Raw genomic sequence first — 72,089 nt, 5'->3', positions numbered from 1 at the left:
TGTCCTCTTTAGTTCTTGAATCGTAGGGAAACGATAAAATAAATATTAATATCTTCAACAAAATCACATTCGTTTGAAGAATGAGGCCTCACTGACTGACTTATATCTTTAATGGAGGCACGGCTACAGTAGAACTGATTCTCACTGTGCCAACAAAATCACACTTGTTTGAAGAATGAGGTCTCACTGACTGACTTATCTTTAATGGAGGCATAGCTACAATAGAAGTGATTCTCACTGTGCCAACAAAATCACACTCGTTTGAAGAATGAGGTCTCATTGACTGACTTATCTTTAATGGAGGCATAGCTACAATAGAAGTGATTCTCACTGTGTCAACAAAATCACACTCGTTTGAAGAATGAGGCCTCACTGACTGACTTATCTTTAATAGAGGCACAGCTACAGTAGAATTGTGCCAATATATTTTCTCTATCAGCCAATGGTAAAGTTGACATTTAGTTTGCTCTTAGTGCTTGTTTTATGCAAAATTAATAAAAAATATTATTCATCTTATACATATGTATATAAAGATTTAGACTTTTTGAAACACCGTGCAGTAATATGATGCTGAAGACCCTCTTCCTAGGGTTATTCAAAATTGAGGCTTCCTTCTTTAGAGCACAAAGCTCCTTCATACTTGCAGCTCTCATGCAGTTACATATAGTGAAATTAAATAAATACATTTAAATGAAGTTAAATAAGTAAACAAAATCATGAGGAAGGACTGCGTTAGAAACAGCATATCCCAACCTCTGATTAATTATATTATAACCATAAATTTTAACCAATACAAAACACATTAAAATTAATCAAAATACGCTGCATTAAAAAAAAAGATCCTAGGATACAAGCTACAACGTGGGATTATAAAATGTACCCTAGGTTTTGGAGGTGACCGCGGAAGTAGGACTCACATTGCGATGGGGATACACTGTCTATCAGTCTTAACCTCCAATTCGCTAGTCTCACATAAAGAAATTCAATAAAGGAGTAGCAATAGATACAGAAATAGAAATTAGGAGAGCGAGATGTGGGTGCTCAAGCCTACAACGTCCCACATCTATATCGATCTTCATTGTCTGTAGACTGTTGTGGGAAGTTGACTGCTCTTCAAAGTAAAGAAGAAGATAAACAACTGAAAATATAAGAATGAGAAAAATAATGTATTACAATTTGGGTGTAAGTAAGTTAAAAACTTACCTCTTGAAGTTGGCATTCCAGCCCCCATAATGGTAGAAAGGCACTAATTGGTAGCCGAGTGGATGAATTATGACAAATATGAAGAGTCCCATCCAATTACATAAACAAACTCGTATAGCTCCCAACCATCATCCATTTGTTAAGTCTATTGTGACTATCATGCTCTAAACAAGGATTTGTATGTGTCAAGGTGTTCATCCGCATAAAGTAGTGCCAATTTATTAAATGACCTCATTCATAGCTAAAAATGGTCATTATGAATTTTTAATAAAATTTCTCTCATTTTTATTTCTTTATATTTATTAAATACATTCTTATATTTGTTACAAAATAGTTTAATAATCTTATTTAAAGTTTCTTTATTAAATACATTAACTATTAATTTTTGTACCAATATTTCAACATTACTGATGAATATCTGAATAACTGCAAAGTTATAATGTTTATAACAGAAAAGTATGGTACATTAGTGTTAAAAGAGGGTAAACCATAAACTGGAAAGGCAAAATATTTCTTTTGTCAAAAATATTTGCATTGATATCCGTATCAATTATTTTAATTTCCGAATCTGAATAATGTGCTTCTGTATTAAATATTGAAGTATTTTCAATTTCTAATTCTGCCCCCCCCCACTAGTACAGCGGTATGTCTCCGGATTTACAACGCTAAAATCAGAGGTTCGATTCCCCGCGGTGGGCTGAGCAGGTAGCCCGATGTGGCTTTGTTATAAGAAAAACACACAAACTCACATTTCTAATTCTGCTGTATAAATAGTGATTAATTCAGTATTTATATTAATTAAATCATCTATGTATATATATATATGTAGGTTAAGGTATAAATATCTGGATTTGTGTAGTTTTCAATAAGTCTATTCTCATAATAGTAAAGATATAAATTTGCTATACAAGTAGAATAGTTAGTTCCCATTGCAACTCCTACTACTTGTGAAAAACCTGGTTATTGAAAAAATATACAATTATTGTAAATACAGAAACTTAATGTATCTTTTGTGTTTTTGGAGCTAAATTTTCTTTCCTTCAATTATAGAGCAATGTCACTTTGAATTATCTGCTGTGTCCACCACAGGGAACCAAACCTTGGATTGCAACGTTGTTAGTCCGTAACTTTCCGCTGATTCGCCAAGAGGCCAGACTTACTCTTGTAAAATAGCTACAGTTCAGACTTCAGTCCTCTTACGTTGGTAATTTACAAAGAACCTCAACAATTATTACATAACATTTTACTTTTGTAATATCAAATACATCGAACCTGAGCTGATATTGATTTATGGTTTCTGTTGTTACTGTTTGTTTGTTTTCTTTACATGCAAGGTTGTAATGCAACGGAATTTTTGTTCATTGATCAGTTGAAATTTTCACCAATATCATAAAATTATAAGAGGTGCTTCACGAGGATTTTGCACTTTTTATTGTCTTACATCTAAGAACCATTTTTGCTAGGCTCATTCCTATGAGCTATTCATTGTGGGCAGATGGACCTGGAGTTTATATAACCATTTTCAATAACCAATCTTCAATTAAAGTTGGCAGGTATTTGGATGAAAAATAGCTTGAGTTCTAAAATATACTGTCCAGATTGCACAAAGATTATCTTATCCTCCTTCTAAGGACAGAAGTATTTCACATGGTAGGATAATTTAGAGATATTATGGTGACCTGTTAAATTATATTATACTGTGTGGGTGTTAACTTGGAAGCGAGAGAAAGTCGAGAATTTGGCAAGGTGAATCCTTAGGAAGAGAAGACCCGAGAGGAAGAGAAGTTATTCACAAAGCAGCAACAAACAGACCTAAAAAGGGCCCAGCAGGGACCTATAGATCCAAATGCTGTGGCGAGTATCTATAAAGCCAATGTCTTGAAATTAGATGTGTGGAAAATGGGAGTGCCCCAGAAAACCCATTTTCACTGTACTGGATCGGTTTCATCCCATTGGTTCAGTTTTGCTTAAAATGCACTTACAACTTTCATTTGAATAGGGAGACTACAGGCATGTATTTCTTGCTGTTGTTATCTATAAAATTCCTTCCCCTTCCTGTAATTAGGACAACTTCATGTGAATAGAATGTTATTTAGATTAGACCTTTAAAAAGACAGAGGTGTTTTAGAGTGAACATTAACGACCATCATGCTTTATTGGTATGAAATAATTAATATTACACTGACATGTCCGAAGGTAGCTGTTTTAAACACGCCAACCAACTCACCAACACCCTATTAGAGATTTCGGACTCCTGACCGTCCCCCGTTAGTACGCTAAAATCAGGAGTATTTTGTTAACAGTTTTTACAAACGATGTATTTATTGTTACCAAACGCCCTATAAAGTATTTAATCAGTACGTTATGGTAAATGTTGTTTGTATGGTTTGTAATCACTCTATGAGGCATTTCACTAGTGCGTTACAATTAATATTGTCTGTATCGTTTCTAAACACTTTACTAAGTATTTTAAATAGTCTATTATAGTAAATATTGTCTGTATCGTTTCTAAATACTTTACTAAGTATATTAAATAGTCTATTATAGTAAATATTGTCTGTATCGTTTCTAAACGCTTTACTAAGTATATTAAATAGTCTATTATAATAAATATTGTCTGTATCGTTTCTAAATACTTTACTAAGTATATTAAATAGTCTATTATGGTAAATATTGTCTGTATCGTTTCTAAATACTTTACTAAGTATATTAAATAGTCTATTATAGTAAATATTGTCTGTATCGTTTCTAAATACTTTACTAAGTATATTAAATAGTCTATTATGGTAAATATTGTCTGTATCGTTTCTAAACAATTTACTAAGTATTTTAAATAGTCTATTATAGTAAATATTGTCTGTATCGTTTCTAAATACTTTACTAAGTATATTAAATAGTTTATTATGGTAAATATTGTCTGTATCGTTTCTAAATACTTTACTAAGTATATTAAATAGTTTATTATGGTAAATATTGTCTGTATCGTTTCTAAATACTTTACTAAGTATATTAAATAGTTTATTATGGTAAATATTGTCTGTATCGTTTCTAAACGCTTTACTAAGTATATTAAATAGTCTATTATAATAAATATTGTCTGTATCGTTTCTAAACACTTTACTAAGTATATTAAATAGTCTATTATGGTAAATATTGTCTGTATCGTTTCTAAATACTTTACTAAGTATATTAAATAGTTTATTATGGTAAATATTGTCTGTATCGTTTCTAAACACTTTACTAAGTATATTAAATAGTTTATTATAATAAATATTGTCTGTATCGTTTCTAAACACTTTACTAAGTATATTAAATAGTCTATTATAATAAATATTGTCTGCATCGTTTTTAAACACTTTACTAAGTATATTAAATAGTCTATTATGGTAAATATTGTCTGTATCGTTTCTAAACACTTTACTAAGTATATTAAATAGTCTATTATAATAAATATTGTCTGCATCGTTTTTAAATACTTTACTAAGTATATTAAATAGTCTATTATAGTAAATATTGTCTGTATCGTTTCTAAATACTTTACTAAGTATATTAAATAGTCTATTATAGTAAATATTGTCTGTATCGTTTCTAAATACTTTACTAAGTATATTAAATAGTCTATTATAGTAAATATTGTCTGTATCGTTTCTAAACAATTTACTAAGTATTTTAAATAGTCTATTATAGTAAATATTGTCTGTATCGTTTCTAAATACTTTACTAAGTATATTAAATAGTCTATTATAGTAAATATTGTCTTTATCGTTTCTAAATACTTTACTAAGTATATTAAATAGTCTATTATAGTAAATATTGTCTGTATCGTTTCTAAATACTTTACTAAGTATATTAAATAGTCTATTATGGTAAATATTGTCTGTATCGTTTCTAAACACTTTACTAAGTATATTAAATAGTCTATTATAGTAAATATTGTCTGTATCGTTTCTAAACACTTTACTAAGTATATTAAATAGTTTATTATGGTAAATATTGTCTGTATCGTTTCTAAACACTTTACTAAGTATATTAAATAGTCTATTATAGTAAATATTGTCTGTATCGTTTCTAAATACTTTACTAAGTATATTAAATAGTCTATTATGGTAAATATTGTCTGTATCGTTTCTAAACACTTTACTAAGTATATTAAATAGTCTATTATGGTAAATATTGTCTGTATCGTTTCTAAACACTTTACTAAGTATATTAAATAGTCTATTATAGTAAATATTGTCTGTATCGTTTCTAAACACTTTACTAAGTATATTAAATAGTTTATTATGGTAAATATTGTCTGTATCGTTTCTAAATACTTTACTAAGTATATTAAATAGTCTATTATGGTAAATATTGTCTGTATCGTTTCTAAATACTTTACTAAGTATATTAAATAGTCTATTATAGTAAATATTGTCTGTATCGTTTCTAAATACTTTACTAAGTATATTAAATAGTCTATTATAGTAAATATTGTCTGTATCGTTTCTAAATACTTTACTAAGTATATTAAATAGTCTATTATGGTAAATATTGTCTGTATCGTTTCTAAACACTTTACTAAGTATATTAAATAGTCTATTATAGTAAATATTGTCTGTATCGTTTCTAAACACTTTACTAAGTATATTAAATAGTCTATTATAGTAAATATTGTCTGTATCGTTTCTAAATACTTTACTAAGTATATTAAATAGTCTATTATGGTAAATATTGTCTGTATCGTTTCTAAACACTTTACTAAGTATATTAAATAGTTTATTATGGTAAATATTGTCTGTATCGTTTCTAAATACTTTACTAAGTATATTAAATAGTCTATTATGGTAAATATTGTCTGTATCGTTTCTAAATACTTTACTAAGTATATTAAATAGTCTATTATAGTAAATATTATCTGTATCGTTTCTAAATACTTTACTAAGTATATTAAATAGTCTATTATGGTAAATATTGTCTGTATCGTTTCTAAACACTTTACTAAGTATATTAAATAGTCTATTATAGTAAATATTGTCTGTATCGTTTCTAAACACTTTACTAAGTATATTAAATAGTTTATTATGGTAAATATTGTCTGTATCGTTTCTAAACACTTTACTAAGTATATTAAATAGTCTATTATAGTAAATATTGTCTGTATCGTTTCTAAATACTTTACTAAGTATATTAAATAGTCTATTATGGTAAATATTGTCTGTATCGTTTCTAAACACTTTACTAAGTATATTAAATAGTTTATTATGGTAAATATTGTCTGTATCGTTTCTAAATACTTTACTAAGTATATTAAATAGTCTATTATGGTAAATATTGTCTGTATCGTTTCTAAATACTTTAAGTATATTAAATAGTTTATTATGGTAAATATTGTCTAAGTATATTAAATAGTTTATTATGGTAAATATTGTCTGTATCGTTTCTAAACACTTTACTAAGTATATTAAATAGTCTATTATAGTAAATATTGTCTGTATCGTTTCTAAACACTTTACTAAGTATATTAAATAGTCTATTATGGTAAATATTGTCTGTATCGTTTCCAAACACTTTACTAAGTATATTAAATAGTTTATTATGGTAAATATTGTCTGTATCGTTTCTAAATACTTTACTAAGTATATTAAATAGTTTATTATGGTAAATATTGTCTGTATCGTTTCTAAACGCTTTACTAAGTATATTAAATAGTCTATTATAATAAATATTGTCTGTATCGTTTCTAAACACTTTACTAAGTATATTAAATAGTCTATTATGGTAAGTATTGTCTGTATCGTTTCCAAATACTTTACTAAGTATATTAAATAGTTTATTATGGTAAATATTGTCTGTATCGTTTCTAAACACTTTACTAAGTATATTAAATAGTTTATTATGGTAAATATTGTCTGTATCGTTTCTAAATACTTTACTAAGTATATTAAATAGTCTATTATGGTAAATATTGTCTGTATCGTTTCTAAATACTTTACTAAGTATATTAAATAGTTTATTATGGTAAATATTGTCTGTATCGTTTCTAAATACTTTACTAAGTATATTAAATAGTTTATTATGGTAAATATTGTCTGTATCGTTTCTAAACGCTTTACTAAGTATATTAAATAGTCTATTATAATAAATATTGTCTGTATCGTTTCTAAACACTTTACTAAGTATATTAAATAGTCTATTATGGTAAATATTGTCTGTATCGTTTCTAAATACTTTACTAAGTATATTAAATAGTTTATTATGGTAAATATTGTCTGTATCGTTTCTAAATACTTTACTAAGTATATTAAATAGTTTATTATGGTAAATATTGTCTGTATCGTTTCTAAATACTTTACTAAGTATATTAAATAGTCTATTATAGTAAATATTGTCTGTATCGTTTCTAAATACTTTACTAAGTATATTAAATAGTCTATTATAGTAAATATTGTCTGTATCGTTTCTAAATACTTTACTAAGTATATTAAATAGTCTATTATGGTAAATATTGTCTGTATCGTTTCTAAATACTTTACTAAGTATATTAAATAGTCTATTATAGTAAATATTGTCTGTATCGTTTCTAAACACTTTACTAAGTATATTAAATAGTTTATTATGGTAAATATTGTCTGTATCGTTTCTAAACACTTTACTAAGTATATTAAATAGTCTATTATAGTAAATATTGTCTGTATCGTTTCTAAACACTTTACTAAGTATATTAAATAGTCTATTATGGTAAATATTGTCTGTATCGTTTCTAAACACTTTACTAAGTATATTAAATAGTTTATTATGGTAAATATTGTCTGTATCGTTTCTAAATACTTTACTAAGTATATTAAATAGTCTATTATGGTAAATATTGTCTGTATCGTTTCTAAATACTTTACTAAGTATATTAAATAGTTTATTATGGTAAATATTGTCTGTATCGTTTCTAAATACTTTACTAAGTATATTAAATAGTTTATTATGGTAAATATTGTCTGTATCGTTTCTAAACGCTTTACTAAGTATATTAAATAGTCTATTATAATAAATATTGTCTGTATCGTTTCTAAACACTTTACTAAGTATATTAAATAGTCTATTATGGTAAATATTGTCTGTATCGTTTCTAAATACTTTACTAAGTATATTAAATAGTTTATTATGGTAAATATTGTCTGTATCGTTTCTAAACACTTTACTAAGTATATTAAATAGTTTATTATAATAAATATTGTCTGTATCGTTTCTAAACACTTTACTAAGTATATTAAATAGTCTATTATAATAAATATTGTCTGCATCGTTTTTAAACACTTTACTAAGTATATTAAATAGTCTATTATGGTAAATATTGTCTGTATCGTTTCTAAACACTTTACTAAGTATATTAAATAGTCTATTATAATAAATATTGTCTGCATCGTTTTTAAATACTTTACTAAGTATATTAAATAGTTTATTATAGTAAATATTGTCTGTATCGTTTCTAAACACTTTACTAAGTATATTAAATAGTTTATTATGGTAAATATTGTCTGTATCGTTCCTAAACACTTTACTAAGTATATTAAATAGTCTATTATAATAAATATTGTCTGCATCGTTTCTAAACACTTTACTAAGTATATTAAATAGTCTATTATAGTAAATATTGTCTGTATCGTTTCTAAACATTTTATTAAGAAAGTTGATGAAAAAGGAAATTAGAATATGAAAAAGGATGAGTGAGAAAGGGTTGGCTGAAATGCAAAAAAATAACAGTGAGGATTTATTTAAATACATTAAGGGTAAACAAAATATTAGTATATTGGTAGGACTTTTGAAGGGTAATAAAGGAAAGCTAATATCTGATGATTATGAGATGATTGGTTTATTAAATTTTGCTTTTATTTCAATTTTCCTAACAAAGGTTTAATCAGAATTCCACATCTTGAACAGTTGATAAATGGAAATGAGATCAAATAAGATGACTGCATTAATTCTGAGATGGTTAAGAAAAAATTGGGGACTTTAAAAATTGTAATGTTCCTGGGCCAGATAATATTTCACCAATGGTTTTGAAGGAGTTAAATATTGGATATGTGAGCCACTTACTGCAATTTATGTCAGCTCTTGAATAGTGGGCAGGTACCAGTGGATTGAAAGTTACCCAATGCAACTCCTTTTTTCAAGGGAGCTGAAAAAACTGTCCTAGTGGTTATGGACCCATTAATCTTACGTCAGTTGTAGGAAAAGTATTGGAAAGTCTGATAAAAGATGTTTTGCAAAGTCATTTGACAAAGTTTAAAATTTTATTGGATACTCAACATGGTTTCATCAAATGAAAATTTTGCCTTACAAATTCTTTGACATTTTTAAAAGGTTACTGCTTATGTAGATGAGGGTAAAAGTACAGATTTGGTTTATCTAAACTTTCAGAAAGCATTTGACAGGTTCTACATAAAAGGCTTGTGAAAGGAAATTTTCTCTGTACGTATGGGGGATAAAATAGCAAACTGAACAGAAGAAGTGCTGGATGGAAGAAATCAGAGGGTTGTTATAAATGTACATCAGTCAAACTGCTCTAAAGTCACAAGTGAAGTACTTCAATGCTTAATTTTAGGACATTTACTCTTTTTTTACTTACAGCAATGACAAAAACGATGGAATAGTCAATAAATTACTTAAATTTTCAGATGATATTAAGGTCTTGAGTGTTGCTGGCTGTGAAGAAGATGCTGCTGATTTACAAAATGATTTAGATCATTTGGTGATTTGGGCAAATAAATGGCAAATGGACTTTAATTATAATAAAAGCAAGATAATGCATAGGGGTTATCATAATTTGAATTATAAGTATTATTTGGCTGGGAATAACCTTAACAGTGTTATGAAGTAAAAGGTTCTTCATGTAACAGTGGATCGGTCTCTAAAGCGATCCAAGCAGTGTGCTGTTGCTAATGGTAAGGCATATTGGATTTTAGGTTGCAATTAAAGAAATATTGAAAAGAGGTTATAATTTTATTGCACAGGTCACTGGTTAGGTCATATTGTATTCAGTCTTGTTCCTTACCTTAGGAAAGACATTGAATTGTTAGAAAGAATTCAGAGAAGAGTTATTTTTGTGTTTTATCTTATAGCAAAGCCACATAGGGCTATCTGCTGAGCCCACCGAAGAGAATTGAACCCCTGATTTTACCGTTGTAAATCCGGAGACATACCGCTGTACTAACGGGGGGGGGTGAGAAGAGTTGTAAGAATGGTGACTGGAGAAGAGATAGGGGGAATCTGGTTTATGTGTTTAAGATTGTAAAGGAAGTGATAGTGTTGATGTATCATCTTTTTTATATTTAACAGTGGTAACAGTAGGACTAGGGGACACAAGTATACATTTTGGCAGGGTAGGAATTATCTTTAACTAAGTTAGTTTTATGAAAGGTAGAATGGGCTACCTTTGGATGTTGTAGAGGCAGTAAATTTACGTGAGTTTAAGAAAAAGCTTTATAAGTATATAAATAATAAGGGTTGGCTTTTAAGATTTTTAAAAACTATTTTAATTTAGTTTGGAGGATAGAACAGCTGAGACTGACCAATAGGTCCCATGTTGTCCCAAAACGAAGTACTAAGTACATTAACTTGTTTGTCATAATAACTGTTTCTAAATATAAAACTAAGTATAATAACTAGTCTGCTATAGTAAATTTGTCTGTACTGTTTAAAATAGAAAACTAACTACATTAACTAGTCTACTGTAGTAAATGTAGTTTGTATTTACTTTACTAGTTCATCTTAGTGAATGATGTCTACTTTTACTGAATAGTTAATAACTATTTCTGTCAGTATTTTGCTGTTCCACAATAGTTAATGATGCGCTGTGATGGAAAAGTCTACTCGTTAGTCTGGAAACATAAACTGTGTTATATATTATTATTATTAGCCATAAATATCACTAAAACTTGAAAACTTTTTAAAGCGTTACAGTAGCGAAAACAACTTGTAAGAGCTTTCGAGGCTGTAAATATCACATCAAACATATGCACATGCAGAGATATGAAACTCAGTTGTCGTCATAGTTTAGTTTATTTGTGTACTAATATTACTACAAAATTTGTAATAGTATTATTTAACATTTTTTTATCCTAAGATGGCTAACAACACAGTCTATTTAGATTAAATAAAATAACAGGATCAGAGTAAACTGTTATATATGAGGTGAATATCCGCAGCCACGATTTTCTACATTCATCCGTTTTGCTCTGTTGTTATCATATATTTCATCCTTTCATTTTCATTTAAGTTACGTATCTCAATTTTCGTGTCACAAACAAATTGAATTTTGACGAATAAAAAACACAAACTTGTAACGGATTTACTGCTACACGTTTATTTTAATACCTACGCTTGTTTCAGTATAGTTTTCGTTTTTGCATATGACGTATATTCTTGTAGAAGATTCTAGAAGATTCTTGAGAGTAAGAATCAACATTTTTTTTTTTTTTTTAAGAAAACTCTCCGGAATATTGATGAAACTTTGAGAAACTATTATTTCTACGAGGACACTAAATATCCTCCTCGGTAAGAAGTAAGCTTGTTACCGGTGCAATCATAGTATACCTACACAAGCAGGTATACAGTGTGATGTATGTACTTTGTCATACATCAAAGTGAGGTATGACAATATGAACTTAGAATTAATTTGCTCGTCATAGATCTGGATCGTTGATAAAATATTCATTTTAGATCGGATATAAGAATCAGTACTGTCTGTAAGTTTGTAAAACTGTTGTATATAAACCTTCATTTGTAATAACTATTAGTAATGAGATATTTTTTTTGTACAGTAAAATATATTTGCGTCAAAAAAGAACATTGCGCGTATCATTCTTGTTGGCAAATATCATAAATTTGATAAAATTTCCGGTTATTTGAAATAGTAATGCGTTAACATACGTAATATAATAAATCGGAGACTCGTCTGAGATAAATTATAATATGTGAATAACTGAACGAGAGAGTCAGTTCATTTACATTCGCCATCACCAAATAGATGGTTTACTTTTCTTTTCCGTCTAACTCTTTCAAAGACGAGTACTGTTGTAACGACAAATCGTTATTTTCTACAGATGAAAGCAAATCAGTCACCACGTAAGTTGCGTTTTTTCTTCCCCTGTTTTTTTATTTGTTTTGAATTTTGCATAAAACTACACGAGGGCTATCTGTGCTAGCCGTCCCTAATTTTGCAGTGTAAGACTAGAAGGAAGGCAGCTAGTCATCACCACCCACCGCCAACTCTTGGGCTACTCTTTACCAACGAATGGGATAGTCCGTCACATTATAACGCCCTCACGGCTGGAAGAGCGAGCATGTTTGATGTAATGAGAATTCGAACCCGCCGATTACGAGTCGAGTGTCTTAACCACCTGATCATGCCGGGTCTTCACTCTTCTATCAAATCTTAGAATATTCAATTTATCCCACTACTAAGTATACACTTAGTACTGAAATATTCAAAAAAAAAAAAAAAAAAAAAAAATTACGGAAGTATTAGGCGGCGTTTAGCAGTAATGGTATAGAATTTTACTATTTCAAACAATATACATCTCCGTGTGGACATACAACGTAGTCCAATTGTTTATAAACATATGCAAGACATTCTAACATTCAGAGTCCATCCTCGTGCCAATAGGAATACGTAAATATTAAGCAGCACATATCGTGTATCTTGAAGCTATTTATTCCTTTATAAGACGGCTGATGACCGTGTTAAGTTCCTTATTCAGTATTGTGCGTAGTTTCAAATGTAAGTTATATAACGAAATAATAATTTAAAATGTTCATTTATTGTGATTGTCTATATGATAGTCTTAAAACTATACAAATTCAGTAATTATACATAAAATTATCTTAGATATTTATTTTAACGTTGTTTCAGATTATTTCTTTAATTTTTCATAATAAGACGGTTACGTATGAATTATTTATGGTCTGATGATCATTTTCACTCTGTAGTATTTTACTGCTATCTTCTGAGCTGTAGTTGTGCGGTTTACAAAATTTTTTTCGTATTTGTTTGGACTTTAATGTTTATATAAAAAAGGAGAGAGGAATTATACGAATTCGTATACATAATAGGCACTTTAATTTAATTACGTATTTACAATTCTACAGAAAACCACTGGCAAACCCAAATGCTTCGTCCAAGCTAAGCCTAAAATCAAAAAACATCTATTTCATCACTGACAATAATGACAAGATTAACTCTATGAAAACAATGAAAATTTGTTTATTAACCAGCTGAAAGTACGTTGACTGTTAATGGTAAAAAAACACCTCGGATAATACAGTGGTTAACACTCACAAAATCAACTTTACTGAAGTACGTGATAGGGTGCATGCAATGTTAAAGTTGTTCTGCCACGTATCATAGGCCTGTCAAAAACTAATATTAGTTTATGTAAAAACTTAAGTACTCTTACAACCTTATGAATTACAAAAAATAATAATAAAAGCAAGAAGAAAAGCTTACTTGTATGAGGCGTTCTTGCTTAGATTGTTACATTGTTTGTTTGTTCGTTAGGTTTTAGAATTTCGCAAAAAGCTACACAAGGAGTGCGCATTGCCGTCCCCAATTTGAAACTGATACACGATGTAAGGTAGTTGGTTAAAAACATCCAACTTCTTTTCTGACCAGAGATTTTTACCATCTGTCTTATAATGCACCCACGACCCCACAAGCATAGAGCGCATTTGTTGTAGCAACGGGACCAGAACCACGAATTCACTTTTAACTTCACAGTCCGGTCACGGAGCCCAGAACCATGAATTCACCCTTGGTTTCACAGTCCGAACACACTAACTGCTTCGTAGAAGGACAATGTTAAGATATCACAGTGTTTTAATATCAGTTTCCATGCAGATGGTTTTAAAAATATACTTTATATAATCTAGTTTATCAAAATGTGAGTACCGACGACAGATAAATGCTATTCGGAGAGGAAGAACTCGTGAAATAACTGCGTACGGTACAACAAAGTTTATTTATCCACCTTTAAAATTCTTTTCAATGGTTTACTGAGAAATGAATAGCAGCCACCAAGCATGATTCGAAATAATAGAAGAGTTCGAAAATACAAACAAATTATATTCTGTGAATTCAAAAAATAGTTTGTTTAATTTACCTAGAATTTTATTTAATTCGCTGTGTTATCAGAAATGCTACCATAGAGTCTGCCAGACTCGTGAGAACGATGTGAAAATCTGTTATTTCTTTAACGTTCACAAACTTGAATAATGGTATTTCTTTGTTCATGTTTTGAAATACCCAGTTTAAAAATAGTTAGTAATTTCAACTTAAAACACACACCTATTATGTCCAGTCCATAATCTCAGTGTTGTCAGTAGACGAACGTTTTTCGAGGTTGATTAAATTAATGATGGCTAATTACCTACTTAAACCAGGAGTTAAATAAATGTACATATCGGGAAGTTATAAAGTCATTTGTTCAACACATTAACTCTGTAAGAAAAAAAGAAAATTCTATAAATGTGCCGAAACAAAGATTATATCTACAAGCATGTGACATCCGCTAGGCTATTAAATCAATAGGTTTACTTTATAAGATGTAGTTTAAAATAAAGGACCCTTTATTTTTTCCTTTTTTGGTTTATCTTTATAAAACTTCCGTACCTGTAAAACGCTGGTGGTGAATGAATATATTCTATAATAAGGAGCTAATAGAATGGAAGATGAAATGTACCGTTATTGTTTTATGACTTTTTCTCAAAGCGATTTATGAGCATGACCTGTGGCATACAACTAAACATGTAAATTGTACACATCCATAGTTTTAATGTTTTGATACTGCTCACTATCTTTCGCTTTTGATTAGGATATTTTCGTAAAATACTTTAAAATATGTACAAAACAGACAGGTTGTACGTAGGTGAATTCTTTATGTTAAATAAAACAAAGAAATAATAATAATTCTATCATAAATGCAAGATCATTTTCAGTAAATATGCTCAAGGTTGTTCAAGTAGGTTACGGAAAGACTTCGAATTGGATATAACTACCTCAGCACCACAGCGATTCCACTCCCAAGTATAAAGTAGGCTTAACGTTAAATTAAGCCAGTTATTGTAGTCACCCGAGATCTACAGTTTTTGTTTTAGATAGAATAATTAAAAACTCAATTTTATATGTATAACCTATTTCTTCGGTCATCCAATGACTGATAAGTATTTGATTTTCCAAGAAATAATTTCATAAAAAAATAAAATATGTAATGATTATAATAAAATTTCAGTTATTTTCTTTGTTTTGTAATATCTTACCTATTGTTATATTTTTCATTATGTTTATTATACAAATAGGTAATATTAAAAGATTATAATGATATGTAATATATATTTTTTTTCCCAATCCTGAAGAGTTTGTTAATTTAATCTCGATAACAGTCTGGTAGAACGGTTGAAGTCATGAAATATTCGTGGAAAGACTAAAATATACATACGTAATGTTTTATGAAAAATAATTGTTACTGTCACTTTTGAGGAATTACGATCACTGTGTGAACTAAGAGTACGGTCCCAAAACACTAGGAATTATTACAACAATTGTGTTTCCCAGTAAACGTTACCCGAACACAACAAACTTATTAGGCTGGACTCGTTAAGTAACAATCTATACAAGTTTGTAATGTAAATATTTTTCCAGCAGCTCTCGGAGAAAGCACGATGTTACGTTTTGCATTTCAAAGTTTACAAGCACAAAAAATATACAACCTTTCATACACAAGCACTGATGGTCTGAAGTATAGTTTTGATCACATGGTTTGTATTTTTAAAAACGTTTTTTTAAATGAACGTTTAAAATAACCAATATCTATCTAGCTAACACAGAACGACGTTCAGTGTTCCACTGCAGAACGTACTCTTTCATCTTGCACTATAAATTGCTTACACCTCTGCACAAAAAATAATCCGACTATTTAATTAATATTCCTCGTGAAATAAAAATATATAATTTATCACTATTTTATGTTGGCACCTTTGCAGCTCGTATGGCACTTGCACGTGTCTTTTTGTATCATTCGTGTATGTAATTTACATAATCAATCTAGTTGGCACTGATTGGTTCCTTCCAAGATAGCTTTTTTTCTTACTTTATGCCATTCTGCTAGTCTCGGTGCGCAGTGCAAGACGGGATTTCCCAGCATCATTCTCCCCATGAAGATGAATTCTCCACTGCCAGCTTTAGTGCCACATTTCAAAGGACGGTACAGGATGGTGTAATTCTTTTTCCCAGTTTCAGCTGTCACTTCACGCGTGTTCAAAACAACGGACCCCTCACTATTTCGGAACACTTTGGTTACTTTAATTAACAGCTCGGTCCGCAGGAGGGCGTTTTCATTCCGAAGGCCACTAACAGTTCCTTGGATAACTAGGATGGAAGAAGGAAAAACATGAGACTTTGATCACTTGTAAATTTCTTCATAATTTAATACATAACCACTGAAGGTATACAGATGTTTTACATCATATGCACACCTTTCTTAAGAAACAACAATTACAACAACAGAATACGTTTCCTGCCTTTTGTACCTTTAGTAAATATTGGGACAAAGTGTCATAATGTTACGTATATATGTATTGTTTCAACGCTCCTAAACATTTGTATAAAGTTCAGAAGCGTTTCTAAAATGAAGCTTTTAATTCACAAACATGTTTGTGCATAAATAACAACTGATCATTATTTTGAAATTAAAGTGATATTTAAAAATAAACATACATAAGATACGAAATAAAACCAAACAAATAAAAAGGTGGACTTGTTCTTGTTGAAAAATAATGAGAAACACCACTGTTCTGTTACGATGGGAAGGACCTGGTGTTGAGTGGTGTAATAATATAGGGTTGATCACGTGACTCGAGGGAGAGGTTGATGTACTCTCGACCTCTGAGAGCCTAGTAGATAAGTAATGAGCTGATGGAAGATATGTGATCGGAGGCAACATAGCAGAAGGAGCATTTTAATAAACCCAAGATATAAGCTGTTAAAGATGAAAAGATAATGTAGAAAACAGACTGGTAGATAGTCTTAGAGAGCTATTATAAACAGAACTTGTGGCAAAACATATAATCTACAAAATGTTACTAACGGTTCGTGGGAAATTCGCATTCTCTGTTCTGTGTTAATACTCCTCTAAGAGCATAAATTTATATTAGATACCACAGTTTTATACCATCTAACATATACGTTATTCACCACTCTACACAAGAACTATCTTCGCTGCCTACATAATTCTTAACAATTTACTTTTACATTTATGACTTTAAAGAGACAAAAACGAAATGTTAAAACTATCTATCTGACGTTTATTTGTTCGGACAAAATTTCACATTTATATTTTGGTGCATATAGCTGGGGTCGCTATAAATTTTATCACGAAGAACAACAACAAGATGTTACACAAAAATAAGAGCAGTCAATTCTGGGAACATAAACAATCCAACGGTTTAAGCAACAACTAAACATAAATATAATAACACGTCATATGAAAAAAAACAAACAAACAAATAAAAGAAAGTCCCAGTCACTAAGTCAGGTTTTGTTTCAACAGAAAGCTACATAATAGGCTATTTGTCTACCACGAGGAAATTGTATGTTTTTAGCATTTAAGTCCGTAATCTTACAACTGGCCCACTAGGGGACCCACTAGGTTTACGAAAAACAGGTTATAATACAACAATAACCACGCGTTATTTCAGATAAGATCAAGCACGACGAACAAAACATAACGTACAAAAATGTAGCATTTTAAAAAATATACACATACTGAGTAACAAGACATGACAGAAAACTAACGTTTAGACACCTAAACTGGTGACAAGGAAATAGTGAACATTTTTTATATAGGAATTCCTGCATTTCTTTAAGGAGAGCTGGAAGACATCAAGCCATGAATACAGAGAATAATAGGTTTTATCTGTAACAGCTAGAAGCTCCGTTACCCACACATGAAAATCATGGTTTTGTAGAAAATAAAACCACGTGACTCGCATGCCTGTTAGCCTAATAATCAGGCTGTTTTCGGAAGATGTCCCTTCTTATCAATGATCGCAAGTCATCGAAATAAAGGAGTCCGCAGGTTTCTTTCGAAACTGACAACAGCATGTGGAGTCCACACCAGCTTAAAAGATCAAAATTTCTGATATATATAAAACACGACAAAATGTGCTAAAAATGTAGACGAAACTAAATACGGAAAGCAGTAGTGGAAAAAAAAAACCTTGTAAATTTCGATATCCGTGGTGAGAAGAGGACAGATAGTCCTTAGTGTGGCTTTGTAGTTAATAGAAACAGCAACAACATTTACAGGACAGCACTATTTTGTGTACGAAATAATATTATCGGGTATTTCATAACGATATTCACTAAGCCTAAAAATGCCCATTATACAACTAATAATACAACTACTGACTAATAACTCATTTACAATTTCAAAAAGTATCAGTGGAACTCTTCCCCCCCCCATTTCGGGAAGAGAAGCTACTAGAGTACAAAGCGCTTCTAACTTTCGATTTTATTTTTGTAGATAAGTTATTAAAAAAAGAGATGCGATAACATACAATCTACTACACAGAATAGTGGTTCTACATAGAACGCTGGAACACCTGGCGCATGCGTGTCAAGTTACGATATGAACCTTTCAACAGTTAGTTTAAGGTTCATTTCGTAACCAGGCAGTTAGAAAAGTTGTGTTTCACATCTCTACTGTTATTTGTTAATGTCCTGGTAACTGGCAACCTTTCTTAACATATTCTCCATAATGTGATTTAAAAAACAAACAAACAATATTTCCTCGATATAAGCCTAACCATCGTAATCCTTGATTGTGAGGATAAATCTTCTTCCCCTTCAAGCTGCATACCAACAGTTTAATAACTGATACTTTATCAGACTTCTGCAAGAACCTTGTTGATAGCACACTTGCCCTACACTGCCTCAGATTATCAGGTTGCACTTTTTTGCTATACGAATACTCTGGACTTCTTCTCCATTTACTTGAAGTAAATTATTCTGCTGTGTTGTTCTCTGTAAGTAAGCACAAAACTGCATAACGGGCTATTTGTGCTCTGCCCACCACGGGTATCGAAACCCGGATTCTATCATTGTAAGTCCGCAAATTTACCGCTGTGCCACTAGAAGCGGGAGAAACTCATTGTGATCTTTGTCCAAAGATAGCAGCTATTTTGGCGAGACACAACTGTTCATTCACGACATATGGCTACAACAAGATCTACTAACAACAGAACGTTTTGGAACAACATGGGATCTATTGGTCTAAGTTAAACTAAGTACAAAATCAGTAAAAAATCTTAAAACCAACCCTTATTATTCAGAAGCCTTCTCTTCAAACCCAAGTTTATTACCTCCGCAACATTCCAAATACCAACAGCCCTGTTAAAAATGAAACTTAGCTGAAGGTGGCTCATATCCTGCTAACATTTATATTCATGTGCCCTAGTCCTACTATTTCCACAGTTTAATATGATTACAGCAACATTATCGGTTATTTTTGTAGTCTTAAACATCTCAGTCACATTTCTTCTAACTCTTCCTTTTTTAAAGAGAAAGCAATTTGAGAGATTTCAACCTCTCCTTGTATACAGCTCTCCCATTCAAGGCACCATTCTGGTAGCCCTTTTCTGAGCCCTTTCCGACAATTCAATGTCTTTCCTAAGGCAAGTAGCCCAAGACTAAACACGGTATTCAGTTGAAAAGTTCAGAGTCGAACATATGATTTCAAATGAACCAAATTCGCGGTTTCTAAGAATAGATGTCGCAACTATTCGATGTAGATTAATAAAGTTCTAACAAAACTTGAAACTGGTAAGAAAGTTCTTCTAGTGTAGAGTGTCAAACAGTCATTTACAAGATTCTCTGTATCTATTCAACGTTTCCAAGACATCAACACAAATTGTTGTTCTTCAAAAGAAATATCGATGGGAATTTATTTTGAGAAAATTAACAAGTGTTACAAAAGATTCTAGTTATAATAAATACATAAAAGTTATTCCTCAAAATTCAGAATTTCTTAAGGGGCGGGATTGTTACAATAACATCCTTCATCACTACGTGTACTAAACTACATTTACAAATACTAGAGTCTGTCTTAACTGTAATATTAGTTTGAGAGAGATTTCCAACTTTAAAAAGTATTCAATTACTTAGAGAGGAGCAGTGCCCCCCCCCAAAGAAAATATTGGATTTGGCCCTGAGAGAAATGCCCCGAATATATTGTATTTGTTTGATTTTTTTTTTCTATTTTGCTGTGAATTTTGGCCCAATGATGAAATCATACATACGTATGTATATTTCATAGTTATTCGATTCTCGCTAGAAGATTTCTTTGAATACAATGTATACATTCTAATGATGTGTTCGGTTAAAACGTACTGCGCATACCTAGTCCAGCAGTGGTGTGCCGTGTATGTGCCAGATTTTGTGTATTGTGTAGTTATTACGTATCAACCCTTGACAATGCCGCTGAGTGTTTCTTTGGATACACGTTAGACTTATTTAAACTTCAAATATTACATATCGGATTTTTTTTACTGTGAAACGGGTCGATCCGAGGATATCTTTACGTCACGTACAGACACTTCACCTTAAAAAAATCGCCTAAGGTATTAATCAACCGTGTTTTACGATAGTGTAGAGCGTTTCATGACCCCTAGCGGTGATCTTGCAGATTAAGACCTAGAATAAGACAATTTTTCGTCAACTTTCTATCATGACTGATAACAGCTGGCATTTGTCCAAGACATATTAGAAAAAAAATATTCTGGGGTTTTGTGGGTTAAACATGATCTTCAAACATACGCACACAGGAGCTAAAGAAACACGATGAATGGAAGGCCCGGCATGGTTAAGTGGGTTAAGACGTGCGACTCGTAATCTGAGGATCACGGGTACGATTCCCCGTCACACCCAACATGCTCGCCCTTTCAGCCGTGGGGGCATTATAAAGTTACAGCCAATCCCACTATTCGTTGGTAAAAGAGTAGCCCAAGCATTGGCGGTGGGTGGTGATGACTAGCTGCTTTCCCTCTGGTCTTACACTGGTAAATTAGGGACGGCTAGCGCAGATAGCCCTTGTGTAGCTTTGCGCGAAATTCAAAAAACAAACAAAACAAACAATTAATGGAAAATTTCTGTCCTCCTGCAGTGAAAATGTACACGCGAGCACACACCGAAAATATCGATTTACCAACGTAATATTTATAAATAATCTTAATATTAAAAAGAAATCTGACAACAAAAGAGACTGTCAACATGACTAGAGAAACTGATTCCTGTAGTATTACTGAAATTTACTCTAGTATAATCTAATCGAAAATTGTAATTAAAAAGGTACACGTATGCACGTGAGTCTGTACTGACAGGTTAGAGATTCGTGGGCCTCAGATATGCTTATCCCTAATGTTTGAGCTTCTGATAAAAGGAGGGCAGTCTGCCCTAGCAACTACCGCCACAAGGGATTTGTTCGGCCATTAAAACAAAATAACGAAACTGACCATACCCTTGCATAACGACAACGAGGGAATTGCGAAGCGTGTTCAGCAGCATCACGTCTTCAACCTTGTACCGTTCGATCCGCAGCCCGACATGCTAACCATTTAATCAGTATAATGCTTTTCAAAATACGGAATTAATGGGCAACTTAACTGAAAATTTAGATTTTCTCGTTTAAGAATGAAATGACTTTTAAAGTCCTTCCCTTTATTTTCTAACTGTAAACGTTTTTTGTTTTAAATATATATCCATTCAGTTAAAGTTTAGACTAATTACGCTATTAACTTTCTTGAAACAGTATATCTGCTATTTCGTACGACATAACATTCTAAACTTGGGTCACAATCCATAAGAGAAGTTTCCTTTCACAAACGTGATCACACACGAAACGAACATATTTGCCGCTGCGGAGAAACGTCCTCCATAAGTTATAGAAATAAAAATTCGAATAACATTTGTAGTTTAAATTCATGTTAAACACTACTCTAGTTAAAACAATTTTCGTTATATGTATGTATGTATTATACGATATTTTCGAACACAATAAATGGGTGTTTAGTGATTTAACTCGTTATTACATGTGGTTTAAAGCCTCCTGTGTATAAAGAACAATAACTTTAACAAGGATTTCCTTATTACACCAACAGAACGCCGTGAATTCGCGCAAACTGTAACTATATAATAATATACACAATACACGGTTGATGTAAAAACTTTTAAATACAATTGTGTACGTTGATATTTCGTATTTCCTTTATAACTACGTGTTTGAAAGCTACCTCCTTCGAGTGTCCTGGAAACTCAAGTAATCGTGTTCCACTTGTCGGTCGTTTAACTGCGCATGCTCAGTTAGAACTGACTGTACATAACTTCTGTATATCATCTTCAATCTTTCGTAAATGACACTTGAAAACAACACCTTACTAGTTTTAAGAAACGTTTACCTTAAAAACGTTTATTGATGCAAAAAATTTTAAAAGGACGTTTGTAAATATCAACTGAAGTGAATTAATTTACTTGTTAGTAACGTAGAGCACATGTGGAAAGTAAACACAACTTTCAAAATCATACGAAAAAACCTGGCGGTGGATAGGGTAACTTATGATACAAACAAGTCTTTGAAACAATAGGCACATTTAATTTTTCACAAGTTAAAATTAAGTATAGTTTGGCATTAAATTGATCTGCGAGAAAGAATCGTGACATTTCGCAGGCATTTAGGTATAGTTTGGTATCAAAATAATTGTAATGACGAATCGTGATTCTTAATGAAGACGTAGGTGTAGTCTGTTTGTCTTATAAATAGTGAATGACTTCCGAATTCGTTTGGCTAGTACATACTTTTGTTTACGCGAACTATGATAGAGGTTTTATTGTTTTTTGGTTGTTTTTCGAAAACGATACACGAAATGCGGTAAATGTTTATAACGGCTATCTATATGTAATTTATCATATAAATACACAGTGGTCTGAAATAATATACAGTAATGCAATTGTTCACGGAAATATTGATACACGAACTTCGTTTCTTCTTGGAAACACATCTGAAAATGAAGTCGAAGAGGTCTAGGGTTCCAGGATGATGTTCCTAATGTTTAATACACACTAGTGCTGTGTGTGGTCTTTATTTTTCGACAGTATATATTTTAACGTTCACGAGAAAGTCTGTGTTGAAAACCGGAACAGCTGGTATATTTTCACTAAGTCCATTACTTTTCGATAACATTTCAAATAACCGTGTCCACCGCACTCGAACGACGTCCCACTATCTTAAATTATTACAGGTGTGGTTGTTTACTTCTCTGAAAAGTTCCGCGGCGAATGAATCCGCGCCCTAAATGCTTAATAACTGTTAAGCGGATTATTTTTCCTTACTTCGGTTACACAAGCCATTTCAATAATCACTGTAGTTGAGTTGTTCTATATATCAGCTGTGCCTATAGGTTAAGAGCATTTATTTATAGCTTCAATGAATACACGTAAGCATATTATAATACAGCTCTAAAAAAAACACAAACTTTCTTACAAAAAAGAAACGTCACATGGGAACACGGGAGTATATTATGTTTTTATAACAGCCAGTTTTGTTTTTTTGTGAGGAACACAAAACCTGAAACTTCGAAACTCTTTCGTGGCTGACTTTTCTTTAATGAAAACATGATCTTAGGGTTTCGACTGAACTCATAAACTCGCACGTATAAGAGCTGCGAGAGTATACATTTCCTGTCGGCTTTTTTTACATTTTAATACGTATAAAAATTTGCACAGAAGCGAAGAACCATTAAAATTATTTTATGGGAGGCACTCGCGTACATCATATAAACATGGTTTATATAAACGTGGTTTCTATAACCACGTAATACTTAACCAAGGAAGATCCAAATCATGAAGTTATAGTTGGTGAAGCTCAAACTAGTTAAAAGGTATTTTAACTTGAAAAAACATGTACACAAGAGTTAATAACAATTTGAATTCCATCGGTGACAAATAAAGCTTCAACATTTAACTGATTTTATAAAAGTCATTAGTTTTTGTTGTTAAGCAATCGAAAAAAAAAGATACTCGTTTGTTTAATAAGATGTATATAATTACTTTTTAGATTTCTAACGAATAGTTAAGTTTAAAACCGACCTTCCATTTAATAGTTAACTAATATTTTAACACATTAATTTTCCAACAGGTAGTCAAGCAATCTTACACCAGATTACTGATCAGTCTTTCACTCGATTACTAAGTCATCCTCTATCTGATAATTGTCTTAAATCAAATAATAACCTATTTTTACAATTATTTAAAGCTTACTTTGGACTCAATAACTTACTAAGAGTACAATAATAAATGTTCCTTTGTAAAATGATTTACGATTTAAGTATTCTTGGACTATCAGTATAGTCAGACCAGAAATAACTTTGTCCGATAAAGTTATCACCTATCGCCTAATACTAGCTCGAATAATAAACTAACAGCAGTTACTTTTGCTCTGTCTTACGCACATTTTAAAAAGTCATCAGGGTTAGCTTCTATAAAAATCGAAAGTACTTAAAGAAGAAAAATAATTCCACAACCTAGTTCCTAATCAATCACGTGTATTTTGTATGTTAGTCACTTTCAATCACGTGTTATGAAATTTTAAAATCAGTCCACTAAAATGTTCTAGTTTATCGATGACGAACAACATGAACATCCACCGTATTGTAACTACACCATTTGGTCATAATGCAGGAACTATTCTCCATTATAATATCTCTCTACTAATATGTAGGCGAACAGGTTTTTGGCGTGAACAAAAACCTGTTATTTCATTAAATCTATTCCCGTCTTTTCGTGCCAAAATTTTATAGTTTGTTTTAGCAGTTTAAACGATAACTAGCAATAAATACCGTTGGAGTCAATGTATTTTACACAGAAGAAAAGAGAATTCTCAATAGCCGCGGCAATGAATTAGCTCTCAAATCGGTCAAAAAATGGAGCTATGAGCTAGCTTCAAAAAGAAACTCGGGGGCATGTTATAAGTCGCAACTAAAAAAAACAAAACCAGTTCTCATTACAATGTAATACGTGGATCCCCTCCGGTAGTGAAAGGCATAAAAATACATAAGAAAAATGAAGGATACAGAAAACGCTAAAAATTGATAGTGCGAGCACGCTTAGTCAGATATAAGCGTATTTAAAAAACACTCAACATTACGCACGAATATGTCGAACACACCGTACCTCTCCTAAGCTTGCTGCACCCCATTATCGAAGTATACAGCGTGAAACTCTGCTGAACCAAACCGATTATACGGTGTATTTGAAACGTTCGTGTCAAACTATTACAATTAGACGCTAACACTCACCAGGTTCGTCTTTCCAAGCGCGAAACAAATTCATCGTGGGTGTAAATTCATTACAGCTGTTTAGTTAAATGTTCAAAGTTTACCTCTGCTCTGAATCAAAAACGTCTTTTTAAAACTTACCAAAAACACTAGTGCAGTAAAACCTAAGCATTTCTTCTTCTGTACAAGGGCGACACTCTGTAAAAGTAAAAAAGATAATATAAATACATAAAATAAAGAGAAAAAATACGATGACAGTTAGTAATTAGAAGAAGGGTAACAAAAGTTATACAACACAAACAAATCTGTGTGTGTGTGTGTCCCCACTTATAACTAACGAGTCGCTAAACTGATCGCTACCAAACTCCTGTTGGTAAAAGAGTATTCAAAGAGTTGGCGGTGATAACTAGCTGCACTCCTAGTCTTTCACTACTAGCATAGGGACAGCAAGCATAGATATTCATTCCTTCGTGTAGCTTTGCGCGAAATTCAAAACAAGCCAAACAAATCCCAAGTGCGTAGCCCATTTTTGCGGCAATAACGGCACGCAAACTATGGATGGTCAGGTTTAAAACCCACGGACGCTAACTACTATAGACCACCCCGTGTTAAATAGCACTGAAGTTGGTAAGAACAGTACACGTGTGTGTGTGTGTGTGTGTGTGTGTGTGTGTGTGAAAAAAATCTAAATATCTGCACAACTGTGAAAGTCAACGCTGATTATTGTTCAGTTGTAAACTCTTTGTTAACCTGAAGATGACCTAAGAAGGTCGAATCGTTGTTCTCTACTGTATTTTAATAAAAGTTTTGTTACCCACGCCAGCCGTCTTGAGTTACATTTTTACTGCAAGCGGGTTTCTCGTCATCACGGATATGATGTTGTATATACTGCACTGGTTACTATGGTTTTAGTCTACAGATAAGGTTGCTGTGGTATCAATTGCAAAATATAGAAAACACGTTCATTATCTAAATATATGATAGCAGTTTGTAAGTACTTCTACATTCGCAAAGCACAAATTATTATATTATACACCGAAAATAAAAACACACTTCATGTGCCTGCTAAAATTAGCTTCAGAACCTGTTAATATTTATTATCATTGTGCAACTTTATTCAAAATGGAACTCTATCATCTTCCTCTCTTTTAACCTGTTAAAGTTAGGTTTATTAGAAACATCAATTCTCTGTCTATTCCCGATTTGTACTAATCTCATAATATCCGGGAATAAACAGATTAAAAGCCACTTTTTTTTTTAAACCTTCGACACCATGGCCGAAGATTCTCACTAAATGTTTTTATATACCGTTTATATAACAGTAACTAAGGATTCTTACTTTCATGGTGAACTGTTCTATGGAAAAAAAAAGTAAAAAAGTTCACCCATATTTATTATCACAAATAAAACTTTTGCTAAAAATAATGTTTTTGTTTGTCTCCCCACATCTTAAGGAAGTTTCAAAGAGAATAAGTGGTTTATAGCCAGAATTATGGGATACCTCTAGGGCTTCAGAACGACGTCTTGAAACATTTTTGTTAGTTACGAGTTCATTAATCTATTTCTCTAACCATAAATGTCCTGTAGCAATCAGCCCATAATAAACAACTATATTTAAGGCTAGAAACTTTCCAGAAATGGTTCATTTATAAAAAATAAAAAAACTTGTTTGTTATTAACGATATATAATTTATTAACCATATTAACGTCTCCTAAAACATTCATGCTGTAATTTAATCATTTATGTTAATATATTTTTGTTTGTAAATTAAATGACTACATTTAATTGACTACAACTGCAACAACGAGTCAATCCCCGATGACTTCTCATACGTAGTTTAACCCTAACACAATCTGAGTTTTTTGAAACATTAAAACACACACAAACTGTATATAATATAAACTTTAAACGACATTGGTTGCACTTGATATAAACTTTCAAGAAAAAAACGTTCACTTCTTTTGCTCAGTTAAATTCAGTTTTCGTAGTACAGTTTACTTCAGTGTTTCTTTTGGATATAGCTAGCAACTCCTCAGGAAACAAGATACGATTTCAGCAGTATGTTCTCCCTGCTACAACGTTTGTTTTTTTCCTTCTTCCACGTTTAGCACCAGTAGAGAACGGAGCTTATAATACTTTGACCCTCCTAAAGGTGTAATCACACTCCACCGCTAATTTCCAGAGTGGTAGCAGTTAAGTCATTGGCCTGGTCCAGCCGAAGACAAAACCACGAGATGGCGTTCAAGTTGAAGCAACCGATATTCCAGGGCACATGCGAGCCACATGGTCTTGTTCACGTGACTCGTGAACTTCGGTGAGGGTTCATTTTCACGAAGAGACATCAATTGAGGGATAAAATTAAAACCATTATAAGCTAATTGTTATTTATTTGTTTCATGATAAAATGGCTAAATCTATCCGTACACACAAATACACATTAGTATTTCGTTGGATTTTACAGTTCACGGTACTTCACAGTATTATCTCGACAACGCATCAACCACCTGACCACAACACAATAATGTTTTTGCTCATAGCAAAAATGGGTGAACAGAGACGATGCTAGCTTGTCATCTAGCCATAGATAGAATTACTTGTCCACGTGAATAGCTGTTCCCGTTAGTACGGTGTAAAACCGACTGCCAGGAAATGAAACATTAATGTAAACCACGAATAAGGACAAAATAACTAATGACAACCAATACCTACGACTAAACGTTAGAATTCGAGGTTTGAACACGAAGAAGATGCACAGCAGATGAGACGCTTGACGCTAGAAAAGATATAACGTCAACGTTTCTTGTTTGTTTTTGTGACTAAACAATCATAAATACTGATGAACTTTCGCAGTTATTGTGAAGTAAAAACAACATAGCGGTGAGGGCAATCGTGGGTTCGAACCCCATTACTAAAGATGCTCGCCCCTTCGGCCATGGTAGAATTATAATGTGATAGTCAATCCAATTTCTTGTTGCCTTTTGTTCTAATCTATCACGTCTAAATTGGAAACCGCCCTCGAATACCTTTGCGCGAAATTAACTAAAAAAACAAGTAACCCCATCTGTTCCGTGGCACAGAAGTTAGCCCGAGTCAGTAAACAATAGTTTTCATACATTAACCCTAGAATAGTACACCAACTTGTTCTCAGATGCACGATCCTATAAACTCCGCTGGTTGCAGGGTTCCAAATTCTATACGACTCGTACACAAACTGTAAACACGAAAGATGCAAATAATACCACTCTTTAATGATCGGATCCCCCACGTATGTTAAGTAAAAACAAAAGTGATTTCACTCAAATCAAGCCATTTATTCACACTAAATATATTGCAACAAGTAAAACACACAATTACTCAACATGACAGTATCTATTCTTCGGGTAGTGAATGATACATAAAAAAGTAACATGAACACTGATTACCAAAGTGACTTATTCAGTCATAACAGCAGTAAGTTTATTAATTCAATATATGTATATATATTTCAGTAATTGTTTGTTTGTTTGCTATTAAAGCACAATGCTACGAAATGGGCTGGGATGTGGCCGTGCCCACCACAGGTATTGAAACCTGGCTTATCAGCGTCTGTAAGACTTACAGCTGAGATAATGGTGGACATTTTATCAATTAAAATGTATATATTTTATCCATACATACCCTAATTAAAATAATAATAGTTTGTACCTTTATGTCACAACTAACGAATAAATCAATAAAAAATATTGGCACACAAAACATATTTAGTTAGTACTAAGGTATAATAATTAATCGGTAAGTCGAGGGATAAAGATCGAATGTGATAATTATTGTCAGATCTATTTTGAAAAAAAAAAAAAAAATTACCCGTCATTTAATTTTTCCCTCGGTTGATTATTGCAAAATTAATATATTCTAACATAATGCTAGGTCCAACCTCGTTATTTTGGTAGAACGAAAGTACTTCGAAGGTAGCATATCAAAAAATACAAAAAAAAAAACTGCTTCAAATGAAACGTGACAGGAGCAGTGAACCATAGGGAAACAGGTGGCTTTCCTTTGCTTGACATGTATTTAATATATTTTCACCCAGAAAGTGAAATTATTTGCGATTTGAAACAGAACAAAGTTTATTTAACCTTTATATTTCTCGCTGTAACAACAGACGTACTGTAGCTTTGAATTATAAAGTTACAACAACAACAAAACGTAATGTTTTGATATTTTTTTCATATTTTACATTATTAAATGTATATTGTATTTAAAATAAATGTTTACAACAAAGACACATGAAAATTTCATTTAACGATAAAGAAATGAAGCTATCATGAAAATGTGCTAAAAGTTAAAGCTTCAAAACTGGCATACTTGAAGTCAAGTTTCAGAAAAAAAAACCTTATACACAAATTTTATTATTTTTTTACGTGACTGAAATGCACAATTGAATGTTACAAATAAGTAATATTACAACCTTGTACCAGACCTCAAATTATGTGCTGCATCATTAGGGTCCCTAGGAATTAAAGCTCCACCTATGTCTGGTGGGAAAAATGGACTGTATACAGCACGTGATCTGACTTGCGCGCCCTGCCCGCGGTTGATGGTGAATAGTTTCCTACAGAGACACTTTCGAGTAAGCGTGTAACGCCCAGTGTTCGTTACAAACAGAAGAAGCGTTTTAGTCTAGCCCCCCCTGCTTGTTGTTGTTGGCGACTATGACAAAAACAGTTATAATCTCGAATCGTTTCACCATAACAGACCACCTAAAACCTTTTTATGGCATTTCTGATCAATTAGGTAGTGCTCTAAGTTTGTAACATTAACCAAATAATAACTGAAAGAAGGTTAAAATTCGAAAAGCATTTGAGATTTAAAACAACAAAATCTTAGAAATCACATCGTCTGTTTCTGTTATGAGTTTCGAATATCTCCGTTCTTGCAAACTCGAAAACAGATTTATACTCCAATGTCTAAAATAAAACCAGAAACGATAATTGAAACAAAGCTGCATTGTGTGTTACGTGTTAGCGTACGCTTCAGAAAGTCTCAAATATATCTGACACGCGTGAATTTCTAATCAGGAGAAATTCGCAGGGTAATATTTTTGTATTCCGAGTTTCACTTACGTCAACTGTAAGAAGATAAGAACAATAAATTATTGCATCAGTGTGAAAACGAACAAAAGTATTATCAACGAAAGAGCTTTAAAATAGAATATTACAACAGTCCAGTACCACTTCTAAAATTTAAACTGTCGACAAGAAACAGCATCTGAAAAATATAATTCACCGATGAGAAAATACGGCTTAACCTCGAACAGTACACCGCTGATGACATCATGTAGCCTTCACCCTATCAAACTAATGCCACTAAGCCGGCTTCCCAACAAGCAACTTCCAAGGTTGCACATGATGTTAAAACCTATCAGTTTATTCATCGTCTACGTAAACGGCATTTCCCCTCCCTCCCCCCATAACATCAAATTAGGCCTTTTTACCCTTATTATTACTGTAACACTTTCTGAGCGCCCTCTACTTTAGCTTTTCTAATAATATATGTGCATCTGTTCGTTTTTGCCTCTCGTTTTATCTCGAGAGTTCTCAATAAAACAATGTTGTTCAGAAACAGGTGTGGCACAGTTATATCATAACCAGAAACACGTTCTAGGATAAGCTGTGTGAGAAACAAAAAAATCCAAGGTAAATGATAAGTGTCATCTGGAGAACATTTATGGTATTTGTTTTGCTGTATAAACAGAAAGAGATATCTACATTTCCCCTTGAAGTATCCCGTTGAGACAATGGTAAGTTTACATATTTAAAACGCCTAGATCGAGGGTTCAATTCCCCACAGTGGACACAGCAAATATGGCTTTGTTCCAAAACAAACAATCCCCACTGATAATACATCCACTATAAACACCCGTAATGAGTAACTCCTCAAGTTTTCAAATATTTTCTTGACGTCTGCAAGAATAGATCAACAGTAGAACTAAACTGAAACTAAAATATTTAGTGACAATATGAGAACTGAAGTTTATTATGTATTGCAGTATGATTAAGAAAATGGAGATTTTGTTGGATCGGAGAATTGTATTTATTTATTTTGAATTTCGCGCAAAGCTACACGAGGGCTATCTGTGCTGGTCGTCCCTAATTTAAAAGTGTAAGACTAGAGGGAAGGCAGCTAGTCATTATTACCTACCGCCAACTCTTGGGGTACTCTTTTACCAACGGATAGTGGGACTGGCCGTAACATTATAACGCCCCCACGGCTGAAAGGCCGAGCATGTTTGGCGCGACGGGGATTCGAACCCGCGACCCTCAGATTACGAGTCGAACGCCTTAACCCACCTGGCCATGAGGGGCCGAATCGGATAAATCGAAGAAAGAGAATATGGTAATTTTACCACACAAATTATTGTTAACATTGAAGCTTCCCAGTAATTAAATAAAATCTAATATGAAAAAACTGTACAGTTTAGCTGCAATCCACAAGTTCACCAAGTTCTTCAAAATTTGCGGAAAAAAACACACAAAAAAACTGTTTGGGAAATAAAATGTTAACAATAACTGAATATGGAGCCTGACACCCAAAAATAACGGACGGTGTAATGTGACACCAACTGGTACCTGTACACCATAATAAAAAAAAACTGAATACTTAAAACACACGACGAATAAATGTTTAAAACCACACCACACAGTAATTTCACGGAATATGATGTGGAATAAATTAAATACACACTACTGTAATGTGTACAAACACACCTAAATCAGTAATGTCAGAAACCACACTAAATAAAACGTACTTGACAATTACTGAAATAGTAAAAAAAAAACATCTAACAATAACTGTAAAATAATTTTATTTTTGCGACACTAATGGAACAGCTTTGAACATAATAGCTGCGTCACGGATAAAATCACCAATGTCGAAAAGGAACTAACTAACAAACATTAAAGATTATTTATCGGATAACAGTCACGACGAGCGTGGCTAGAAAGAGAATCGTAGTAATGCCAACTGGACAAATTGGTAAATGTTCAGGTCTTACTTCCAATGCAAAATCTGGCAATAACTCTTACATCAAAATGCTACCTTCTAAACGACAAGATCCGGGCGGAACGACGCTCTCACACACCAACTTTCTCACGCTGCTATAGAGGGCAGGTCAGTCACGACATCCGTCTTGACGTCCACAAGTTCATGGTCCTTTGTGTGGGAGAAAGTGTAGGGTAGGTTACGTTTTATTTTTGCTACGAATATTAATGATAAGTTTTCGTCACCTCTAAATAATTGTTTCGTTTAAGAGAAGACGAAACGTGGGGGGAAATTCCTTTTATATAGGGGTTGAGGGTACAAATAACATACTGCATTTTCACTAAGCTAACCAACCACTACTATTAAACAATTAGAAAATGGTGGGTTTTTTTTAAGACAATATTTTATGGCAAAGCTGAGCCTTTGGAAGATTTTATTTAAAAACAGCAACAACAAGTGTTCCAAAACTTACGGAAAGTCAGTTTTGAGGTAATACGGCAGGATTTGTCATTAGTGAATTGAGAAAATAAGTTAAAAATTTGTAATGCGAGTGTAGTAGCAGTACGCTCATCTGATGGTTAATGTCTGGTTTACTTAACTTAATGGAAAGCGATTCAATCCTTCGGGAATGGAGGACGATACGGAGGAAGACACGATTTTACAGTCGTTTAGACAGTTGTCGGTAATACTAACGATGTTTTTATCAATGAAAGAACAGAATGCTAGAATCTCTCACCGTTAAACTAAGAAAACACAGATGATGAACGCACTGCCACCTCATCCTCAGTTGTGAAAGTGTAAGATAACAAAACAAAATACATGAACTTAAGTCGTGATGTTGGACTGTCGTGTGAAATGTTTAAAAATAAAATTACAATTAATTCCAAAAGACATTTTCCTAGATAGGAAAAGGGTAACAGGGAATATTAAACCTAGTGACTGATTAAAAACATACAGGAAAAAAAATCAGGGATATTTATAAAAACTTTAACTGAGAGTCGGGATGAAAGATTTATTGGAAAGCCAAAAACTTGGTATAAAAAATGTAAAAGGATTTATGATTCAGGGGATGGAAGGGTCATCTTGTTATTAAAGAAAGATATTTGATAAAGTTTTTGAAAACAAAATCAATGAGAAGGTTTTACAAATTTACGAGATATCAGATGTCTAATTTATTTAAGCTATATTCTGGAGATAATAGAAGCAGGAGACGCAGAATTAAAATATGGAAAAGCAGACAAGGCTCCAAATAAGTTAGTGTTTGTTTTTTTAATTTATCTAATAGACTGACTAATAAAATAGATAGATATCGGCAGTTGTGGTGGTCAACACTTTACAAGAGTTTTAAGTTGAAAACTGAAGCTTTCCTAAAGGATGTGTGTGTGTGCGTTCTTACAGCAAAGCCACATCGGGCTGCTATCTGCTGAGTCCACTGAGAGGAATCGAAACCCTGATTTTAGCGTTGTAAATCCGTAGACTTACTGCTGTACCATCGAGGAACTCCTGAACCATATATGGTGTAGCTTCAAATTTTTATTTTTCTCAAGAGCAGGTGTGAAATGATACCCCTGAAGGGCCAAGCCGCCTTTTGTCGTTCGCATGTTATTATGTCTCTTCCACAGAGGGAATTGTTCTTCTTTCAAAACTTATAATTTTGGGCCCACTACTTTATATCTTTTTATGACAATCGTTTCGAAGCGTGGAGATCTTAACCCAATATACCCACACGCCTTTTTTAATGTTCTAAACCTTTCTGGTTTCAGGGATAAAGAATGCTAAAAGTTACAGAAACATATTTTGGCCAGTAGTTCCCTTACGTGTTTTCAACAATCCAATTGAGATTTGGAATAAATATACCTTGCAACATCCCACAAATTAAAGCCGACATAATTGAGAATTTGTTCTTTTTTTCTTTATCTTCTGGGATCAAAGGAAAAAAATCCAAAATCAGTGTTCCACCCTGCTATTTCTTTACGTTTCAAACACTCCACACGTTGAAGTAGACATTTATTTTCGTCCTTTATCAAATTTTATAACAGTGGTTCAAAGTTCAAAGTTTCTTGCAAAGTTGGGACTTCCATTCCTTTATATTTCGACTAATTTGAATGAGGCTTTCCACAAACGTATTTTGCGTGAACCCCACATACTGAAGCAGACAAATTTGGGATTTGTGCCTTTCTTTTAATTTTACATGGGTCAAAGTAAAACAAAATTGCCAGCGTATGAGACAGGGACCTCTGAACCTAGATGTACTGTCTGCATACGTAAAAGTTACAAGGATAGTTATCAACAGCGTTTGATTTACCCAGTGTAATAAACTTACTTATATCGTGTTGAAGAACACGTCTTACTTGTCAAAACACTACCTGACAGGTTGTCACTGTAACTCTCATATTTACTCATTGTATTACAAGGTTACAAATTAGTACGACTCTCACAAATAAGTCTCAAGTTTATACCGTGTAAAGTGTCTACTTCTCGTAAATATATATTTTGTAGTTTATACCCCTTCCCCTAACTCGACTACCGTTCTTCCTTGAAACCTACTGTATTCTGATAATTTTATCAAATAAGAATGTTGGACTTTCCAGTGTTAATGTTTCCTATTTATAGCAAAAATAATTTATTTTGATATAAAGTAAGGACATGAGGAAGACAGCCCCACCCTAAAAAAGTCCAACTTTTCCTCTACACAAAGAACTTAAGCACTTTATATAAGAAGCCAAGTACTTATTTAAAAATCAAAATCGGAAGACAGTGGACCTCTTAGTTTAGAATATTGGGGGTGATCTTTCGATACTCGCCCCCAACCCCTCCTGGTTGGCAGAATACACAACTGAACATACAAAGTGTTTTACTGAGTGCACATAGCTGGAATTCAGAAATGATTTGCTCATAGTTTTTACATCGTTTACTCGGAGATAGCACAAGTAAAATCAACCAATTAAGCTAGTCAGTGGAGTCTTGGATATTCGAAGTAGAGACAAATTTCACCCAAGGTCTTCAAGAAGGTGAACAATATATGTATTATAACATAATATAAAGCTATATTATACAACTAAAGTGGTATTGTTACTACGCTGATAACGTGTATGAAATACACACCGAAGTATACTAATTAGAATACTGTCAGAAATAGTGCAGCATAATAATTAACGTTCTTACAATAAATAACTAAAATAATGCGAGTTTTATACACTCAGTATGATAGAAATGTTAAAACTTCTTCATATTGAGGTTTAATTAACCAGATACTGAGAAAACTTACAATAACTGTATCAAGTATTTTTATTTAGCTAAACTACTAATCGTATATAAAAGGAGAGCCTATTACAGATTGATCAGAACTTACTAAACAACACACTGTTCCGTTTTTGCAAAATGTTAGTGACATCTTATTTAATGATCATTCGCAAATTTTCCTCATGACATTCCTGTTTTGTACATAATTTTAAAATCCGTACAGATTTTCTTTTTCTCTCTGAAACTATCAAGTGCTCTGCGAAAAAATAAATTACTGTTCTTCCTTCAGTCATATGGCATAAACAATAGTTTCGGGATAAATTTTCACGTTTACACAATATTTTGTTAACTATTATAACCCTCCCCCTTCGTGGTTCAGGTCTGAGGACGTATAAAACTAAAAACTGAACTTCGTTACCCGCGGTGGGCAGAGCACAGATAGCCCACAGTAAAACTTTGTGGTTAACTATAAACAAAAACGATTATAAAATATTACAATTACAGACTGGACTAAAATCCGGTAGAAGGTGCTCACTCTGTACGCTATGTTGTTTATACTTCGTTGATTTACGTCAGTTATTAAGTCAATATTCACCCGTATCATGCAATAATGAAATATGTGTATTAAATAAAAAAGTCTCTAACAGAATATGTACGTTCAGTAAAAGTATACCATAACCGAGAAATTTAGTCCTAAGTTGTGGTGCGACAGTTACTTTATATCAATGATTTATTTAAGTTTATAAGCACAACACAATTACCAACTGTTGTGCTCTCGACCAATGTGAACACCCTTTGTCTGGTTGAATTTACGTTTCTAAGTGGCTTCGTAATTATTTTATAATATAAAAAACTCACTGATGTTCCCGACAACAGAATTTCAACAAACACTTTTGTGAGATAAGTTTATGTAATCATTCTAGGTAGAAAGAGCTTTCATAATCAGTGCCAAGAAAGGCAAGTAATTATACAGTGTTTTATGAAATACCTTCATTGTAATTCACAGCTCATGGCGTCTTTATGGGTCTGTCTTAATTTAGACTGTCTCAAGTTCGTTTTAACTAACTTACGATATCTATCGTGCAAATGTACTCGATGTAGTAATTACGATAAATATTTAAACAAGTAACGTTTTCTTTTGTCTTCAAGGTTCACACTATTTATTGCTGAAAATAATATAGTAAATATTCAAGAAAATACAGAGCCCTGAAACTTAACTTGGCTAATTAAAATTAATGAGTGAAGAAGAGTCGAATATTTCTCCAAAAACCGCCTTGAGCATGAATTCACTGTATTAATGGAAGATTCTATTATGATTACTGACAATATAACAAATCTGTAACGGTGTTGTAGTTCATAGTATACTGTAACTGTAGAATGGGCATAACACTTTCTCCATCCTTTCTCTCATTAGTTCTTTGAGTTACTATAATGTAGTTTTCTACCGTTGACCCTGGTCGCTGGGGTTACATGACCCGCACCCGGAACAAGAACACTAGCTTGCTGGACGCCAGTTCTACCCTACCGAAGGACATTAAAACTAACTTAAAAATAATAAATACGTAATTGGTGTAAACAATATTTTGGTATTAATTATTATCCTAAACAAGAAACGTAAATGACTTAAATAAGATTTAAAATTATTATTCACTTATTTAATCTAATTCATAGCATAACAGCCGTCAAAACGAAAACTGATGACGGAAATAGGACCTATAAAACCACTGTGTTCACTGTATCTCAGCCGACTTCATGATCCCAGGTATTATACGAAAGGCATCGTTGGCACCAAATATTACAGATATAGTGTGATTGGCATATTATGACATATTTGTCTTTCTTTTACTCACAAGATCTTAGAATATTCCACACATTTGCAGTGGATGGTACAGTAATTTAGAGTCGAGCGCGGTTCTGTTGTTAAGTGGTCGAATTATACATATATTTTCGCGTGGCTTCTCGCGAAACTCTATGCATAAACAAGCAATAACATTAAAAAAAAGCTACTTGTAAATCACTTACCATACAAGTCATCAAATAAGGCTTCAGTTGAAACAGGTTGAAGGTTGTAGCTAAAGCTCGCTACTAGTTTTTGAAGAGTATCATTGACTGGTTCTGCCTCCACATACAGCGCCACCTGGCCATGATAGGAGGTAAAACATCGTAACAGTTCTGGGTGTTTCCCATCAGTTTTGCTATACAATAAATGAAGTTTTCGATGGCCTTCCACATAAATCTGAGCACCATTAAAATGTTCACGTGCTCGCAAACAGCCACGGAACTCTCTTCCGGAAGTTCCATGACGTAAGAAAACTTGTAGCGCCCCTCGCGGATAATTCCACTCAACACTTCCGTGAGCACATCGTAGATATATGGGTTGTACCTCTCGAGATGCATCTTCTCGTAATCCACTGAAATAATAAAGAAAAATCAGTAACCAAATAATAAAAAAAGGAAAGATAAAATACATGACACAAATCTATATAAAGAAGAGGAAAAAAACCTGACAGAAACCCTAGCGTTTCAAACAAATATATTTATCTTATTCAGTGGTAAACACAAAACAGGGTAAATCGGTTTCAAAGGATTGTAAAGTCTTAGCGATCATCTTTAACATATTTCAATAAAACCAGTCCATACTTTGCTTTTACAATGCTCTCCCCCAAAAAAAAAGACTCAGTAATAAAGTTGAGGGCTTACAACGATAAAATTCGACGTTCGAATGCTGCAATAGGTAAAGTGAAAATAGTCCTTTGTGCAGCTTTGCGTTTACAAAGTTAGCCATTTTATTTTGACGATAACTACAGGAGAATAAAATGCTCTACTTTGTACACCCACACTGTATATAGCTAGGCCTCACATCCTGAAACAAAACATTTACTGTAAACAAAACTGAATTTTTTTCGGATTTGTTTTCCTTTCTTTCATTAACCTTGAAAAAAGTTTTCACTTTACACCTACATAAAACAACGAATCATGCAGTAAAAACACTAGCGTATACATCTTAATATGAGGCCTTCTCTGCTTTAGCTATCCAACTAATAAAAAAAAGTTAGTGTGTGATCTGAAAATATTTGTGTGTGTAAGGTGTATCTATGGGTATATTCAAGGCACCTTCTAACATTTCAACCTCATAAAACTATTCTACACATAAAACTTCAGGGTATGCAAGTTAAGTTTAACAAGCTTCGTAGATTATAATTGCAATATATATAAGATAAACACACACACTTACGTATTTATCCATCCATTCCATTCTTCGTTATGTCTATTCATCATCCATTTATGATTCTGTGTGTTAAATGCAACTATACTCATGTATAATACCAGTTTCTACACCTAGTTATAAAATTTTCCAGTATATATAAACACACATCATGAACAAGTTCAAGTAACATACGACAGTTAGACATTCTGTACACCTCTTCAGTGCTGAGTCACTCTGGGGCGTGTCATACACACGCACACCTCTTCAGTGCTGGGTCACTCTAAGCTACTTGTCTGTTGTTGGTCTCATTATACACTGACTGCTAAGAGACTAAATCCCAGACGTCAGTTGTATGTAAAAATTTACATCTTTAGGAGTTTAGCGGAACATAAACCCTAGAACCATCACAATACAGGACACCTTACGTCATGTTATCTGCTGATCGACAGTGTATATGACATGACACGACTGCACGCTGCTAGACTTTTATTAGATTAGCTAGAAGTGAAACACATCAAGCCTCAGTCAAAATGTTAAAATCAGTCACTCGTAATGTGTCAGTTATAATGGTATATACAGCCTTATATTGACGATTCTAGCGGTCTCTAGTTTTGTTTTACATTTTAATTTTTATATAGGTATTTCTTTTCTGACTCTCTTTCATAGGTGTCTAATAAAACAAAAAAAAATAACATCTTGATCGCACGTCACTATCGTCAAAATTTTTTTACAAACCCTCAATACATCAAAATGCATCAGGTTGCCTGAGAAAACGACAGTAGATGGCGTCAGTAAGTGTGTGTGTGTGTGTGTGTGTGTGTGTGTGAAATTAAGCACAAACTACACAATAGACTATCCACCATGGGTTTCAAACCCGGCTTATAACAGTGTTTGTCCACAGACATACCAATGTGCCACTGAGGGGGGCTCCAGTAATAAAAGATTTATTTTAAATAATTACCAAAAGGCTTAATTTATCACAGTAGCACACAAGCTTGCAGTCAAAATACTTAGACAGGATCTTCAAATCCTGTTCAAGTTTCACACTGAAAATATTTCTGTACACTACCGTTAAGCGAAACAATACCCGCTTATTAGCCCCCAAATTACCGACTTGATTTTACACCATTCACTGCCTGATGAATCCACATACTGTATCAAACTGATTAATTGTTTTTTTTTTTTTATTTGGTTTATCACAACATTCAGTATAAAATACCGGCCAAAACAATGAGTGAAATTACTCATTCTGCTATGTAAAACAGAACTCCAGTACTTCAATCATGATGAGCTTGTGATTAGCGTGTTATTAGGCTTTGTAATCCAGAAAGTCAAGGGCCCACATGCAACTTGGCGAATAAACAAGTTATAAAAAATGTATTTAAACAACAACAACATCGATAACTCTTGAAATAAGTTGCAGATCCAAGTTTTATCTACACATTTTTTTTCAAAGTATTGTCGAAAAAAGGACACGAAGCTCACTGGAGAGTTTCTATACACGCTGTTATAACCACATTAATACTTTTTATAACGTCAAGCAGATGAGCAGTCAGCGACACCTGTGTGACATTACTACTCATGCTTGTAGATGGTTATTTTGTAGTCAACATGCAATTATGTACTATAATCACGTGGCGTTTTGGCTACGCATAAGCCCTTTGTCCCCCGATAGAGATGGCATGTTAACACAAGAGAAAAGCACGTTCACACCTTTATTTTTCCTGCGTGGAAGATGGTTGAATTAGCCTCAACCACTGGTTTAATCCTGCTCCTTTTTATTATTTCGACATCACTTATTAATTTAGGACCAAGTGAGTTAAAAAGTGTACAGGGTAACGGTTATAGCAACGTGGAATTTTAAAGCAGACTCCTGAGAATGCAATAGGCTGGTAGGGGGAGTAAATGTGGCGGGAACATGCCTTTTTTTTTCCAATAAAGAAATGTGGAGATTGAAAACTCGTCCCCTACTGTGAGCAGCTGGGCTTGAGAGTAAGTGGTTGTCAGTATATGAAGAACTGAAGTTCTTTCTTGCAAATGCATGGGCCATAATCTCGAAGCCATCACCACACGTGCCTGACATCTAAAACTCTTGTCCTGTATCTGTTGTCGTCAAATACCTTGTAAATCGAGGTGAAGGTAAGTTACCTACGCGCGTACATTTTAAAATGTATTATAATAATGCATTTGATTTTAAAAAGCTTTACCAAATCAAAAATACTCATATCCAATAGAGTAATGAATAAAGAAGCAGTGATAAATATATACAGTAAATTTATAACAAGAGCTGTAATGTAAATAACAGCATGCGGCTGGATTAAATCAATTATATCTTGATCTTTACTGGTAAACGTTTAAGTTACGGTGGTTGTTTCGTAGTATAATTATTCAGCAATGACTGTATGATGCAAGATTAACCTGTTCAGTGCTGGAGACGAGATAATTACGGACGAGTTTATTCGTTCTCAATAATACCTAATTTCAACGCTAGACGTCAGAACAATACATGCATTTGACCTACTTCCCAATTGTTTCACTTTCGATCCAAAATTGCGTCACGAAAAAAGTTACAAAATGAAGAAGCATTAGAGTTGTATTGTAGCAGCTGAAATACTTCGCAGTCAAAAGGTTAAATAGTTCATACAACAGATCAGTCAGTTTAATTACGATACAAACAATGAGTCCATTTATTACGTTTATTTATCCACAGCCCCCTCCCCAGTGGTAAGTCTGCGGACTTACAAAGCTGGAAACCACGTTTCGATACCCGTAGTTGGCAGAGCACAGACAGCCCGTTGTGTAGCTTTGCGCTTAACTTCAAACAGAACATTTATGCACAGAACGAGTGGTTTAACATTTATTTAGTGCAGGTAGATTGCGTAATATAGTTCAAAGCGTAAAGTAATTTAATACGAAACACTAGAACGTTTTTACCTATACACACAATGAAAAACTATAATTCACAGTTTCGCTATATTTAGAACACACGATGGATGCACGCTTCTTTAAGAACAAAGTCACATTGAACTATCTGCTGTGTGAACCGTGTAGCAATCGAACCCCAGATTTTAGCATTGCAAGTCCACAGACATACTGCTGTCTCAAAACACAATTAGCTGAGTAAATCAAAATTTCATATATACCACAGACCGCTAAACAAAACACGTACATGAACGTATATATTCATGCGACGTTAACGTGACTGTCACGTAAATCACATTAACAGTCATCATTGATCGAGACACGCATTCCAAAACAAACAAAAAATTCTCTGAATATAGCCGCAAGTAGGTCCTTAATGTTTTTTCTTAGGTGTGTATAAAGTATTCCACAATCTTTTAAAAGATCGTTTTTCTTCTTTCTCTCCGAATGCACTTTACTATATTTACCTCTCTCCATCACTGGTGAACCCCCCTAAGTAACTCAGGTTGCTATAACGTATAGTAGACATGGTGGAAAACACGACCAGAAAGATAGGATAATAGCGACTAACTGCCGGAAAATGAATGCCGATTTTCAACATGAATGCACAATAAACGATACGTAAACTCGGTAAAAGCCCATTTTAAAACGCAATTTTCCGGGTTCCATATCACGCTCTCATCGCGCAAGCCTCACACAACAGAAACTGTGCCTAATAACTATACGCCGTGCCCTCCCGTATTTAAAAAGTCTAGGAACTTCGAGATATATCTCAACGGGAAGTTGTGTACGACGAAGCAGAAAGGTAGCGTAGGAATCAGTTGACCATAAGACACTATATACTTCCCCAGCAGGACAAGGGATTAGTCTGCTATTGTATATTTGAAAGACATGGTTAGAGAGGATGTACAAGATTGAGAAAGGCACCGTGTGCAAGATGAAGGAAGACCTGATGAAACCGCGCGGAAAACGGATCGAAACGCCATTCATTACTAGTACTCCAGCCAGGTTGTCCATTTCAACAAATGTATCACGTAGAGAGTTTTAAGCGTAATAAATTCGGAAAGACTAGTCTCTCCTACTTGTGTCTAGTCAGTTTGGAATAGGCCCTGAACCCTCTAAAAACCATACATTTACAATACTGTGAGCTCTGTCCTAAGGTGTTGGAATGTAAAAATATGTATATGATTATAACAGTAAACATACAATAATTCAAAATGTGCAAGGACTAGTGTTTTTTTTTTAAATTTCACCCAAAGCTACACGAGCGCTATCTACGCTAGCCGTCCCTAATTTAGCAGTGCAGGACCAGATGGAAGGCAGCTAGTCATTACTACCTACCGCCAGCTCTTGGGCTACTCTTTTACCAACGAATGGTGGGATTGACCATCACATTATAGGATCCCCACGGCTGAAAGGACGAGCATGTTCGATGTGACAGGGATTCGACCCCGTGATCCTCAGATTGAGAGTCGAGCACCCTAACCATCTGTCCATGCAGGACCAAGCTATCATCACACAATTATTCTATGGTTATTTATTTCTTTAAAAAGTATTCCTAAATCATGAAGAAACTGTATGGAAAATAACCGTGGTACTGTCAGGTGAATAATAAAAATATCCTTTGTAAAGTAGAGAGAATTATAAAGAAAAAAAAGGTTGAAACAGATATTAAAGTTAGCAAAGAAAACAGATGTTAACTTTAAACTAGATATACATATATACGACTTTGATTTTAAATCCCGTCAAGTGAAATACAATTCATCACGCAAGTTAATCAGATACTGGACGTTCAACTGGTTCGTTTTCGACTTTGAACAACTGGACTTATAGATTATGTTATTAAGTGTACATCGTATTGCTCGTCTGTATTTTTTAATATTTCTTATCACAGAAATTGGTAAACCGATATCACTGTTACGTCTTTGCATCTGCTATAATAATTTTTGTTAAGCCACCTGAAACTGAGTGACTCAGCGATACACTTACAGCTTCGAGAGTACAGAATGCCATAATAGAAATTTAATAACCTACTCTCTCAAAATGTTTTTTTTTTTAAACAAAGTTAATTCGTAGCTTCTGCAGAACAAGAAACTTATGATGACTCGTAGACAAAAGTGTGCTTTATTTAAATATGAAAGCGAGGTTTCTATACTGTGAAAATGTTGATTTGAATCTATTACATAGCTATCTTATTTTGTTAGTATTCAACTTCCTTATGTGCGCGTATTGCAAGTTCGATTACAGAGCAGAAACTGAAATATTAAGAGGACCAATAAGTATGCTAGTTAGCCCCTTGTATTCAGTGTTCTTACGTAAACGTACACTTGATAATTGAGAACCATGTGAAAAATTAAGTGACTGGTACACGATTTTAATTCTTACGCTACGTCAATACCACAACCTAAAACCAATTTTTCAAAGTCGGAATATTTTTAAAGTTACTATGCAAAGACTCACATAATGAAGCCTACGTGTAGCAGAATTTCGAATCTAGTCGATCAGAACAACGAGTATCATTTTATTACTATAATTTAGTTAGCAGGGCAGACGGAAATTTAATACACTCGCCCAGCTGGAAGAAAGAAACGCTGGAAATGATATTCAAGTGCTTGTTGTACACGACCTTGTTAGTCATCCAATTACACTAAATGCGCAGGCGTTCTAATTACACACAGCTGTATCAGTTCACTCAGGGGTTGAGAAATGTACACATCTATCTAGTCTAACTCCCAAACAAGCCAGTTAATACAGCATATCAAAATTAGTTAACAAACCGTACACTCAGAATGCCATGTTCAGTATATTAAGTATGCTGTACACTATTCAGTTCAGAGATCATCCATGTAACGCTCTCTGCCGTATAACGCTGTAAAGTATCCTCACTCGATCCATGTACCTGCGCAGTATCCTCAGCTGACCCGTATGACGCAATACGGTATTCCGAGTTGAAATGATGTTGACAAACCTGTCATCAAATGACCGATAGAAGACTTCAATCATCTAATGCGTTTCATTCTCGGAAATAAAAAAAGATTTATAAAGGTAAGAGAGAAATATCCGTTTAATTGAGTTGGCCTTAAGAGAGAAGAAAACCTGTGCTATTTCTCGTTACGTATTCCTAATACAGAATACAAAATGAGGGTCACACAAGTGTAGTTCTTAAATAACAAACACCTTGCTTCTAATTTACCAGTCTTAAACCGAGTGTAACCTATCAGGAACGTGAGCTGTTTAGCCGCTTTTATTAAAAGAGGTCCCGATACTTTGACAAACCGCTTTACCACAAAAAGTCTAAACACCAACAATGATATCTTTTCATCTGCTCACCAACCACAACAGTAATTCGAGTATAAAAAAAATTCCTCATAACACAGAAACGCAATGAACCGTTTAGCGGTGCAAGTAAAATAATAAAGGTGAACTCGTTTGGAGAGAAATCAGGCATTAAAATGTTAACTTCACAAGTTTGATCGCTTTTTTTTTCCTCAACAACCATTCTTGATAAACTAGGGTATCACAGCTGTTAAATATTCCTGGTTAAGTTATATGGGAACAGAGGGAAACTAAGTTTAAAAATAATAAAATATTTAATCTTATTATGATGCAATGGCTTAATAAACACAAGAGTAATCGATTAGGCTTAGTATTTCACTTAAGTAAAACATTTGTCTGTAACAATACTAATAGGGTGCTTCTAATTATTATTTACATTCAAGTTATAACTTATTATATTTCAATACATATAAAAGTTAAAGATGCAAGTTAAGGCAATGTTATTAATCGACCAGTACCATATAAATTTATGTAAAAGAAAAATTAATACTGCCTTAAAGTTATATCTGATACAGTTGATGATAAACCTAATATAACACACTTTAATTTTAAGACAAAACAAATTAAAGGAACTATTTGATTGGATAAAAAATTATTTGATAAAAAAAGCAATTTATAAACAAATTAAACGATATATTTAAATAATTTATAAACAGGTTAAACGATGTATTTCCACAAATAAAAAATTGTTGATGAACAATATTCAAAGTCCTTTGATTTAAGAACACCCGTGAAACAACCTTCGTACAGGAGCATCGAAGCATTAAACTCATTCCGAGTTACCTATACAAGTTCGTTCATGTTTCTGCCACTAGGTGATCCCAATCATTAATCTGTTGCCAGAAGGCATTAAAAACGAGATTCTTTACCAGGAGGCAAGACAAGTGCTTTTCTTGTTACTTATAAATACGTAATTTCCTGAGCTTGTTACATATGTGTCATTAGTCCAATATGCAAGTTACAATTAAACCTGGTATACTAAAACACGTGCACGATAGTCAAGTCTTTTTAGGCTTATAAATATGATTGGCAGGTTATTTTATCGAAAATGTGTCCTGTAAGTGCTACTTAGCATAACCATTTATTCATTAGAACAAAAATACCTTGTTTTCTACACAGTTTGTTTTTTTTACAACAATCAATACTGATTCCCAAAAGTTGAAATAAACTAAGTAATAGGGTACAGTTTGTTTGGGTCTTATTGTCGGTGAGATAGGGAGTAACGTTAAATGTTGCGTTACACTTGTTAGTAAAATAACTCGGCAGAAACAAGCGGGAATATACATACAGTCGCATTTTAGACTTCTTAATATGACATAAACGTACTTTAATTTTGTGATTCTGATTAGGTTTTTTTGGTTCTTCATAACTTTTGAAGTGTAGTGTTCTCTTTGCTTCCTTCCCCCAGCTAGTGCCTTCCCTGAATAAAATACTATACTTTATTAAAAGAAAGAATTTGCTTTCACATTTTCCGTTATTAAGAGCACTGTACTTTTGTAATAAATAGCAAAGCTTTATCATTACATGTCCACAACGTTTAAAATAACCTTCTATAATAATCATTACGATTTTTATGCTTGTATTTTACGCTCACACCACAGATTGCTGAGGTGTCGCCACTTGCACAATAGCGTCTCTTACTGTTTCAATCACCCGGGAATATAATTTTATAAAACTTTATTTTTACACACTTTGTAACCACATTGTTACAGTATCAAGTAAAGGGCACTGAAAATGGCGGATCTATACACTCACAACACAATTTTGACTTTTGCTTGATATTAACTACAAAGCTACATAATGGGCTGTCTGCTATGCCAAACTCGAGTATTAAAATCTGATTTTGAGTGTTATAAGCACTCATATTTACCGTGGAGCTACCAGGAGGCGACAAGAGAATCATATAATTAGTTGTTTGTTGTTTTGTTCTTTTTTACAAATAAGAATTTAATATTAGAAATAGCAAACCATAATAATATTAATGAATCACTTGAAACATTACCTTTAATCTTTGTATATTATTAACACTTATGAGTGAAAGCAAAGCAAGAAATATCAATTCGCATAATACTAGAGTCCGGCTACAACAAAAAAAAAAATATTGTATTAATATCAAGGCGCTATTTAATCCGTAATGACGAAAAACACCCACTTGTAGAGGAAATTATATGTAAAAAACGGTTAGTATGGGTAGAGAAAGCTCTATGTAGAGGAGCGAACAACGTTTCGACCTTCTTCGGTCATCGTCAGATTCACAAAGAAAGAAAGAGGTAACTGACCGATAGCTGACCACACGTTTAAAGGCGGTTGTATAATTGAGTGTAGGAATGTAGAGGGCGTGCTTAGATGTTGGATTATATTTATTAATATAGGCATAAAGGTGCTCCTCTGTATTGGTTGATTTTGGGCTTCAGTTGTTGTATAAGTAAGGCTTCTTTAATTTTGCGTTTGTTTATGTTTGTTTCTTAATTCAATATTTGAGTGTTTTTTATGGTTATGTTGTGTTTATTTGATTTGCAGTGTTCGAAAACGTGTGAAGGTGACTTTTTGTGTTCTTTGAATCTGGTTTCCATTTCTCTACCTATTTCTCCAATATAGAAGTCGTGGCAGTTATCACATAATATTCACAAAGTGTGTGTTCTGTAGATATGAATCCCGCAACCGTGTTATCTACATATCCGTACCAGTATAGTAGTGGATGTAATGCTATGTTAATTGCTTGGGTTTCAATTTGTGCCATAAAAACAAGTTGAAACGCAAGCAATTAACATTGGTAAAATATTTCTTAATTCTAAAAAAAAACAAAATCACACATATATATACACTACCTTAGAAACAATATCTAGCAAAAAACACAACAATAATAAATATAATTCGATCTGGAGAATAGATTTTGTTCGGTGCTTCTTTTGTTTGTTTGTTTTTTGATTTTCGCGCAAAGTTACACGAGTGCTATCTGCGCTAGCCGTCCCTAATTTAGCAGTGTAAGACTAGAGGGAAGGCAGCTAGTCATCACCACCGACCGCCAACTCTTAGGCTACTCTTTACCAACGAATAGTGGGATTGACCTTCACGTTATAATACCCCCGCGGCTGAAAGGGCGAACATGTTTGGTGCGACGGGGATTCGAACCAGCGAACCTCGGTTTACGAGTAGAATGCCTTAACCTACCTAGCCATGCCGGGCCATTTGTTCAGTCCAGAAAACAGAAGAAATTATAAGTCTCTACTTTAATTGCCAATAGCACTTAATGTTATGTGTGAGAAATTTTCACAATTTCTAAGTGTATTGGTTTTAAAATCGCTTAGGGCAATAGGTTGTTGTTTGTTTTACACTACAAAGATTGCGATTCAATTTTATTATAGTTATAACGTAAAGCTCCAAGGCACAAACTGAAAACCAAGAAATGGCACAGACATAAAAATGGTGAACACATACAGTACCGTGGTTGGTCCCACGGTCCAGAAACCCTACGAGGTAGTTTTAAAACAAAAATAAACAAACGAGACCAACGTAACTTTATATGAATAGCTTGACGTCAACTTAAACAAACATATCACTTAGTACACTGCTTATTCGTTGAACGTGTTTCATCAATAACTTGATTACTGAACAAAGCGCAAACTAGGCTAGTCGTAAAGCACGTGGCTTATTGTAATTGGGCCTGATACGTAATTGACTTAATACTAAATACATATAGGGAGAATATAATGTAATTGTCATGAATAATTCAGAAGTTTTAATAATATCGTACAAGCACGAAATTGGAAGAGATATTTTTTGTTAAGAAAGAACAATATTAAAAACTTGAAACATAAATACTTTCAAAAACTAGAAAACTGGGTACTTTTCCGTTGTACAATAAACATAATAAATATTATATATGATAATTATAATATATAAATTGTGTAATATATATATAAATTGTATATTACATAATAAATTTCCATAACAAATTTCTAAAAATATATTAAGCACTGTATTCGTGTGGTAGAAACTTACTAGTGATGTTAATAATAACAGAAATGTACCGAAAATTCATAATTGCAAATTTCAGTCTATCGAACAGTGAATGTTACGCTGTGAGGTGACACGTGACGACTTACGAGAGAAGTCGGATCATTATTTTAGGTTTCTAAAGCGGTTCAGGATTAAACTGAACGTGCAAGTGACAAATTTGAAGATATGTATTTGAACTTTACAACAACCATTAATTAAGCAATTAATTATATAAACAGCAGTTCGATCACTTCCATTTATCAGCCTATCTAACGAGTCCTGGTATTCTGCGGAAGGCCTTGCCGCCTTAAATTATTATTATTGGTAGATACAGTGTGGTTGATACATTACTATATATACTCTTCCTTACTTTCAGCCATAAATTCTTAGAAATTCCAAATACTTAACACCTTTAAGCAAAAGATAACGAAAATTTTTTTATGTTTTCTTTTAACACTATATTGTGCTCCTTGATTCACTTATTTAACATCACATGTAATTATTTGCATAAATATCTAATTATATCGTTTGTTTTACTAAAAAGATAACTTCTAGCTACAAAAGGCTTATTCTTTGAATTTATCTAGCTTTATGCAAATACATAAATACAAAAAATATATTAAAAATTTTGGTATTCAAGCAGTTATCAAACACTATCGACAACATCCTGGCAGCAAATTAAGTATATTTCTTTGAGACTTGGTCTATTGTCAAGCAAGTCCAGAAGGTTTCTTCTCTAAAGAAATTCTTAAGTTATTTTTAAACTGTGCTAATTGGTACTCCGGAGCAATTAATTTAACCATCAGTTTTTTATGTTCTTCAAACGCTACTGACAGCTCAATAGGGCATAACAAGTCACAAACATGTAACAAACAACTTTACAAAGTTTCTATCACAGGTGAACTTTTCTATCACAAAAAATACTAAACCTTAAGATATTGTGAGCTACTCTACTAAAAAAATGTTTACAGAATTAATGTGCGTTACAGTAAGTAACTTTTTCTGAGCAATATTTTAGTATAACGGATGACGTCAATATATTTCAAATAGAAAAATGTCTTCATTAATTCTAACCGGCATGTGACTGCGAGACAAATAATTTCTAGTTTCGAAACATCGAAACGATGATAAAATTAAAATATAACGCCTTGTAAACGCAGTAGGTGGCAGGATGTCAACGCACTTACACAAAAAAAGCCAACAAAAGTAAAATTTAACAACGTAGGTTTGGTTTATTATACTATAAATAGAATGTTGTTACTGGTACTAGTTATATTTGAACCTGCGTAAACAGTAGAGTAAAATTAGGCATTATTTAAAAAATAAAATACATCGTCTTATAGATCAACAAACACGGCGCCTACCAAGTATTGATGTTTTAATGAACTGAAATATAACACACATTCTTACCTTCCAACCCAGTCACACTCGTCTCCTGTATGGAGGCTACTGCTCTGTCCCGTATGAACAAGAGCGAAGAATACGTAAATCACGCCAACGGCAGTTTGCCAGGGTCCGAATCGGGCCAACTGTAACCCCATCGCAACAAAATAGAGCTTAGTTGCCTACAAGTGCTGTCTTAGCTTTCCGATTGTCGTAGGTGCATTCTTCATTGTTACACAGTTGCCATGGTGAAATTGCTGTTATCTAGGTTCATGTTTCGCACCTGCCAACGTAGTTCGTCAAAATTATTTACAACCGCAAGAAGTTGCTTCTGTATCGTCATTATAATTTAGTTTCATACACTTCCGTCTCATATCAACCACATGTATTTGTATAAAGTTCAATAAAATAAGTTATTTCAACTAAATAAAGATTAATGCAAGTTCTCACTCGTTATATTAGATTTGAATTTTGCAGGTAAAAGTTTTTGTATTATATATAATTCTGTGTTGCTGTTAAGTAACGATAAGGCGCGAAACACCCCCCAAACTTACCAACATCCACTACACCCCATTCAACAACTAGCAGTAACAAGTGGAAAATTTCTATCCTGAAGACAGAAGTAGTCGTTTCGCTACTAAAGCACCGACTGGCGCCTGTTCGTGCAGAACGTTGATTGGTTTACCAGTGGCCCATTTTTTTTTCCCTTGCTAACTTGACGTAGTGCCATCTATAGGCGGAGAATAACTCGTAATGAAACTCAGGTGCTGCGCATGCAGTTTACACTCCACTATAAATATTAGCGATATGAAACCTGAGTACGTAGAAAAATATACATATGATGAACTACGTTAGACGAGACAGAGTAAATAATCTTTTCCGAAAATCTAGTAAAAACTTTTATCTAACAAATACAGTCACTGAAAGAAAGGAGAAATCATATCAAGAGTTATATGAGAAGATTATTTTAAAAATGGTAACTAGTAGTCTGTTTTTAATACATATACTAATAAATATATTCATTACCTAGTTTCTTATTTGAAACTTATTTCTTAGAATGAGTTTCTGTTTGCTATAAGTTAAGTTTCTACTCGGTACAAGTGACACCAGTCTAACGGGATTTTCTTTTCGTGATTGATTTTGTTGTAGTTTTTTATGTATAACGCACTTAACTTTATGAAACATCCAATTTTTATAACAGTAGTTCTGCACATGTTACGATTGCATAATATCACCCGGTAACCTATAAGAAGCCATAATTTGACTATTTGTCTTATGATTATCACCCACAAATGGTGTTTGTGGCATCGTATTAATTCTTCATTATGAACCAATATCAGTTTTACTGATATTTTGGGCCCCCGCTAGTACAGCGCTAAGTATACGGATTTACAACCCTAAAATCAGGGGTTCGATTCCCCTCGGTGGACCAAGCAGATAGCCCCATGTGGTTTTGCTGTATGAAAACACACGCATAGTAATATTTCGTTTAACTGGGATTTTATATAACGCCACCTAGTAGACTTAAGAAAGTGTTTTGCCTTGCTATTTTTCTGTCAAATTGTCAACCAAAAAGATAGTTGTAACATTTGTGCCTTCATGCCATTTCTAAATAATGAATCTGTGCCCATTTTACTAAAATTTGGTTGGAAATCCCTTAAATAATACAATACGTTGCCTCTATTTATGCTGCACGTAGGCTTCAAAGCCATTTCTCAAAATAATAATGTTAACACTCCTACGAAATGACGTTTCTAGTCCTGATTTCTCCAAGCCCGTTCCCCTGGCTGTGGTTTCGCTAGATAGTAGATTGGGACAGTGGGAATCTCGTAAATCCATTCATTAATGGATTTAAATGGCAATTTCATTTAAATACAAAATTATTAGCCTAATATTAATAACCTTTCAAGTTGCTCTGGGGCCTATTAGGCCCCACTTTTCGTAGGAGTGTTAACAGTGATCCATATTTAATAATTAATTTACAAATTTATGGTTGACTACTAACAGTTTAATTGATACTTCAGTTAACACCACCTAACAAATATGTTTAGTGTGTGAAATGCGTTAAGTAAACAAAATCTTCGAGAACCTTTAAATATATTTTCTATTGTTTATTGAAGTTTCTTATTTGATAAAGGTCTGTGGAACATTTTAATCACTATGCCTTCTCTAAAGTCAGAATTTTTTTTGTCATTAATTTATCTGGAGGATTTACAAGAAATGTTAGTAACATCTCAATAGAAGTTTGGCATTATAAACAGTTAAGAAAAGAGTAAATGAAATCAATATAAGATACAAATATGTATGAGAAATGAAGCGCACCAGAGTACAGTCACATGCTAATAGTTTATACTGTGATCAACTATCATTCAGCTAATCAGACAGTGCAAAACCAGAATAACGTTTATAAAAAATACACGTTTAATTCTCTATTTCAGGAAGAGCTTTGTTAAAACTCTTAAGAGGATATATGATTCTTTGTTTGTTTGAATTTCGCGCAAAGCCATACGAGGGCTATCTGTGCTAGCCGTCCCTAATTTAGCAGTGTAAGACTAGAAGAAAGGCAGCTAGTTATTACAACCCACCGCCAACTCTTGGACTACTATTTTATCAACGAATGGTGGGATTGACAGCAACAACATTATAACGCCCCCACGACTGAAATCTTTTACCAACGAATTGTACGATTCACCGTCACATTACGACGTCGCCACTACTGAAAGGGCGATCATGTTTGGTGAGACGGGGTATATGAAAATTGTTCTATTGATGATAGAAGTGGAGGTAAGCGCAAACTGTTTTAAAATGATGTTATGTAACTCAGGGTACGCTATTCATGAGATATGTGGAAACTCGGTAAAGATCTTTTCAGTTGACCGAACTCTGTAAGTATGAGTGTGATTGTTACGTTCAGAGCAGTAAGTTACAAATTAAACACACGAAATGGCCCCAATAGATACATTGCAACTTAAAAGACACTAAGAATCAAGATGGAGGAAATCACTCTTTAAAAATGAATCCAAATTGTTTAGGCTTGCTCAATATCGGAAAGAATAATAGTATGACGGTCAATGTTATTTATTATTGTTGTGGCGCAGCATAATTCACTGACCAGTAATAACTTTATTCTAGAAACCAGTAATAGTTCAAACGTAACTTAGAACAGTCATTTCACTTAGAGGCGTAACTTTGGCTCCAGAAGTGTTGGGGTTGTTGCTGATAGAAGATGAACGTACGAACCTACACTTTGATTCAATACTATTGATATCGAGATGTGACAGAGAAAGTCACCGATTTGTGAAACAAGAGGGGGTGGTACACTGCGTTTAAATAAGTAACTTGAATTACTTGGAAAGCTGTGTTGACTCACTGTTTCCGCTTCAACAAACATACCTGTATTCTCTGTATGTAACGCCTATAGTTTTATAAACGTACTTCAAGCGTAGACATTGTTTGCTTGTTTGTTTCTGAATTTTGCGCAAAGCTACACGAGGGCGATCTGCGCCAGTCGTCCCTAATTTAGCTGTGTAAGATTATATGGAAGGCAGGTAGTCATTACCACTCACTGCCAACTCTTGGGCTACCGAAACAACATTATAACGCCCTCACGGCTGTCATTTGGTGTGATGAGGATTCGAACCCGCGACTCTCAGATTGTGAGTCGACCGCCGTACACACCTGTCATGTAGACATTAAAAACACTAAGTTCGAAAATCTTGCATACTACCTTTTCTGTGAAGAATAAACATAAATTCATTATACTTACAAATATTTTTATCATATTCCACATTGGTAGTTAAAAGCTTTATACTCGTTGTATAAAATAAATAAGAAAAGCCACTGCAAACAGTTCTTTAACCAAGACTGTGAACATTTAATGACACACAAGTACGTTAAAACTTTCAACGTTTCCTATAAAGAAGCAAGTACACATGGTTCTAAGGACGACCACGAACACTTAGTCATAATCACTCAACTTCAAGAGTGAAGGTTACTAAAATCCGCGCGTTAGTGTCTCGTCTCACAAAAGGTAACATTAGCCGCAGGGAATGGGCAACATTCATTTACAACCTACATGCCCTACCTCGCCAAATCATGTAATATTGTCCCGATAATTACAAAGAACGTAGCACGTGTACAAAACCGCGAAGAACGTGCCACTTCTTCCGGGAAACTAGGTATGTGCTACACACTGTTTCTTCTTCTTCACGTCCATTAACTCCATTGTTCAGTGAAAGTAGGACCTCTGACTTTTATTTTTATTTTCTGCAAATGTTCTCATCCCCTTCCCCTTCCAAAATGAAATTTTGTTTTTGAAATGTGTTGATAACGAAATGATCATTATTATTTTTTATGACACGAAAGATATAATAAGACCAGCAATTGTTTTTTAAATAACTTTTTTTCCTTGCATGATTAATTAAACTTACCCGTTGGAAAACATTTCTAGATAGTCTACGTTTCCAAGGCTTTAAAATTTCAGGACACGTTAAAAATAACCTCAAATTCCGTGAATTTATACTGTCTGATGCATGTTTAAAGTGTATTTTCCTTTTCATCACAAAACACGCAAATTACACAAATATTGGCCGCAAGGTTACGAGCATTGAGTGGCCCTAGCCTTAGCATGGCTTATTTCCTCATTTTTTAATTCTTTTTAAATAACATCAATTCATTCTGGTAATTTCTCAATAATTAAGCAATGTGCATCTTACTAATATTAGGTTTTATATAAAGCTTAAACACTGTGTTATTTCCAATATTATTCTGATATATTGTAACTGAAGAGCTGTAATTCTAACCCAATTATTAAAATAACAAACGAGAGAAGCTACAAGTTCTATCCCTAACAAGAGTAGGAGTTAAGCCTAAAAAGTCTTAAGACGATATAAAAGTAAATCATCACAGGAGCCAAACCGTGTGGAGGGAGGGAAGAGAGAGACGTAAGTTCTTCCTTTCTTTCCTTCCCTCTACTTTTAACAAATTTGGGCGCACGGAAAATAGATTATGAACAATTATTGTTACAGACTGTTAGTGACGCCGTTTTATCATACGAAAATACGCCGAGATTTTTTTATCAGAATTGACTATAATTCTGAGAAAAACAATAGCGACCTCTATCGTGGGTTTAATTGTTGTATGGGTTGTTTTTTATTCCCGAAAAATAGTCATTGAGCTGAATAATATAAAAGTTAGGTAGTGAAAGATAATATATGAATGTGTTGAATACTAGAAAAAATTATCTTGAGATAACGAGATAAATATGACATTTTAATTGATTACTATGGAGAGTTTGCATTCTGAATATTTTTATTTACATCGCTCGCAAATGACATAGAACCAGGGGTCTCAGTTCTGTGGACATTCGAGAGTTCTGCTAACTAAGCCACTTTTTAAGAACTCTAATTGTAAAACACTAACAATGGAAGAAAGAAACTGTCTACGCTAACAGTAAGAACCTGAAGATATTATATGTTTAACTTTCAATTTTTGAAGCGACAGTTTGCAGGTTGCTAAACAGGGAATGAAACTTTAGTTACAGTTAATTTTAAAAATACAAATGTTTCAATGATCTATTTATTTTGAAAATAGATAAAGAGTATTGATAATCAGACGGCTCTTGTGTATGTGCTCAAAGTCAAAATTATTTATTTTGAAAATAACGATGTATTATACATAACAATCATACACGTGATACTGTTCCGAAAATACAATAAAATACTAAATAACTTACTTTATTGTTTTCAGTCTCGTCGTTTCTTGTTTAGTTTTTGTCCGTTTTGAAGTCATTTGGTATTTTATTGTTATTATTATTATTGTTTAAATATTAATCATTGTTTTAAAAACGCATTTGAACTTGGATATAAAATAATTAGTTTAGTTTTATTACAGTAGTTCCAGTACCTTAATATGAATTTTAATATTAACGTGCTGATCCTTTCGGGTCTTCAGTGTCCACTAGTCAATATACAAATACTTGTTTTTTGTTTAAATCTGGGGAAACTAGTCAAAAGTTACGTGCGCTAGCCGTCCCTAATTTTGAAGTGATGGACTGTATGGAAGGGAGCTAGTCAGCATTATTCACTGTCAACTAGTGGGCTACTGTAACCGAATAGTTGGATTTGGCCGACACTCTTATAACGCGCCCACTGCTCCATAGTGCGAAGCGTGTTTTTTTCAGGTGGTAATGGGCGTGAACGACAGAACCTTGAATTCATAGTCCGCTCTCGATCCACTATGCCGGAAAATTTAAGTAATCATTGTTCTTTTCTGTATTTGTTTTTTGTTACAGTTTAAATCTGTGTATGTGTATGTGTGTTTTTGTCTAACAAATGCTAGGGTGTCATATTGCGATTGTCTCGCTGAAGGGCTTTGATAAATAATATCTTCCTTGCTTTGCTAAATTAATAAACTTTGGTAATTACTACGTATATGTTGTTCTATGTGTTAGTGAAATTACGCATAGGATAAAGAAAAAATACTATTTTAAACCAGTGGTTCTCAAAATCTGATATTAAGCCTAGTACAAAATATACATTACTGATGCACAACGTCACGGTCGAGGCCATGAAAGAAACAACAAAAAATATACTAGGGAGGGTCCTTATCTCCACCACTCATGTGACGTCGTATAACCAGACCGACAGAACCATTCTTGTAATTAACTCTTATGAGTTTTATCACAGTGACAAGGGGTAGAATAGGACCAGCATATGGTCCAGAGGCTCTTTTGCCACGCCAAAGTGGTTCTGATTGTTTTTAAAAATAAAATCAATTCAGCTTAATGAACTAGAACCTAACAATGGTCAAAAGTACAATAAATAGTTAACAAGATTTCTCAGTTAACTGGTCTTGATTCTTTCTGGAACGACCAATCTTGTAATGTACTCGTGCTGTCATATTCATTTGCTTTTTCAAACACAAAGCTGCACTCTGTCCACCACGGAGAATCGAACCTCGGAATGTAGAGTTGTAATGTTGTAAAATTACCGCTGAGTCATCGGGAAATGTGCTGTTTTAAATGTCAAATCTTGATTGACAGAAATGTAATGACGTAAATGGACAGATTAACAGTACTGAAAACCAACTGAACAGAAAGATAAACGGAAGAACAAACAAATGAATACAATTAAGTGCGGCTTAGTTGGTGAACAGAAGATAGAACTGGAAAAGTTCTAGCTGATGTTATTAAAAAACGGCTACAGAACTGAGACGAACAAATAAAATGTTAAAAATAGAACTATTTGCTAAATGAACAATTTGTTAAATGCATATCTCATAAAACTACAGAAAATAGACAGATAAACAGACATTTTGGTCTTGATGTCCAGCTTCTTATAGAAATTACGTTCTTGCAGAAAAACACAACAGACGCATTACTTCTTGAACGAAACGAGACCCTTGATCTTGGTCTCTTATAAAAACGTTACTTATTGAATGGGGGAAAGAGGCCTTTAGGCCTGCTCCCCTATAAAAAAAAAACCGTTACGTATTGAAAGAAAAAGAGACCCTTAAGCCTGGTCCCTTATAATTAACGTTACTTATTGAAATAAAAAAAGAGATACATTTAACTCTGGTCTCTTACAAAAAAGAAAAAAAACCTTACTTATTAAAGAAAAAAAGGAGACCCTTAAGTCTCCTTCTAAAACACGTTACTTATTTATTGGAACAAAGATAGACCCTTATGCCTACTCCCCTATAAAGAAACATTACCTATTGAAATAAAAAGAGACACTTAAGCCTTCTCCTCTTTTAAAAACGTTACTTATAGAAAGAAAAGAGCCCTATAAGCATTGTACTTAATAAAAAGTGAAACTCGTTGAGAAGAAAAAGACATTTGAGTCTAGTCTCCTATGAAGAGTCTATTTTGTTAAAAGGAAAAATATAATAAATAATTAGAGCATAATATCTTATCAGAATTGTAATTCATTAAAAGAAGAAAAAAACATTTGGCCATGATACTTACCAAGAGTGTGGTTTATGGACTATCAATGGTCTACTTTGTTTAAAGTCCCACGAGAGTACAGCGGTAAGTCTAGGGATTTACAACCCCTTAAAACAGGGGGTTCGATTCCCGTCGATGGACTCAGCAGATAGCCCGATGTGGCTTTGCTATAAGAAAACACAAAAACACTTTGTTTAAACATAAACACATTTATTTAATTACATTAATTTATAATGAATGTAATCTGTTTAAAAAATAAACATTTGAGCCTGATCCTTCATTTAGCTTTTCATCGATTTTCAACGCTTTAAAATAAATGCTTTTTTGGTCAAATAAAGGTCATTTTGTACACATTTCGAAATCTCAGCCGCGATCAGTAAAATTAGAGAAAAAAAACATCTCTATTCTAGACAATGTTGGGATATGAAACCAGTTTTGTGGCCATTTATAAATGAATATGACAATGTCTTTCTTTTGTACTTTAGAATAAATCTAGAGTATAAAATATTTTAAAGTAATATTCGATGAGATATTAAATATTTAAATGCGATGATATTAGTTATATAAACACACACACACATATATATATACACGTTTGTGTATGTGTTCACTCTGTGTTTATTCATAAATATTATATTTTTACTTTATTTGAAAACATCGATAAGTTTACGTATGTGTCTTACTGACGCATATTGTAAAATCTTTTAATGTAAACTTGTGAGTGAGAGCCTATTTCCAAATATTACTAAATTCATTGTGTTACACTTGGCGTTGTATATTCACCGGTTATTTTCGAAACTAAACTCGCTAATAACATATTACGTGTAAGGTTGGCCTAATTGTATGAACCTTAAACTTGTGATGACTTGCATCCTTTGTGGTCACTGACAAGTGGCGGTTCTTTTTAAAGAGCATGAGTGTGTGTATTTTGGTGCCTATCGTCAGGGGTGACGAAGCAATATCTCCTAGCATTCATTAAGCTTCGAGATGACAGGTCAGAATCCAATGATAACTAGGGAATTCATTTCTCTCAACCGGGCGCTTCAGTAAAAAAAAAATAAACTTTTAGATCGAAGAGTGTAGATCACTCCCAAACTGACGTTGTCATGGCTTCGTAGCACATTTTGGATGAGTTATTTGCTGACACTCGTATCTGAATTTAATAAACACATTCAGACGAAGTCAGTCTGACATGCTACCAGGCAAAACTCATGTTATAACAGTCTTGCTTGTGGTTGTGGCGGGGACAGGAGTCGACCTGTGTGAACATACTCATAGAATGCGATGAATCATGGAAGAGCTAAAAGTGCAAAACCTTGTGCACTCATGTGTAGTTAGTTACGTTCCTAGTGATCAACAATGTCTAACCCTGTGTGTAAAGTGACTCGCATATCTTAATAGTCACTGCCATCCTCTTTTATACGAAACCAATTACTCGTGTTGACAATAGACACCAAATTCGTTCAACAAAAGTTGTATTCCCTAAAATAAATTAAAAAAATAATTTAATCAAAATGCGACTCGTGTTTTCTACTACCACTAGTAAAAACTACGGTTTTTGATTGAAAAACAAGTGTTTCAGAGTATTTTTCTTTATTCATTCTGTTTCCTCACTCGATTCCTCATCACACCAAACATGCTCGCCCTTTCAACCGTGGGGACGTTGTAATGTGCGGTCAATCCCACTATTCTTTGGTTAAAGAGTAGCCCAAGAGTTAGCGGTGAGTGGTGGTGGCTAGCTGCCTTCCCTCTAGTCTTACACTCCTAAATTAAGGACAGTTATCGCAGATAGCCATCGTGTAGCTTTGCGCGAAAATTCTAAACAAACAAACAAACAGTTGTTTATGTAACTAAAATCATGAAAAGCTCAGGTATTTTTGAAAGCCAGTGATAAAATTAGGATTTGAGATCATATTTGAACAAATCTCATTGAGTGCATTCTAAAAATATATAGTTTGACATATTCTTCTATTGTTTAATAAAAGATAAAACACATTAACATTTTCAAAGGGGCACTTTTTGTCCACTCCCTTACATACACACCAAGATTACAGTACTACTTGACAATACTGAGAGGCTAATTTGACAAACAGAAAAAAAAAGTGATATTTTTACTTCTTAACTTACATAAAAATTATCTCAGTTGTGTAATAATTTTGTTTCTCATTTATATAAAACAAACAATAATTGTCATTTATTCTAATTAGTTGACTTTTAAGGTGTAGTAAATTACGAATGTACATATTTAGCAAGAGTAGAATAAATGCTATTCCTGAAACTATCTCTCAGAGGACCGCGTGTGGCTTAGCGAGTATAAATAATTTAGGACTGTGTATACGTTCTACGGGTGAAGATCAAATCTCATGCTTCGAATAAAAGTATCTCTATAGAGTTGGCGATGGTTGTTGTTAAGCTACTTTTCCTTTATTCCATAAGTTTAAAATTGGTAAAGATAAGCGAAGATAACCTTAATGTAGCTTTGTGGTAACATCCCAAACAAACGAAAATTATTTTCTGCGATTTTCGTAACGTTACAGTTTCAGTATTTGTTATAAGTTTGTCATTAAGCACCCTTACACCTTATGTTTATGTCAAGATTGGCTGGGAGTACGGACGGGTCTATATTAAGCACTTACAGTTCTATTTTTATTTCAAGTTTATTCTTTAAGTTTTAGAGAAAGTTATATCGCGAAAAACAGTTGTTTGTTTGCCTGTTGAACAATCAAGAATTCACGAATTTCTGATGTGTGTTAAGTTTCAACAACAAACAAACAGACATATTAATTAAATAGTTATAAGTACTTTAACTCAATTTATAAATATTTAACTGAATAAGGACTTTGTTAAAGGACAATTTCTATATTTATCTAACACACACACACATCTCAGTGGCACAGCTGCAACTCTGAAGACTTAAAACCCTAAAAACTGCGTTTATGATAAACATTGAGAACAGATCCCGTTGTGCTTAACTACAAACAAACAAGTTTTGCTTAACACTTGTGATATTGTTATTTCATCAGTTAAAATAGTGTTCACAACATGAAATCTGAAGAGTTTCTACAAGGAATCAATCCTATTGAGTTGATACTTAATTTTCTAGAAATTGAAAACCTAGTATACATACAGTATACTGTGCAATTTTTGCTTATAGCAAAGCCACGTTGGGATATCCACTGTGTCCATCGAATGGAATCGAACCTCTAATTTTAGTGTTGCAAGTCCTCAGGGGTTTCCACTGTCCTACTGGGGGGCTAAAATACGTTCACTGACAGTGATGTTGCTTTGGTATTTTACATACAAACTGCTCCTTCATAAATTTTCGAAATAGTGGGACGAACGTACCGAACTGTGCATCTGGAGGTCCCAGATTCGTGTCCCGTTACTGCAAAACTATCTTAATCAAATTGCTAATGAAATTAATTATATCTGTTGTAGGTAGTTTGTTACATGAGAACCATTAATATCAGTGCCACCAATTATATATACTTTTGGCTCCTAGAGTATAAAATTGTGTCACACTACCACTGTGGGCCGGGCATGGCCTAGTGGTTAACTTACTCGGAACATAAATTCGAGGGCTCAACCCCTTCGCTATCTGTTACTGAAAAAAAAGGAAGCCCGCTGCAGGATGGGGCTGTGGGCGTGCTATATGACCGACAATCAAACCCCATTTTTCTGGTACACAAGACTAGCCCAAACTGTGGGTGCTGTTGAGTAGCTGCCTTCCCCTAGTCTATCAATTTCAAAATTAAGGGCGTCGGTACACAATGGCCCTTTTTGTAGCTTTTCAAGAAAATTCTGAGAGAAACAAGCAAAGGTTACTGGTTTTTCATTTAGTTGGTCCTATCAGGGAGGTGCAATTCCCCCTACTTTATAAACTAAGAATATTTATTAAAATAATGCAAGGACATTATATGAAAATTGCACTCGCCGTAACAATATTTAATAAAGTGATACAAGAATATTGCATTCAGATTGATTGCACTCACTAATGTTTCGTGATTTTATCTTTTAGTTTTAAATTTGTCAAATATGTTTTCATTTTTATTTTACTAATATGATCATAATCACTGATTAAGTGCCGGGCTTTGTCTATTAATTAGCGTGACTACAGTATCAATCCAAGGTTTATGGTTTGTGTTCTATTGATATAAAAGTTCATCCAGATTGTGAGGTCGTGGTTACGTAAAAGTGACGATCAAAGCAGAGTAGTCCAAGAGTTGACGGTGGGTGCTGTTGAGTAGCTGCCTTCCCTATACCCTTTGAGTTCAAAATTATGGATGATAATGAACGGATACTCACCCTCATGTAATGTTGCGCGAAGTTTCTAAAACAAACAAACTACTATTGATTAATTAAAGCGCGTTATTATTTTTAACTTTGTTAGGGTTAACTTCATTGATTTAAATTAACCTTAACCATTTCATGACTAACTAAGTACGATTAAGAATTTTTTTGTTCAAAGCTTACAGTCATTCTGAATGACGATTAACAATGGAGTACTTCAACACTAATACAACTTTCAAAATTCACTTTAGAGCGCCCTCTATATGATGTATTTACCTATTTTTTTGCCTTGCATCATAATAAATCTAGATTTTTATTGCATTTTTTGTTTAGTTTCTCTATACATATAAAAATAACAACAACAAAAATCGTGTTTTAACTTTCAACCTTGCATTTATTTCTTGTAATTTTTCTCCATTAAGAACCATATTTGTTGTAATTATTTTTATGGTTTTATTCCATAGCGCTGTCGTTTCGGCAACGTCTGTTGGTTGTTACTTAACGATAGTAACCTGTAATTTTCCCAGTTTGCTCGCCTCAGTGAAATTCACTTTATCGTTGTAGACATCATTATCCTCTTAATAACAAATGACGTCTTAAACTTGAAAGCTGCGCTTACAGCTTTTCTAAGGAAAAAAACAACTACAACAAAAAATTATTTTCTTTTCGAAAAATATATATTATCGTTTTACAGATGGCACTGTTTTTCACAACTAACTTATTTTACCTATTTTTTAAGATTACATGAAGACCATACTTTATAATAAAAAAGAAATAAAAGTGCAAGAACTAAGACTAATTAACAAATAATTTCGCAATCGTTCATAATAAATCAATGCAATAAAAGATGTACCAATTATATTTTACGTCTACATTTCTATCACATGGGCAGGTGGTTAAGGTGCTCGACTCGTAATCTAAGGGTCGCAGATTCGAATCCCTGTCACACCAAACATTCTCGCTCTTTCAGCCATTGGGGCGTTATATAGTGACTGTCAATCCCACTTTTCGTTGGTAAAAGAGTAGCCCAAGAGTTAGCGGTGGGTGGTGATGACTAGCTGTCTTCTTTCTAATCTTACACCGCTAAATTAGAGACGGCTAGCGCAGATAGCCCTCGCGTAGCTTTGCGCGAAATTCAAAACAAACTAAAACTAACAAATGTAAAAAGCTGTAAGTCAACAATTAGAATTGTATGTATAGGATTATAGTTTTTATGTATTTTAAATGTACTGCACCTCACAAAAAAGTTTACTCAGAAGAATAACACGTAAAAATCAGTTTTTAAATTGAGATATTCTATGCTTTGAGTGGACATGAAGTAAAAGACAGTAATTTTAAACTGTATCAGTATCGAAACTTATGACAGTCTTTTATGAAAGTAACAAAGCACATTAAAACTTGACATTTTCAATGAATTGAATCAAGAAAGTGACAGAATTTTTTTAACAGTTGATAAAAATTTTACATCTGTTTTCGGAAGTAAATAAAATGTCATTACCATTTACAGTTTATTTGGATAATGGTAACACTGTTGGAATAAATATAATATTCGTTTGTTTTGAAGTTCACGTAAAGCTACACGAGGGCTATCTGTGCTAGCGGTCCCTAATTTAACAGTGTAAGACTAGAGGAAGGGCAGCTGATCATCAACGCCCACCGCCTACTCTTGGGCTTCTCTTTTACCTACGAATAGTGGGATTGATCATCACATTATAACGCTCCCACGGCTGAAAGGGGGAGTATGTTTGGTGTGATGTGGATTCGAACCCGCGACTTTCAGATTACGAGTCGACTGCCTTAGCAAACTGGACATGCTGGGCCTGGATGTAAAAGAAAAATATAATCACATTCTATACACATATTTTTAAAAATAAAGTATAAGCATGGAGTATTAGATTAAGTGAGGAGAAATGGTAATGACGGTTTCAGCCGTGTGGGAGGGTTATAATGTGACGGTCAGTCCCATTATTCGTGGGTAAAATAGTAGTTCGAGAGATGGCGTGGGGTTGCGACGACTAGTTGCCTTTCCTCTAGCCTGACATTGCTGAATTTGGGACGACTAGCGCAAATAGTTCTCGAGTAGCATTGTGCGAAATTTCAAAACAAACCAACGAATCTCCAACAGTCTGCTTTCTCTTGGATAAGATGACAGAAATTGAACATGTTATTCTGAGCGAGTTAACGAATAACCTTTTTTTCAACTTACACTCAATATTTTCAAGGATAAAACTTAATCTCCTGTTTGTCTTATCACCACCTAACGGACATTACGTGTGAGACTATAAATACTTTCTAATGCCTGTGTCAAGGCCTTTATCGTCATCCAGTTTACATAATTTACCCAGAAAGGCAAGAAAAATAATTAATGTCCTTAAAATGCATACATAAGTGTTTTTACTTGTATTAGAATTAACAGATACCTAACAGGTAATTAACCCAGCTCAGTGAATATTTAAACGGCTACTGTCCCGGGGTGTAGTGCTGCCAAGTCCGGACATGGTGTATGTGTACTGTCCCGGGGTGTAGTGCTGCCAAGTCCGGACATGGTGTATGTGTACTGTCCCGGGGTGTAGTGCTGCCAAGTCCGGACATGGTGTATGTGTACTGTCCCGGGGTGTAGTGCTGCCAAGTTCGGACATGGTGTATGTGTACTGTCCCGGGACATGTGTAGTGCTGCCAAGTCCGGACATGGTGTATGTGTACTGTCCTGCGGGGTGTAGTGTACTGTGCTGCCAAGTCCGGACATGGTGTATGTGTACTGTCCCGGGTGTAGTGCTGCCAAGTTCGGACATGGTGTATGTGTACTGTCCCGGGGTGTAGTGCTGCCAAGTCCGGACATGGTGTATGTGTTTTCTTAAAGCAAAGCCCACGTTGGGTTATCTGCTGAGTCCACTGAGGGTAATCGAACCCCTGATTTTAGTGTTGTAAATCTGAAGACTTATCACTGTACCAGTGGGCGGCACCGTACATTGTAAAACTAAATGTATAGTTATTCATTTCACTCTCAGAATTAAGTGTCTTTCATAACCAAACTCTTAGAGTGTCAGTGAATACTAATCATTTGTAATCTTCTTTGTCCACTGGTTGAATCCTCTAAGACCTCTCAATACACATTTTATAACTCTCCCTCAGGAGCTGGTTTCAGGCACCGTGCAACCTTTCCGGCTCAGGAATAGTTTTAGATCGTTAAATTGTGATTTTTGTTTGTTTGTCATTATCGTGTGGCTAACACAGGAACATACCGTTAAAACACTTGATAATTAAATGTCTAAAATCAGAAATCAACTTTACTACACCAGGAAAATATTTAGTCTGTCCTGTTTGATTTTAAAACAAAACAAGTAACATCAACACTCTAGGAAATATGTGTCGAAGAGAACATAAACTCTTGAACCTACACTATGAAATTTGAGTTCACTCATTTAATGTAACATTTAGTGCCTGAATAAGTTTTATTTCACCATCCGAGACCAGATGGCACCTGCAGTGAAATCAATTACATGAGGGTAATTCTGGTACTTTAAATTCCCTACAGTTGTGTACTACTGTGGTTAAAGGTTTTCTTTGTTTGTTTTTGAATTTCGCGCAAAGCTACTTGAGGACTATCTGCGCTAGCCGTCCCTAATTTAGCAGTGTAAGAGTAAAGGAAAAGCAGCTAGTCGTCACTAACCACCGCCAACTCTTGGGCTCCTCTTTTATCAACGAATAGTGGGATCGACCGTAACATTATAACGCCCCACGGCTGGGAGGGCAAGCATGTTTGGTGCGACCGGGATTCGAACCCGCAACCCTCGGATTACGAGTCGAACGCTTTAACACGCTTGGCCATGCAGGGCCGTGGTTAAAGGTAATACCTTAATCAGTCAAAAGCTATCACATCCAATCATATGGTCTTTGCATCCAATACAGTAACTCATGACCTGGTCGTTTAATATAGGAGCAGCTGAACACACGAATAAATCTTGGTTTTTACACGCTGAAGCAGTAACAGATCTTTAGAACTTTTCAAGGGGCTGTAACTTAAACCATAAAATATTAGATCCAAGTTTAGATATACAATAAATTATTTACCTAAAATATTGAAAACCTCTCTCTAGTTAACCTTAATTAGATAACACTTAAAATTAAATCACGAAAAATTGTTTAACAAAAATGTTGAGAGAGTTTTTGCTGCCCTAAACGTTCAACATCAGTAATCAACATCTGCACCCTGATGGTTCAGTTATAAATATCACGACCTATAATACTAAAATCAAGGTTTCAATACTCTCTGTGGCCAGAGCATAGATAGCCAGCCCATTGTGTGTGTAGTTTTATGATTAACAACAACAAATAAGCAAACAAAGAAAAAAAAATCCTTGAGCAAAGTGATGTGCGAAATATCCTGGGGTCTTAGCGCCATCTGTGATATTAATCCAATAATATTGCAGTGACAAACAGCACTTACTAACTTGTAACTAGGGGCAGTATTCTACTGGTACTTTTGTGCTAGATAATATATCATATAAACTCGTAAAAATTACACACATACAACATACAAAGACATTTGTTGTTGTTGAGGGAAGGGGGTCTTTTGTCGTTTTACTGATTTGATATGTCTTATAAGGGCTCCCCCTACAGCGCTGTGTAATAAATGCTTCTGCTTCGTTCTCTTCATGTTGGATGCAACCCAAGAGCTATTTATGTCGACATCACTGTGAGAATATTAGGTCAGTATTTTTCCCGCAGTCATCGCAAAACATTACGTCACGTGCTAAAATGTGTTTTTTATACAGGTCGTTTTTATATTACTAGTATAACTTAACAAAGAGCTGAGTCTCCTTATTTGTTTGTTTCTTCTCTTCACCCAGACTGATGCTTTATCACCTTGTTTTGATTTACAGCGAGGAAGACTTAAAGGGGGTGCTGCCCTAGTATGGGTAGCATGAATTATTAATATGTTAAAATTTAAGTTTACATACGGTAAAACGGAAATGAATAATAATTGTATCCTTAAAATCACATTTTAGTTGATCAAAATATAGTAATTAACCAAGGAATGTTCGTCGAAGTCTGTGGATGTTTGATAATTGCATTACTTCTGCACATATTATAGTCACCTCTCTGAAGTAGTCCACAGTTATTTACTTATTGTTAGGCACGAAGCTACACTATGTTCTATCTGTGTTACGCTAACCTAAGAGTGCTGATGAAACCAGGTTTTTAGTGGTGTTAGACCTCAGGCTTGCCGCTGAGCCACTAGAGGGCATTTCAGATTTTATAAAAAAGGGAGTTAATATTACATTTTTACGTAAATCAGTGACATAAAGCTTTTGCTTCAGTAAATTACGATTCGCTTAAGACTAAAAATGTTGAATATTCAAAAGGCAAACACAGATGAATATAAAAACGTTTATAGATGCATAACCCAACTGGATAAGATTACCTAACAAAGGGAAATAATGATATCTGAAAACAAATATCACTGTTAGATAACGTTACCTAACAAAGGGTTTGTTTGTTTTGGAATTTCGCACAAAGCTACTCGAGGGCTATCTGTGCTAGCCGTCCCTAATTTAGCAGTGTAAGACTAGAGGGAAGGCAGCTAGTCATCACCACCCACCGCCAACTCTTGGGCTACTCTTTTACCAACGAAAAGTGGGATTGACCGTAACATTATAACGCCCCGACGGCTGGGAGGGCGAGCATGTTTGGCGCGCCTCGGGCGCGAACCCGCGACCCTCAGATTACGAAGCGCACGCCTTAACGCGCTAGGCCATGCCGGGCCCACCTAACAAATGGAAATAACAATATTTATAGACAAATATCACTGTTAGATGAGGTTACCTAACAAAGGGAAATAACAATATTTATAGACAAATATCACTGTTAGATGAGGTTACCTAACAAAGGGAAATAACAATATTTAAAGACAAATATCACTGTTAGATGAGGTTACCTAACAAAGGGAAATAACAATATTTATAGACAAATATCACTGTTAGATGAGGTTACCTAACAAAGGGAAATAACAATATTTATAGACAAATATCACTGTTAGATAAGGTTACCTAACAAAGGGAAATAACAATATTTAAAGAGAAATATCACTGTTAGATGAGGTTACCTAACAAAGGGAAATAACAATATTTATAGACAAATATCACTGTTAGATAAGGTTATCTAACAAAGGGAAATAACAATATTTATAGACAAATATCACTGTTAGATGAGGTTACCTAACAAAGGGAAATAACAATATTTAAAGACTATTAAATAAAGTTATTTAAACGAAAGAAAATCAAAACTATTTGAGATAAATATCTGTATTACACAAGGACACTACACATGTTACGATATAAAACGAACTAAGTATCATTAACAACGTATAAGAAATTAGCGGAAAAAAATCGTAATTCTGTTCTGTTTCTTATTCTGTTCTCACTTTTAGTAAAACAAAAAGATTTATATTTATACCATATAAAAATTTGTAAATCTATATCTATTTTGAGTACTCACGTGCACCTCTTTAACCGTATTTCTTATTTTCTTAACCTATGTTTGCGCATGCCATTTACATCACTTAATCCTCTTACCAAATACTGCATTCGCATTTCTGCAAAGAACATTAAACAGAATCTTTGTCCTTTATCACATAACTTGAAGTACTTCATTTCTTCTTGCTTTCCAGCTGTTAAGTGCATCAGTCTGTTTCTACTCTTTTTATCTTTATACATTCTATTAATTATCACCTGATTATGGTTTATTTTGTTTGGCTTTTTTTTTTTAATTTCGCGCAAAGCTACTCGAGGGCTATCTGCGCTAGCCGTCCCTAATTTAGCAGTGTAAGACTAGAGGTAAAGCAGCTAGTCAACACCACCCACCGCCAACTCTTAGATTACTCTTTCATCAACGAATAGTGGGATTGACCGTTATATTATAACGCCCCCACGGCTGAAAGGGCGAGCATGTTTGGCGAGACGGGGATGTGAACCCGCGATCATCAAATTATGAGTTGATCGCCTTATCCCACCTGGCCATGCAGGACTGTTCTGATTTTGCAGCAAATCGTGTCTATTTCTTTATTAAATTTCACTTCTTTATTTCTGGGCACTATTCTTTCTGTGTACATACCTCATTCTGTGTAATACTTCATTCTGTGTACATGCCTCATTCTGTGTACATACTTCATTCTGTGTACATACCTCATTCTGTGTACATACTTCATTCTGTGTACATACTTCATTCTGTGCACATACCTCATTCTGTGCACAAACCTCATTCTGTGTACATTACTCATTCTGTGTACATACTTCATTCTGTGTACATACCTCATTCTGTGTACAAACCTCATTCTGTGTACATTACTCATTCTGTGTACATACCTCATTCTGTGCACATACTTCATTCTGTGTACATACATCATTCTGTGTACATACCTCATTCTGTGTACATACTTCATTCTGTGTACATACTTCATTCTGTGCACATACCTCATTCTGTGCACAAACCTCATTCTGTGTACATACTTCATTCTGTGTACATACCTCATTCTGTGTACATACCTCATTCTGTGTACATACTTCATTCTGTGTACATACCTCATTCTGTGTACATACTTCATTCTGTGTACATACATCATTCTGTGTACATACCTCATTCTGTGTACATACTTCACTCTGTGTACATACTTCATTCTGTGTACATACCTCATTCTGTGTACATACTTCATTCTGTGTACATACATCATTCTGTGTACATACCTCATTCTGTGTACATACTTCATTCTGTGTACATACTTCATTCTGTGTACATACCTCATTCTGTGTACATACTTCATTCTGTGTACATACCTCATTCTGTGTACATACTTCATTCTGTGTACATATTTCATTCTGTGTACATACCTCATTTTGTGTACATACTTCATTCTGTGTACATACCTCATTCTGTGTACATACTTCATTCTGTGTACATACTTCATTCTGTGTACATACCTCATTCTGTGTACATACCTCATTCTGTGTACATACTTCATTCTGTGTACATACTTCATTCTGTGTACATACCTCATTCTGTGTACATACTTCATTCTGTGTACATACCTCATTCTGTGTACATACTTCATTCTGTGTACATACTTCATTCTGTGTACATACCTCATTCTGTGTACATACTTCATTCTGTGTACATACTTCATTCTGTGTACATACCTCATTCTGTGTACATACTTCATTCTGTGTACATACTTCATTCTGTGTACATACCTCATTCTGTGTACATACCTCATTCTGTGTACATACCTCATTCTGTGTACATACTTCATTCTGTGTACATACCTCATTCTGTGTACATACCTCATTCTGTGTACATACTTCATTCTGTGTACATACTTCATTCTGTGTACATACTATTGCTAGTAAAATGGAAACCGAAAAACGAAAACCGCTAGAACTCTTAATATACACATATTAAATAGAAAGGTCTTTAATATGTGGTTGATTTGAACGTTCCTTTTGTCGATCTTTTCAAAGCCTGCTCTATATTTAAACAACGGCTAACTTACCATCTGAAGATTTACAATGATTTAGTCTGTAAACAATCTATAGCTATCACCTGGAACAACAACAACCAAATGTCTTCTGTACAATAAGTTGGGTAGAAGCTAACGTGTTTTGTTTCAAGAAACTGGCTTTCTGGTCAGCGATACAATGATGTGAGCAACAAGTTTTTAATTGGCTATACAGTAATTTAACTTATAACTAACTTTTGACTTCATGTTATCATCCATAAAAAAAACAACAGGTTCTCTATTTAGATATCCAATAGTTCTGACTGCTAAATAACCTTAGACCCCACGTTATCAGGTGAAGAAACAGGTTTTCTACTTAGAAACAGAGTGATTACATTCAGTGATGTGACAGTAAACAAATGCTCCTCATTAGTATGTACTGAATCCTCATCTCGACCTGTTATTCATTGTAATAATTACCAGTGTTCGAACTTTTATCTGCTCAGCATCATGTTGTTAGAATCTGTAGTACACAGGTAAAACCACCAGGAGGCTAGGTAATAATACCAATAAAAGGTAGAGGTCTACAAGTATAGTGTTATTCTTTATATACATATCTTTCTTAGTGCATTTTCAAATTCTAAATGCAGGACCCGTACGGGTTTTGAAGTGCAGTCGAGCGCTAAGCATCGGA

At 33.8% G+C, this 72,089-nt stretch overlaps 1 protein-coding gene across 2 annotated transcripts; it reads right to left on the bottom strand.

The window, feature by feature from the left end:
• Positions 1 to 13,274: 13,274 nt before the first annotated feature.
• On the bottom strand, positions 13,275 to 51,407 carry LOC143224968 (meteorin-like protein). Of its 2 annotated transcripts, XM_076453528.1 has the most exons (5): positions 51,224 to 51,407; positions 50,697 to 50,952; positions 37,844 to 38,232; positions 25,699 to 25,755; positions 13,275 to 16,600 (listed from the first exon to the last, which is right to left on the bottom strand). In XM_076453528.1, the coding sequence occupies exons 2-5, from the start codon at positions 50,825 to 50,827 to the stop codon at positions 16,272 to 16,274; spliced, it is 906 nt and encodes a 301-aa protein (XP_076309643.1). In that variant the 5' UTR covers positions 50,828 to 50,952; positions 51,224 to 51,407; the 3' UTR covers positions 13,275 to 16,271. The 2 variants fall into 2 exon arrangements, with proteins under 2 accessions (XP_076309643.1, XP_076309644.1); XM_076453529.1 differs by lacking the exons at positions 50,697 to 50,952; positions 51,224 to 51,407 and adding an exon at positions 39,057 to 39,649.
• Between the last annotated feature and the right edge of the window lie 20,682 nt (positions 51,408 to 72,089).

The sequence above is a fragment of the Tachypleus tridentatus genome, chromosome 9 (genome assembly GCF_004210375.1).
Source record: "Tachypleus tridentatus isolate NWPU-2018 chromosome 9, ASM421037v1, whole genome shotgun sequence".
NCBI lineage: Eukaryota > Metazoa > Arthropoda > Merostomata > Xiphosura > Limulidae > Tachypleus > Tachypleus tridentatus.
This window is presented reverse-complemented; position numbering and strand designations above follow the sequence as displayed.

Excerpts from the sequence above, each read along its gene's own strand:
- LOC143224968 (XM_076453528.1), bottom strand. The coding sequence starts at position 50,827 with ATGGGGTTACAGTTGGCCCGATTCGGACCCTGGCAAACTGCCGTTGGC. Across the intron at positions 25,756-37,843 it reads CTTATTTGATGACTTGTATG|AGTGTCGCCCTTGTACAGAA; the intron begins GTAAGTGATTTA and ends TTACTTTTACAG. Across the intron at positions 16,601-25,698 it reads TTACTGCACTAGTGTTTTTG|TTATCCAAGGAACTGTTAGT; the intron begins GTAAGTTTTAAA and ends CTTCCATCCTAG.